Source organism: Zeus faber, assembly GCF_960531495.2.
Source record: "Zeus faber genome assembly, chromosome: 21".
Lineage (NCBI taxonomy): Eukaryota > Metazoa > Chordata > Actinopteri > Zeiformes > Zeidae > Zeus > Zeus faber.
Genome location: NC_137208.1, coordinates 2277039 through 2343716, shown reverse-complemented (window position 1 = coordinate 2343716; position 66678 = coordinate 2277039). Strand labels below are relative to the sequence as shown.

Here is a 66678-nt window from a genome sequence, read left to right as displayed (position 1 = left end):
AACCTTCGGAAACTCCATCTCCATCGCCATGTTGTGGTTACCATGGTAACGGGAGTCAGTCACTTATCTCCCGCCGTCCGGCTGAGTTCACCACAAAGGGTGAAGGATGTTAGAATCAACTTCTTTTCTTTTTTCCACTTAGACCACATGGCGTTTTACTCCAGCTTGAGAGAAAATTTAATTGACTTATTTTTTGGGTGAAACATTTGTCCTTTAAATGTTTTATATTTTGTACATTTGTATGTAACATATCATGTAAATACAGAGAGACAGTGATTTAACTCATCTGGAGGATTTTGTAGTCTTTGTAAAGCCCTAATAAATGGTACTTGGTGTCACACGAGCAAAAAAAAGCTCCTTTTCTTTTTTGTCAGAGGTGAAATTAGTGAGGATTGGTCGATAAAATTGATTATTTAGCACTTTTGAAAACAGAAAAGAGAAACCCAGTAGAAAAAGGAAAATAAAAATCAGACATATTAACAAAAAAGAGGGAATAATAGAAGTCAAACATTATAAAAGTCTTACTTAAAGAATAGAACAAGGCGACGGCCTTTAACGATGCCACCGCGCCACCTATTGGTGGAGCTAAACACAGCGGTAGCTCCAACTCCATCTGCTTTGTATGACTTATCTTTGACCGGTATCATATTATATCATGTCATAACTTATCATATTATATTACATCATATTATATTATATTATATCACATCATATCATATATCATGTTATTTTATATTCTATTATATCATATCTGTCTATCAAAGCACCATCTGATGCACTCACTTGGACACATCATCAGTGTTGTTTCCTGGGGTCATTGGGTGCTTCGGGTCTCACAACAGACCGAGGCTGATCAGACCTCCGCCTGTGTCCAAGTGGCCACTACTCACCCCCCTGCTCCCCCCTTTTCAGCCGGAGCCATCTGGAAGCTTTCTCTGCTGCCTCCATCTTGTGGCTGATGGCTCTTCTTCTGCTGAAGCCAGTTGTGCCTAGGGTTCCATAGGCCTTGTTCAGGGAATGGCCGGCAAATCCCCGACTGCCCACCTCCACCAGCATACTCCTAGTCTTCCGTCCATTCCTCCGACAACCCTCCACCAGCTGTTGGTATTTCTCCCTCTTCCTTTCATGAGCCTCCTCCATTCTCTCCTCCCAGGGCACCGTTAGCTCCAGCAGGATCAACTGCCTCGTAGCCTCTGAGACTAGGATGATGTCAGGTCTCAGTGTGGTCTGGGTGATGTGTGGTGGTGTCTTTAACTGTTTCTCCAAGTCAACAGTCATCACCTTGTCTTGGGCCGTGGAGAGCAAACCGGCAGTGCAGTCCTTTGATGTTTTAGTTGGCTTCTGCGCCTCCTTGACAAAACAGATGGTCTTGGCTGTCGCACGGAGTTGTCGGCTCTCCTTAATCCCCTTTCTGATTGCCTCAGCAATGGACTGGAGGACCTGGTCTGCCTCCAGAGATAACGGCCGTCACTCAGTGCCTGAGAGCAGCTGCTTAGGATGTGTTCCAGTGTCCCTGCCTTGGAACACAGGGGGCATGCTGGTGTTTCCACTTTTCCCTATATGAACAGGTTAGATGGGCTGGGAAGAACAACGTAGACCCCCTGTATCAAAAACTTGATCCTCTGCGGGTCCCAGTTCCAGATGTCCTTCCAGGTGACGCTCTGCTCCGTTGCCTGTTCCCATTTCATCCAGGCACCCTGCTGCTTCATGGCCGCTGCCCTGCTGGATCGCTCCTCCTCCACAGAGGCTCGCACCTCATCCTGCACCATCTTCCGCCTGTCCTTCCCGTGGGCAGAGTCATATCGGTTTGTTCTCATACTCCTGAGGCCGGCTCTGCCTTGCGCCACGCTCCCAAGGATGGTCTTGTGCTTCAGGCGGGTCTCTGCCTGCTGGACTGCATCGGCTGCCCTCCACTTCCTCCCCTTCCTCACAGCGATCCTTGCCCCGGACACTTTAGCATCTCTGGACTCTGAGTACTGCAGGTGTTCCTGTGCCCGTTCGACAATGAATTCCTCCCTGAGCGAGCTGAAAGGCCGCTTGAGCTTGTTGTTGTTTCCATACAGCACGATGCTACTCAGACTGCGTGGCAGGCCCAGCCACCTGTGCAGGTAGCTGCTCACCTTGCATTCAAGGCCTTCCACGATGGTCATGGGTACCTCATATATCAACAGAGGCCAGAGGATTCTTGGGAGAATTCCATGTTGCTAGACCCAGGCCTAGAATCTTCCAGGGAGCCCAGAGTTATCCACTGCCCTGAACCAGCTCTCCAATTCAGTGTTGGTAGCCTTGATAGAGGCCCTGTCCTTCAGGCTACTGTTGAAGACCTTCCCAAGGCTCTTCACCGGTTGCTCTGTGATTGTGGGGATCTGGTCTGCTCCAACCCTGAAGCGGAACTTGTCTGTGATCTTCCCTTTCAATAGAAACCACGGACCTGGACTTTGAGGGTTTGAAACTCATGCGTGCCCATGACATGATGTTCTCCAAGCCCCTAAGAATCCCCCTGGCTCCTGGGACAGTTGTAGTTGTCACTGTGAGGTTGTCCATGATTTTTCTCTCCACGCTGAGCAAGGAGATGATCGGAAATTGGTTGATGTTCTGGGAGTCCTCCTCTTTCGAGATATACACCCCCTCCGCATATCTCCATTGCTGGGCGATCCTGCCTCTCCTCCAGATCACCTTCAGGGCCCTCCAAAGCCCATGGAGTAGCTTTGGGCAGTTCTTATACATTATACGTATATCTAAACATATCATATATTATATTATAATATATTATATTATATTATTCTATATTATATTTTATAATATTGTACTGTATTATCCCACACTAAACCACCTGCAGTCTGGGACTCGCATAGGGCTTTGAATTTGAAGGAGACGCGGATGTTACCGTCACGTGTTTTCCAGAATGCGGAAGTAGTCGTCACGAGACTCATTCATTCATAATGTTTTTCATAAATAAAATTTATTTTGAAATATTTCACTCAAAGAAAATACAACTGATGCCAAATGAAGCAAATATCAATATGTATTTATATTCTTTATGGTATCTATATATATATATAGAGAGAGAGAGATTTTTTGAAAGTGTTAATTTTTACACTTTTTGGATCATTTTGAGAAATGTTATGATTAAGAAACAGGTTTATTAAAGTTGGACACATTGTAAATATTGTTTATTATGCTCCTGTTGTTGTTTGTTCAGATACTCAGTGGGATCAATAAAGTACCGTCTTAATATGATTATTGATCCGAAATATCAGTGAATAGAACAAGAAACAAAGAGAAATCTACTTTTTTACTTAGTCAACTAGCTAAAGACTCTACACACGTTTTAAATTGTGTTTTCTTGTCATTACTATTGCGGAATATAATAATAATAATAATAATAATAATTATTATTATTATTATTATTATTATAAACCAATATTTGGATAATTTGAAGATTTCAATCGAGGGGTGGGCTTTTACTTTGACGAACGGTTCGGTATCCGGCCACCTGCTTCTTCCGCCCACTATGCGGAAGTGAAGCGCGGTGCAGTCCAGTGCCGTCGCCATGACTCCCACGGAGCCGGAGCGGGAGCGGGAGCCTCGCCCCCCGAACGGCGTGAGCAGCGGGGCGGCCGCGCCGCGTCTGCCCCGACACTCGTACTGGTTCGATCTGTGGCTGTTCGTGTTGTTCGACGCCCTGTTCTTCCTCGTGATGTACTTCGTGGTTCCGTAGGAAGGTGAGTGGAACGGAAGTAGAATCCAGATGCGGATGTTGATGGAGAGATGTTTGATTTTATGTCTTTTATATATATGTATAAAAAATGTGTGTATGTGTGTACATATATATACATAGCAGTGTCACAGAGTATATATGTATATATATATATATATATATATACTCACAAAAAGTTTGGGATATTTGGCTTTCGGGTGAAATTTATGGAAAATGTAAAAAGTTCACGCTACAGTGATATGATATGATGAAAGTAGAGCATTTAAGTAGAAGATACAATGGTGATTTCTTCATCTCAAACTATGTATTGAAATAAAAGCCAACAACAGTGGTGGTTTTACCACAACAACAAATGTCAACGTCTCAATAACTTGTCATGTGCCCTTGAGCATCAGTTACAGCTTGACAAGGACGTCTCATGCTGTTCACAAGTCGACTTATTGTCTGCTGAGGCCTGGCCCCCACTCTTCTTGAAGGGGGCCCTCAGGTCATTGAGGTTGTGGGGCACAGAGTTACTCAGCTGATCCCATAGGTTTTCTATGGGATTCAGGTCTGGAGAAAGTGCAGGCCACTCCATTTGAGGTGCCCCAGTCTCCAGCAGCCGTTCCCTAATGATGCCACCTCCATGAGCTGGAGCGTTGTCGTCCATGAAGATGAAATGAGGCCTGTGTTGTTCATGCAGGGGCACAATGACTGGATGAATGATGTCATTCAGGTAGTATGGGCTTGTCACTGTACCATTCACAAAGTGTAGGACAGTTCTGTATTGACCAGACACACCTGCCCACACTGTAACACCACCACCACCAAAGGCTCGTCTGGTGACACCAGTGGCTGATGCGTAGCGCTCTCCTTGACGTCTCCATCATTTCTGCTCAACGTGAATCGACTTTCATCAGAGAACAGCACTGAGGCCCCTGGTCTCTCGTCCAGCGTCAACGCTCCCTGGCCCCTGCAGGACGATGATGCCTGTGCCTGGTGGTGTGGTCAGGTGCCCTTGCAGGTGGTCTAGCACGCAGACCACGCTGATGTCAACAGTTTTGAATGGTCTGACGTGACACTTGGTGCCTCTCACTTCCTTAAATGTGCCTGGAGTTGAGTGGCATCATCATGCGGTTCCTCAGGCCACTGTTCACAATGAAGAGGACTGTTTAAATACCAACTCTAATTGAACCAGGACATTTATTGGTGGATTCACGGATCAAACACCTGTTGTTCCCGTTCAGCTCCTTGTTGGAGCTGAACGGGAAACATTACTGTACTGAAACATTGAACAGTTGGACGTGTGCATTCACAAGTTTAGAGAAGGTCAAATGAAGTTCACCTGTAAAGGTTATAGTGCATTTTATGTTCATCCTGAAATTTCACCCAAAAGCCCAATATCCCGAACTTTTTGTGAGTAGTATATGTATCTTTCTTTCTATCTCAATGTTCTTCTCCTAGGAAGCTGAGGACTTCCATGAGGACGGGTCCCTGGTCCTGGTCCTGGGAAGCCTCGGTGCTTGATCTCTTCTCCTTCCTTTTCCTGGTGAAGCTGCAGGACGAAGTGGTTTCCATCGCAGAGGACATTGTACGTTCTCAGCACCTTCATGTTGGACGTGAAGTGACTGAAAACAAATCCTTCAAATGAGTCTGGAACCTGGAATCAGCAGGAAAGGAGTGAAAGTTCACCAACAAACTGAGAATAATCACTGAGCTCAATGACGTCCAAAAACTATCAGCCTGACACTCCAGCTGCAATGCTTTCCACCAAAATAAATATTTGTGACAGAATGAAATTGTGTGTGTGTGTGTGTGTGCGTGTGTGTGTGTGTGCGTGTGTGTGTGCGTGTGTGTGTGTGCGTGTGTGTGTGTGTGTGCGTGTGTGTGTGTGTGTGTGTGTGCGTGTGTGTGTGCGTGTGTGTGTGTGTGTGCGTGTGTGTGTGTGTGTGTGTGTGTGTGTGTGTGCACGCCTACACTATTTGCACATGAATGAAACTAAAAATAAATAGTGTTTGGACCCAGAAACAGTGTTTTTGATGTGGTATTTGCCGCAGCGCTCAGCACACAAACGTTCAAACGATGTCACACGGCCTCTGTGGGGAATCCTCGTCTCTGATTGGTTGGTCCGTGTTTGATAGCAGGACTGTGTGTGACATCATATACATAATAAACGTGTTGAAAGGTTCTTTTAAAACGTGCTCATATACACAATCAAAAATACACGTTTGAGCCTCAGACGCGTTGGAGTTATTGAATTAACATCGGTAGAACTGGAAAACAACGTCCAGGGATGAAATATCCCATAATGACTGAAGAGCGCGCTCAGCGGCGGTGTGGGCGTCGACCTGGATCAGTGATGAGAACAGAGCTTCTGTTGACAACGACAAACACTGGATCCTGACACGATGTCATTCAGTTAAAGTTAAAACCCATGAAAAGTAAATGACAAGTAAAAATGGAATGAATGGCAATTAGATGTGATTCGATGTAATATTGAGAGTGACGTCAGAAGATGAAGCTCATCGACATGAGCTTCATCTTCAAACGACCCTGCTTTCGCGCCTAAACGACGCGTGACGTAACGGCCTTCCGGTCATAAACACCACCACTTCCGGCTCCGCCCCTCGCCCAGCCTCTACGTCACTTCCTCCCCGCTCAGCGCTCCAGGTCACACGTCCCGCTCCGACACGCCGAGCCCAGCGACATGCACATCAAGCCCGGTGAGTACGAGCCGCGTCCCGCCGCCCGCAGCGGAGCGCCCGGCGGCCGTGGCGACGCCGCGGCGGCCCCCCTCCACGCGGGAAGGTCGCGCTTTACTTGCGGCGTCGACGCGCTCCGACGCCGTTAGCATGGAGCTAGCTGCTCGCTAGCTCCCCGACCGACCGCCGCCGTTACGAAACTTTCCCTCTGGTTCCGGTCGTAAAGGAACTAACGAACCGTCTGGAACGAGTCGTTGTTCGAATCCGAACACGAATCGCAGCCGAACCGCCCGCACGGCCGCTTCCTGCCGAGTGGCCGTCCCCCGGACCGGACGAGCTGCCAAATATGGCGACGTAAGCACAATCGGAAACGTTTAAAAATAAAACGGTTTCCAGGTCCAGAGATCAGGCTCCTCCAGCGTCCCCGCGTCCCCTGTCCCCGCGTCCCCTGTCCCCGCGCCCCGCGTCCCCTGTCCCCGCGCCCCGCGTCCCCTGTCCCCGCGCCCCGCGTCCCCTGTCCCCGCGTCCCCTGTCCCCGCGTCCCCTGTCCCCGCGTCCCCTGTCCCCGCGTCCCCTGTCCCCTGTCCCCGCGTCCCCTGTCCCCGCGTCCCCGCGTCCCCTGTCCCCTGTCCCCGCGCCCCGCGTCCCGCGTCCCCTGTCCCCGCGCCCCGCGTCCCCTGTCCCCGCGTCCCCTGTCCCCGCGTCCCCGCGCCCCGCGTCCCCTGTCCCCGCGCCCCGGGGCGCTTCAAGCGGGTGCTTCAACAACTGAATCCAAATTGGAAACGTTCACTTTTTAAACCATCAAGTAAAAAGAAAAAATGTAAATCATGAAGTTGCAGCTTCGTAAGCGACACAACGTATTTAAACCGCGTCGAACAAGCCGTCCTGGAACAGTACACGACGCATTCATCTTTATTTAATTCGATTCAAACATTCCTTGTGGTGGTGTTGATGTGGTCCACCCTGCAGCTCACCCTGCAGGGGGGTCCCTCCTCCGTCACCTCCAGCTTTCCTCCGCAGGTTCTCTGGGAGGTTTTCTCGCCCGTGTTGGGACCTGGAGGTCGGGCCTCGAGTTCTCTTGTGTAACGCGGGTCCGCGAAGCCCCGTGAGACCGCACCGCCATTTAAGGGCCTCGGAAATAAACCGGACTTGACTGAAGCGAAGGAGGCGGATGCCTGCCGGGCCCCGAGGTTCATAACACCCAGTTCCAGGCAGAACCCCCCCCCCCACCCGTATTAAGATGTCTAGACACGGAATGAGGGAGTGGGCCCCCCCGGGTCCGTGTGCCGACCCGGGGGGGCGTCTGCTGTGACGGAGCGTTACGGTTGGATGGGGACGCCCGGCTCAGACGCTTCTTACTTTCCTTCCCGGGGCCAGGACTCCCTGGGTTGGGGGTGATCTGCTGCAGAGGGGGTCCAATCCAAAATCGGTACCTCGTCGAATGTCTGACTGGCCTCGCCGATCCACATTCCGTTCCACAGCCTGTGCTGGACCGTGAACCCGCCGTTTTATTTTGCAAGTTTAATCGTCTGCCTCCTCGAGAATTTAACTCTGCAAATAATTAACCTGCAAAGCTCAATGCGCCAATAGGAACCTGCAGCTGGAGTCAAACTGTCACTGCACAGCAGCCGTTCAGCCCCGTTGTACCAAAAAATAAATATTAAAACAATAAAGCTATTCCAGAAATAGATTATGATTGATTTGGCTGACGTTGGCTCATCAACTCACACCTTAACACAGCAGTTAAGTTGAGTAAGTTAATCCAGTTTGTTGCACAGTGACGTGTGCGTTCGACCTCAACGTCCAGTATTTACACGGATGCGGCGACGAAAGTGGGAAATAAACCCGACGACCACCGAGCGAATGTCCTTGTGTGCAGAGGTTCCCAAACACCGGCTCGCGGACTGTGCCGGGCTGCGGGGCATTAGCCAGCGGGCCGCGAGCTCGCGGGCGGGATTTATTTCGGGGGCCGTCTCATTCCATCCAATTAAACATTTGAATATTAGATCCGCTTCGGTTTGGACGATTCACACGAGTCGCCCAAATTGACCCGGCACATGTGCAGCCTTCTGGTTCCGACTGTTACAGCAATATTTCACTAATGCAAAACATTTATTTATTTTGGGGTGCATGCTTTTTGATTTGCTGTCCCTATTTTTTATGTTAAGTAGTTGCCAAAGGGGGCAACCAGAGGCCACAAAGTGGTTGCCAGTTAACTCAGTCTGGTTGCTGAGGGCAACCAGGCCACCATTATGTCGAGCCTTGAGGGTTTAGGGCTTTGTTGTCTTGGTGGAGTTTCAGGGTGTAGGTGTCAGGGTTTAGGGCTTGGTTTTCTTGGTGTAGTTTTAGGGTGTAGGTGTCAGGGTTTAGGGCTTGGTTTTCTTGGTGGAGTTTTAGGGTGTAGGTGTCAGGGTTTAGGGCTTTATTGCAGCGTACATGCTCTGCTTTGTAAGAGCTGACGCAGACTGACCTAGCGTCGGCCATTTGCTTTCTAAAGTCAATCAAAACGACTTTAAACGTGCGTCTCATTGACGAGGACGTTGTAAAAGCCTTAGATGAGCGTGACATAGATTCTGTAAAGTCAAGAACAAAAGCATAGAAGTCAAAGGCTAAAAAGACAAGACACGTTAAAGGACAGAACCGGTTTTAAGTGCAAAAAGCAGGCGGGACTCGAACCCTGAGTGGGACTGTTGCTAGACACTTAGGAATTGAAATCTGCTAAAAGTAGAGTTTCAAAACGTCGGCGTTTTAAGGCTGGATGAGGAAGCAGGAAGCCTTGATAGTCAGTAGTTTTCATATATTATAGGTGTCTGAGGCAGATGATCCGCGGTGGCGACAACTAACGGAGCAGCCCAAAGAAGACGTTTTGATATATTCTGCCGCCAGCTGAATCGTGTCCCGGACCCGGATCAGCAAATGTTTTTTCGAGCTTGGCGCAGCGATGGCACAAGCCCAGATACGAGGGTCCTGAATGCACGGCTCCAGCTGAGCCACAGGGGGGCGCTAGGGAGGAGTCGCCTTTGATCTGGACGTGAACCCTAAATCCAAAACCACTAAATTGTGCTGTGGGCGCGTCTGAACGCAGTTAGCCCTCAGCTAACGGGTTGGCTAAAGAGATATTAGCCACAGCGTGAGACTGGACCAAACCAGACGCCGTATGGGGGTCCATTTGTGCTAAGCTAACGGTGGAATGTTCACCTGAGTCTGAGTCAACGTGGCCGCCCTGTGTGTTCTCCAGGTACATGGGAGTCCAGTAGCAGCGTGTGCGCCTCGGACCGGCTCTGCGACCCGGCCGCCCTCGTATCCAACACCGACTCGGAGCCGCACATCAGGAACCGTCGCCTCTCGCCCGGCGCCGGCAGCGGAGGAGGCGGAGGGTGCGGCGGCTGCGTAGCCAGGGGCGACCGCCCCACCAAACCGTTGTCGCCCGGTAGCGACCCGAACGACGGACCGGCTGCGGTCGCCCTCCGCAGGGAGAAGGAGTGCCGGGGCCCCCACAAGGGTCGCGGCATCAAGGGCCCCGCGCACGAGCGGGCTCTGAAGCTGCGGCGGGCGGAGCGGTGGGCGGAGCCCGGCCTGGCGCTGCTGCGGCCGCCGCCCGCCTTCCCTGTGCAGGACAGTCCCGCCAAGCTGCAGCCCGCCGTCAGCTACGCCTCCAAGGTGAAGGCGGGGCCCGTCGCCGGGGTCCCCGAGGAGGAGCGGCCCGCCATCGGGGTGCTGCTGCAGAACCAGTGGGGGCTGAGCTTCATCAGCGAGGGCCCTGCGCCCCAGGCTCCGGCCACCCTCACACCCCAGCCCGCAGCGGGAAGGGGCTCTGAGGGGCCGGATGACGGCCCCCAGGGGTCTGGGGAGTCAGAAGCCCCCCGGGAGACATCGGACCCTGAGGGGCCACAGCCCGCCACGCCCACACCGTTGATACGCCCAGAGGACGAGGAGAGCAACGGGAAGCTGCTGCTCAGCTGTCGCCACCTGGTGGAAGCCTTGAAGTACCACACCCAAGGTACGTCCTGCGAGGACATTAGGACTCATTTTAAAATATGGGCGAAGAATATTCTGATGTACTTGAGTCATTGGAAAATATATTTTGTTAAATATCAACATGTTCAGAGTCATGATGATTCAACATTTTAATGCTGTATTCATCTGTCTTGTTTTTATCTACTTCAACATTTCGATATTGAACATGTTTTCCTGTAAACATCTTTCTTTTAGAATGGAACACTGTCTGCAAGCAACAGAAAGGTCAGTTCTCCATGTGCACAACACATATATACAGTAATGTACACATATATACAGTAATGTACACATATATACAGTAATGTACACATATATACAGTAATGTACACATATATACAGTAATGTACACATATATACAGTAATGTACACATATATACAGTAATGTACACACATACACAGTAATGTACACACATACACAGTATTGTACACATATATACAGTAATGTACACACATACACAGTATTGTACACATATATACAGTAATGTACACACATACACAGTAATGTACACACATACACAGTAATGTACACATATACACATGAACACATTTACACAGTAATCTACATGAGGAATATCTAGTAACGAATATCCACAGTAATATAGTAATATACCATGTCTCTCTGCCTGTCTGCCTGTCTGCCTGTCTGCCTCTCCTGTGGTTGAGTGTTTTAACATCCGTCTGACTATGAAATATTTCATATTTATAAACAATTATTGATTCATTATCAATTCATAATGATGCGTTTTGACCTGATTTGTTCTTCCGCTTCCTGTTCCCAGATCCCAAACAGGTCGTGTGGTACCAGGACGCTGCGGAGCGCCCGGCCTAGCGCACAGACAGACAGACACAGACAGACAGACACAGACAGACAGACACAGACAGACAGACACAGACAGACAGACACAGACAGACAGACACAGACAGACAGACACAGACACAGACACAGACAGACACAGACACAGACAGACAGACAGACAGACAGACAGACAGACAGACACAGACAGACACAGACAGACACAGACAGACACAGACAGACACAGACAGACACAGACAGACACAGACAGACACAGACAGACAGACACAGACAGACAGACAGACAGACACAGACAGACACAGACAGACAGACAGACAGACACAGACACAGACAGACAGACACAGACAGACAGACACAGACAGACAGACAGACAGACAGACAGACACAGACAGACAGACACAGACAGACAGACACAGACAGACAGACACAGACAGACACAGACAGACACAGACACAGACACAGACAGACACAGACAGACACAGACAGACACAGACAGACACAGACACAGACAGACACAGACAGACACAGACAGACACAGACAGACACAGACAGACACAGACACAGACAGACACAGACAGACACAGACAGACACAGACAGACAGACACAGACAGACACAGACAGACAGACAGAGACAGACACAGACAGACAGACAGACAGACAGACAGACACAGACACAGACAGACACAGACAGACAGACAGACAGACACAGACACAGACAGACAGACACAGACACAGACAGACAGACACAGACAGACAGACAGACACAGACAGACAGACACAGACAGACAGACACAGACAGACAGACACAGACAGACAGACACAGACAGACAGACACAGACAGACACAGACAGACAGACACAGACAGACACAGACAGACAGACACAGACAGACAGACACAGACAGACACAGACAGACAGACACAGACAGACAGACACAGACAGACACAGACAGACAGACAGACAGACAGAGACAGACACAGACAGACACACACACACTGAGACACTTTGAAAGACTCCTTTGAGACTTTTTAGGTTTTTTTTGTTTTTTTTAAACGCCTTCAGGAGCTTTTTGCCTTAAACCGCCTGGACCTGATCTGCCCGTCACCACGGCAACGACCGGTTGTTCTGATCTGTGACTGGTTGTTTATGAAAACCCGATCTGAGTCAGAATCGAGTTTTATTTTAACAAAGGGCTGCAGTCACCCCCCCCCCCACCCCCCCGAAAAGCGAGTGGTCAATCAAGCACTTTGTTAGACCCCCCACACACACACACACACACACACACACACAGACACATAGATCTCTGGGTGGAGCTGTAGGATCTACACCACCTATAGATCTCCACACTGGAGCTGTACGTCTCAGAGATGGGGACGATGTTTCTGTGTCTTCATCTCGTTTAGAATCAGGTCTAAAGGTTTACATCGGTCGACCGTCACCGTCTCTGTCTTTTAAACTATTTTGTTCCCAAAATAATGAATCCAGGACGGATTCCTCGTCTTCTGTCGACTGCTTATTTTTGGGTTTTTTCTTCATTATTCCTTATTTTTTGTTTCTCTTTTTGGAAATTGAATGATATGAAAATGGAATTTACACTGGAGGAGGAATGTACGTGAAACAGTATTGCTTAATAAAAATGAATTAAACTTGACGTTGGCTTTGTCTTGTTCTGTTTGTTTTGGTGTCTGAACAGGGCAGTAGATTATACTCTTATTATTAATTCCAGCTGCTAGTGCCACATCTATTTCAACAATTTAAAAAGTGCCACAGTTGGATGTGTTTGGCCTGTGGCTCATTGAGTAAGCAGACTACAACCAACGCTTTTATTTTGAAGCTTGTAGTTCAGTAGATTTTCGACGGTGTAAAATGTTTATCGGCACAGTGTAAAACATCGCACCTCGGTGAGCGTTGTATTGTCTACTTCGTCCTCCAGCACCTGGACTCCTCAGGAGCCGACGCCAGGATCCTGTTTGTGGTTTCAGCTCCGCCTTCAACACAATCATCCCGGCTCTTCTGCAGCACAAGCTCTCCCAGCTGAGCGTGCCTGACTCCATCTGCAGGTGGATCACACACTTCCTGTCTGACAGGAAGCAGCGGGTGAAGCTGGGAAAACACGCCTGACTCCTGGACCATCAGCACCGGTTCCCCTCAAGGCTGCCTTCTTCTCTGTTCTCCCTGTACACCAACAGCTGCACCTCCAGCCACCAGTCTGTCAAGCTCCTCAAATTTGCAGACGACACCACCCTCATTAGGCTCATCTCTGGTGGGGATGAGTCCGCCTCCAGGTGGGAGCTTGACCATCTGGTGACCTGGTGCAGCCAGAACAACCTGGAGCTCGACGCTGTGAAGACAGTGGAGAGTGGCTGTGGACCTCAGGAAGAACGCAGCCCCACTCACCCCCATCACCCCCATCACCCTGTGTGACTCCCCAGTCGACTCTGTGGAGTCCTGCAGCTTCCTGGGAACCATCATCTCCCAGGGCCTCCAGTGGAAGCTGAACATCTGCTCCATCGTCAAGAAAGCCCAGCGGAGGAAGTACTTCCTACGTCAGGTGAGGAACTTCAACCTGCCAGAGACGATGATGGTGCACTTCTACACCTCCATCATTGAGTCCATTCTCACCTCCTCCATCACCATCTGGTTCGCTGCTGCATCCAAGGGCAGACTGCAGCGTGTCATTCGCTCTGCTGAGAAGGTGATTGGCTGCAATCTGCCATCTCTCCAGGACCTGTACGGCTCAGGGACCCTGAGGTGTGCAGGTAAGATGGTGTCTGACCCCTCGCACCCCGGACACAAACTGTTTGAAACTCTTCCCTCTGGCAGGAGGCTGCTCCACCAACACCAAAACCTCTCGCCACAACAAGTTTCTTTACGTCTGCAAGTGACTCATCAACAAGGCCCCCCATTGACACTACAGGGTACTACAGTGCACCTTGAATTGAATGGATATGTCAATGTGTCACATTAATGCACATTCTTCTGGACAATAATCCATGCCCATTCACATTCTGTTATACCTCATACTCTGAACATTTGAACATTACTGCAGAAACTGTACAGCGCTTTATTAAAAAATAAATGAATAAAAAGCCTGATTTTAAATGTTCTCATATATTTACAGATTGTTTTAAATTTTACGTTTGTTTCCTGTAAACGCTGAACACCAAGACATTCCTTGTATGTGTAAACTTACTTGGCAATAAAAATGAATGAGTCTGGTCCTGAAATGTTGTTTTTCGACAGTGTAGTATATAGTGTTTGACATAGTGTAAAATGTTTTTTCTTGGCACAGTGTAGTACGTCATTTTTCGACAAAATAAAATGTTTCCGACTTAGTATATAGTATGTTGTTTTTTGAAATAGCGTAGGATGTCACTTTTGACTTAGTGTCAAATGTTTTAAGGCACAGTGTAGTATGTTGTTTTTCGACATAGCGTAAAATGTTTTTTGCCACAGTGTAGTAGTATGCTGTTTTTTGGCAGAATGAAGTGTGTCATTATTCCACATAGTGTAAAATGATTTTTTCCAGTGTAGTATTTCGTTTTTTGGCACAGTGTAGTATGTTATTTTTTGCCTTAGTGTAAAATGTTGGTTTTCAACACAGTCTAGTATGTGGTCCTTTGGAAATAGCTGGAAATGTGTTTTTTCGACACCCTGTATTATGTAATCTTTTCGACATAGTGTAAAATGTTGTTTTTCGGTGCAGTGCAGTATGTCGTTTTTGGACATAGTATAAATGTCGTTTTTCGACGTAGTGTAAAATGGTGTTTTTTGGACAGTAAACAATGTTGTTTTTGACATAGCGTAGAATGTTGTTTTTGGACAGTGTAAAATGTTTTTTGCCACAGTGTAGTATGTAGTGTTTTGACTTAGTGTAAAATGTCGTTAATGACAGTGCCAAATGTTGTTTTTAGGCACAGTGTAGTATGTAGTATTTTGGACATGGTACAAAATGTTTTTGGCACAGTGTAGTATGTCGTTTTTTGACAGTGTAGTATGTTGTTTTGGACAGTGCAAAATGTCGTTTTTCGACAGTGTAGTATGCTGTTTGTTGGCAGAATGAGGTATGTCCTTTTTCGACATAGTGTAAAATGATTTTTGCCACAGTGTAGTATGTCGTGTTTTGCCACAGTGTAGTATGTCATTTTTTGCCTTAGTGTAAAATGTTGGTTTTCAACACAGTGTATTATGTAATCTTTTGGACATAGTGTAAAATGTTGTTTTTCGGCATAGTGTAGTATGTCATTTTTCGACATAGTGTAAAATGGTGTTTTTTGGACAGTGCAAAATGTTGTTTTTCGGCAGAGTAGTTTTTTTGGACAGTGTAAAATGTTTTTCTGCAGATTGTAGTATGTGGTTTTCGACGCAGTGTCGTTTGTTGTTTTTCGACAGTGTAAAATGTTGTTTTTCGTGAAAGTGTATTATGTCGTTTTTCGACAGTGTAGTATGTCGTTTTTCGACATAGTGTAGTTTGTTGTCTTTTGGAGGAATTAAGTATGTTGTTTTTGGACAGTGTAGTATGTTGTTTTTGGACAGTGCAAAATGTTTTTCAGCAGTGTAGTATGTCATTTTTTGGACAGTGTAAAATGTTTTTTGGCAGAGCGTAGTATGTCGTTTTTTGGCGGAATGATGTATGTGGTTTTTTGACATAGTGTAAAATGTTTTTTGGCAGAATGTAGTATGTCGTTTTTCGACAGTGTAGTGTGTCGTTTTGCAGCAGTGTGGTATGTTTTTTTTGGACGGTATGTTTTTTGGACATAGTGCAAAACGGGGTTTTTTTCGGCACAGTGTAGTATATGTTTTTTTGGCAGAATGAAGTATGCGGTTTTTCGACATAGTGTAAAATGTGGTTTTTTGGCAGAATGTAGTATGTCGTTTTTCGGCAGAATGTAGAATCATTTTTTGACTTAGTGTAAAATGTTTTTCGACAGTGTAGTATGTCGTTTTTCAGCAGTGTAGTATGTTGTTTTTTGGACAGTGCAAAATAGGGTTTTTTTCGGCACAGTGTAGAATGTTTTTTGACGGTGTAGTAGGGTTTTTGGCAGAGTGAAGTATGACATTTTTCGACAGTGTAAAATGTTGTTTTTCGGCACAGTATAGTACTTCGTTTTTCAACGTAGTGTAGTATGTAGATTTTTTGACATAGTGCAAAATGTTTTTCTTTGGGCACAGTGTAGTATGTTTTTTTGACAGTCTAAAATGTTTTCGGCAGAGTAGTATGTTGTTTTTCGACAGTGTAGTATGTCGTTTTTCGACAGTGTAGTATGTCGTTTTTCGACAGTGTGGTATGTTTTTTGGACATAGTTCAAAATGTTTTTCGGCACAGTATAGAATGTTGTTTTTTGGCACAGTGTAGTATGTTGTTTTTCGACATAGTGTTAAATGTTGTTTTTTGGCCCAGTGTAGTATGTTGTTTTTCGACGTAGTGTACGATGTAATTTTTTCGGCAAAATGTAGTATGTCCTTTTTCGACATAGTGAAGTATGTTGTTTTTCGGCAGAATGTAGTATCTTGTTTTTTAGACAGTGCAAAATGTTTTTCGGTGCAGTGTAGTATGTTGTTTTTCCACAGTGTACTATGTCATTTTTTCAGCAGAATGTAGTATGACGTTTTTCAACATAGTGAAGTATGTTGTTTTTTAGACAGCGCAAAAAGTTTTTCGGCACAGTGTAGTATCATTTTTTGACTTAGTGTAAAATGTTTTTTTGACAGTGTAGTATGTCGTTTTTCAGCAGTGTAGAAGAAGAAGAAGAAGAATAATCTTTACTTGTCACACAACACACCACACTAGAACACATGCACACACACACCACAACACATGCTTGATGGTGCTGGTGAAATGGTTCCTCTGCATTGAACCATCCTGGCTTGTCCTTCCTCCGGGGGCTCAGCCAGGAGCAGTGGGCAGCGTTGGTCGACGCCCGGGGACCTGGTGACGAGTGTCCATCGCTGGTCAGACCATGGTGTGTGCATGTTTTTTTTTTTGTTTTTGTTGTGTGTAGTATGTTGCTTTTGGACAGTGTTGTATGTTGTTTTTTGGACATAGTGCAAAATGGGTTTTTTTTCGGGAACAGTGTAGTATGTTGTTATTTGACATAGCGTAGTATGTGGTTTTTGGGCAGAATGAAGTATGTAGTTTTTTGACAGTGTAAAATGTTTTTCGACAGTGTATTATGTTTTTTGGACATCGTTCAAAATGTTTTTTGGCACAGTATAGTATGTTGTTTTTCGACAGTTCAAAATGTTTTTCAGCAGAGTGTAGTATGTCATTTTAGACATAGTGTAGTGATTTTTTGGCAGAATGAAGTATGTCGTTTTTCGACATAGTGTAGGATGTCATTTTTCGGCAGAATGTAGTATGTTGTTTTTGGCCATAGTGTAGTATGTGTATTTTAGACATCGTGCAAAATGGTGTTCTTCAGCACAGTGTATGTAGTATGTTGTTTTTTGGACATAGTTTAAAATGTTTTTCCGCACAGTATAGTATGCCGTTTTTCGACATAGTGCAAAATGTTGTTTTTCGACGTAGTGTAGAATGTAATTTTTTGACTTCTTGTAAAATATTTTTCAACAGTGTAGTATATCGTTTTTCGAAATAGTGTTAAATGTTGTTTCTCGGCACAGTGTAGTATGTTGTTTTTTGATATAGTCTAGTTTGCTGTTTTTTGGACACAGTGAAAAAGGCTTTTCTTTCGGCAGTGTAGTATGTTGCTTTTTGACAGTGTAAAATGTTTTTCAGTGTAGTATGTCGTTTTTCGACAGCGTAGTGTTTTTTTGGCAGAATGAAGTATGTAGTTTTTTCGACATAGTGAAGTATGTTGTTTTTCGACAGCGTAGTGTTTTTTTGGCAGAATGAAGTATGTAGTTTTTTCGACATAGTGAAGTATGTTGTTTTTTGACAGTGTAAAATGTTTTTCAGTGTAGTATGTCGTTTTTCGACAGCGTAGTGTTTTTTTGGCAGAATGAAGTATGTCGTTTTTTCGACATAGTGAAGTATGTTGTTTTTCGACAGTGTAAAATGTATTTCGGCAGAATGTAGTATGTCGTTTTTCGGTACAGTGTAGTATGTTTATTTTGGACAAAGTGTAATTTGTTGCTTTTTGGACAGTGTAGTATGTTGTTTTTTGGACAGAGTGCAAAATGGTATTTTTTCGGCACAGTGTAGTATGTTGGCTTTTTTTGTGTTTTTTTGCAGAATGACGTATGTCTATTCGACATAGTGGAGTATGTTGTTTTTCGACAGTTTAAAATGTTTTTCGGCAGAATGTAGTATGTCGTTTTTCAACATAGTGTAGTATGTGTATTTAAGACATAGTGCAAAATGTTGTTTTTCGGCACAGTGTAGTATGTCGTTTTTCGACAGTGTAGTATGTTGTTTTTTGGACCTAGTGAAAATGTTGTTTTTTGACATAAGTGTAAAATGCTGTTTTTTGGCACATACACTACTCACAAAAAGTTAGGGATATTGGGCTTTCAGGTGAAATTTCAGGATGAACATAAAATGCACTATAACCTTTACAGGTGAACTTAATTTGACCTTCTCTAAACTTTTGAATGCACATGTCCAATGTTTCAGTACTTTTTGCACAATTTGCTGTTCTCTAACAAGGAGCTGAACGGAAAAATTCACAACAGGTGTCCATTCATGTTGAGCAGAAATGATGGAGACGTCAAGGAGAGCGCTACGCATCAGCCACTGTCACCAGACTAGCCTTTAGTGGTGGTGGTGGTGGTGTTACAGTGTGGGCAGGTGTGTCTGGTCAATACAGAACTGTCCTACACTTTGTGAATGGTGCAGTGACAAGTCCATACTACCTGAATGACATCATTCATCCAGTCATTGTGCCCCTGCATGAACAACACAGGCCTCATTTCATCTTCATGGAGGACAACGCTCCAGCTCATGGAGGTGGCATCATTAGGGAACGGCTGCTGGAGACTGGGGCACCTCAAATGGAGTGGCCTGCACTTTCTCCAGACCTGAATCCCATAGAAAACCTATGGGATCAGCTGAGTGGCCGTGTAGAGGCTCCTAACTCTGTGCCCCACAACCTCAATGACCTGAGGGCCCCCTTCAAGAAGAGTGGGGGGCCAGGCCTCAGCAGACAATAAGTCGACTTGTGAACAGCATGAGACGTCCTTGTCAAGCTGTAACTGATGCTCAAGGCCACATGACAAGTTATTGAGACGTTGACACTTGTTGTTGTGGTAAACCCACCACTGTTGTTGGCTTTTATTTCAATTAATTGTTTGAGATGATGAAATCACCATTGCATGCTTCTACTTAAATGCTCTACTTTCATCATATCATATCACTGGAGGGTGAACTTTTTACATTTTCCATAAATTTCACCCGAAAGACAAATATCCCAAACTTTTTGTGAGTAGTGTTGTTTTTGGCCGTAGGTATGTTGTTTTTCGGCATAGTGCAAAATATTGTTTTATGGCACAGTGTAGTATGTCCTTTTCGACACAATGTTAAAGGTCGAAGCCTGGTACAATCGCCTCATTGTGCTGGTGAGTGTTGTATTGTCTACTTCATCCTCCAGCACCTGGACTCCTCAGGAACCTACACCAGGATTCTACTTGTGGTTTCAGCTCCGCCTTCAACACAATCATCCCGGCTCTTCTGCAACACAAGCTCTCCCAGCTGAGCGTGCCCGATTCCATCTGCAGGTGGATCACAGACTTCCTGTCTGACAGGAAGCAGCACGTGAAGCTTGGAAAAACACGCCTCTGACTCCCGGACCATCGGCACCGGTTCCCCTCAAGGCTGCCTTCTTTCTTCCCTGCTGTTCTCCCTGTACACCAACAGCTGCACCTCCAGCCACCAGTATGTCAAGCTCCTCAAATTTGCAGACGACACCACCCTCATTGGGCTCATCTCTGGTGGGGATGAGTCCGCCTCCAGGTGGGAGCATGACCATCTTCTCCACCTCCATCACTGTGTCCATCCTCACATCCTGCATCACCATCTGGTACGCTGCTGAAACCATGTGCAGATTGCACATACTGTTATACACAGTGTTATACCTCATACTCTGAACATTTGCACATTCCTGCACAAACTGTACAGCTCTTAAAAAACAAAAATATGAATAAAAAGCCTTATTTTACATATTCTTATACAGTATACCTACAGATTGTTTTCCTATTGTTCTATGTTATATTTGTTTCCTGTATGCACCGAACACCAAGACCAATTCCTTGTATGTGTAAACTTACTTGGCAATAAAGATGAACCTGATTCTGGTCCTGAAATGTAGTTTTTCAAGTGTGCTATGTCGTTTTCGACAGTGTGCTTATGTTATTTTCCGACATTGTAGCATGAAGCAGTAGTACTTACTTACTTACTGCCCGTTATGCCTTCTGACATGTAGGGCAGCAACGAAGGTTATCCACTCCTGTCTGTTTTGGGCTGTTTTCTGGACAATTCCTCAGGTCAAGTTCATAGCTCTCATTTCATCCTTGATCATCCGATGCCTGGTAGTTTTGGGTCGTCCTCTTTCTTTCTCCATCTGGTGTCCAGTGTAGGGCTACTTTTGGGATGCTGTTTGGCTCTGTCCTCATCCCATGCTCAATCCAGTTCCAGCACCGTCTCGCAATGATATTATCCATGCTGTCTTGCTGACATCTATGAAATAGGTCTTGGTTAGATATTATGTTGGGCCAAAAAATCCTACAGATTCTTCTCAGATTTTTTGTGTGGAAGACTGACAGCTGTTTGATGTCACTCCCTGTCATTCTCCAGCATTCGAACCATACAGGAGGGTGGAAAGGACACAGCTCTGATATAGTTTGAGTTTGGTCTTGGTGCTGTATTGCTGACTCTGCCATACATTGTTGAGCATTCTGAATGCATTCCTAGCCTTGTTTATTCGGTTCTTGATATCACTGTGTGCTCCCCCATCATGTCTTACGGTGCTTCCAAGATAGGTGAACTCCTCTGTTGAAGGAAGATTTTTATTACCATCATCTATTTGGATTGGTAAGGGGATTGGGATGTTTAGCGTAACTTCAGTTTTCTTCTGGTTTATCTTCAGGCCAACTTGTTGTGCAAAGTCACTGAGACTCGATGTTTTCTCATGCATGCGTGTGTGTGTGTGTGTGTGTGTGTGTGAGACCAGAGCCAAGCCATCAGCAAAATCAAGGTCTTCTAATGCTGAGAAGAGGGTCCATCGTATGCCTCCCGCTTGGTCTTCTGTTGTCCGACGCATCACCCAGTCGATAGCGATGTTGCATAGTAGCGCTGACATCACACACCCTTGTCTTACTCCCGTCTTTACCTGGAATGCGAGGCCACCGTTTCCCACTCTACAAGTGAAGTTAGCATAGAAGGTCTTAATGAGGTCCACTATGTGCTGTGAGATCCCCTATATTCTTAAGATGTCCCAGAGGCTGTCTCGGTGGAGGCTGTCGAATGCCTTCTCGAAATCTACAAAGTTGATGTAGATCTGTCTCTGCCATTACAGGCACTGTTCAATTATGCTACGAAGGGCAAATATCTGGTCGATGCATCCCCTCCCTCTACAAAATCATGAAGCAGTAGGTACACTTAGAAAGACGTGAGAACAAAACACGTAGGAAACACCGGAGAACGTACATACGCAGTATGTTGGCACAGTGTTGTATGATGTTTAATAAATCAATAGAGTGGAGTGATTCATCCATTACCTCAATGGTTTGGTCCGTCAAGCTGCGTTCTTGTCCTTCCTGGAGCCTAAGTCCCGACACCCGGAAGAGCCTGGATCACCGCAGAACCTGGGACCACAAGCAGAATCTGGACCTCCACAGGACCTGGGACAGGAGGTCCAGGTCAACTTACCTGGGCTAGGCTGGCACGCAATGTGGCTCACCAGGAGCTGGACCTGAAGAATCCCAGTTTATATATAAATACTGATATAAATCCAGCTTTAAAACAAGCCTAGGGGAGGAGGCTGCTGGACCTAGAGAAGGAGGAAAGATGAGGCACCAAAATATAGAAAATGGTCCCAAGCTAGGGGAGCTAGGGGACAGTCTAGGAGAGCGAGAGCTCTACTGAGAAAAGACCAAAACCTTGTGGTTTTATGTTTGTTTAGATGTTTTAATTGTAAAATTGAAATGAGCAAAAGTAAACATCTGACAGTTTTGTCACTGGAACAAAGATTCTCGTCCTGTTCACAATTCAAGGATCCTCAGTTTGATACATTTGATCAGATTCAGTTCCTGGATCCAATCAGATTAATATTCTTATTGATTAGATCTGATTCAGTGTCTGCTATAGTCAGGGAGGTAACAGTGGAACTTGGATACAAACAGACGTTACTGAACGCTCTCTCACTAGTGATCATTTTGCTGCTGCTACTCCAGCAGAGCATCTGACCTTCCTGTTGAAGTTCCTCCGCCAGTTCACCCAGAGCCGTGCAGGTGCGTGCGCTGGTGCACCTTGAGGTGGTGCGACTGGCCGAAGCGCTTCCCGCACACCGTGCACACGTACGGCCTCTCGCCTGTGTGCGTGCGCCGGTGCCTCTTGAGGCGGTCGGCGCTCAGGAAGCTCTTGCCGCAGTCGTCGCAGGCATAAGGCCGCACCCCGCTGTGGCGGCGCAGGTGCAGCGTCAGGTAGCAGCTCTGTGTGAAGCTGCGGCCGCAGGTGTCGCAGCTGAACGGCCGCAGCCCGGAGTGAAAGCGCTGGTGCTTCAGCAGCTCGGCATGCGACAGGAAGCGCTTGCCGCAGTCACTGCACAGGAACGGCCGCTCGCCTGAGTGCATCAGCTCATGGCGCGTCAGCGTTGCCTTGTACACGAAGCTGCGGTCGCAGCGGGCACAACAGAACACACCCTCACGTGTGTGGCCGCGCTCGTGCGTGCGCATGTTGCGCTGGCGCTTAAAGCGTTTGCCGCAGAAGCGGCAGGAGAATGGCATGTCTGGGGAGTGCACACGCATGTGGCTGCGCAGGCCCTGCCGCCGCAGGAAGGCTTTATCACACTGCGTGCAGCGGTGCGGGCGCTCTGTGGCGTGTGTGCGGCGGTGAGCCGCCAGTGCCGCCTTGTGGCCGAAGCTCTTTCCGCAGCCGCACGCATATGGACGCTCTGGGGCCAAGTCGGTGCTAGCGGCGACGCCCGTTTGTTCGTGCGTCTTCAGGTGTCGCACCAACGTCGACTTTCGACGGAACGTGCGCTCGCAGCTTGTGCACGGGAACTCCCCGTGTCGGTCGGCGTGCACAGTCTGGTGGCGGCGGCAGGCGGGGAGCGAGCTGAAGCGGCGGGCGCAGACGGGACAGGGATGCTGCCGGCCGTCCCCGTGCGTCCGCTGGTGGCGCTGCAGCGACTGCTTGAAGGAAAAGCGGCGGCCACAGAGTGTGCACGCGTATGGCTGCTCACCACTGTGCACGCGGCCATGTGCGAGCAGCAGCGAGCGGAAGCGGAAGCTCTTGTCGCAGTCGGAGCAGGAAAAGCGTCCGTCGGAGGGGAGGAGCTGTAGCGGAGGGGCGTTGGTCTGGGGGACGGAGCCAGAGGAGGCTGCTGGAACAGGAGGAGGAAAGATGAGGCACCAAAATACAGAAAATAGTCCCAAGTGAAAATATACATTTGCTACCTTTCTACGAAAATATTCCCACATCTTTGTGACTACGTTACATTACGTGCTTTACAAAGAAAAATGTCTTGAGATCAATGTAGTATTGTCTCATGAAGCAGGTTTTTCTAACAGTTCTTACCTGCTGCCTCGTGCTTAGTAACCATGGGAACGACGGATCCATAGGAATGCTCTGAACTGAAAAATACAGAGTTAAACAATTTATATATATATATATATATATATATATTAACATAAATCACAACAATACTCAGACAAAATGTCATTTTTACAACAGTTCTCTTACAGCTGTGATATCCCAAGAGTGAGTAAAACAGTAAATACATTAAAAATGGCGTCAATGCGTAACCTAAAGCCGGCTTGAAACCAATTCTGAAAAACAGATCCAACTTTCAAAACCCCCCTCGCCCCCTAGTGGTCTATTTAGTCTTAAGTCAAGTTGTGATAAAACAGTGACTTCCCAATCGATCCGAATTTGACACACGAGTAAAGTAGAATTAGCGCGTCGCGGTTGTACGCCTCAGCCAACCAGTCAAGTTGCAGTTTTCATAAGATTAGTGTCACCAATTCAGTATCCGACCAAATATGAAATATGGTCACAATCTCCACTTGTTCTTGAGTTATGGTGTTGAATAATGGCCAGAAAAGTTTTGCAGAACATTATCATGTCACAGGAAAGTTGACCTTTGAGCTTTTGGATATAAAACATCATTGCTTCATTTTATCCTATTAGATTAGACATTTGTGTGAAATTTTGCCATAAAATTAGTACTTCCCCACTGAAAGTGGGGTCGAATCATCAGTCGGCAACCCGTCAGTCAACTGAGATTCTTCAACTCGAGCAGTTGTTTTTGTTTTGTTTTGTCAGTCAGTGTTTATTACAATAACAGGATAAAACAGACAGAAGCTTACAAAATGCACAGGGATAACATTTCAATGAGGAATCATAAAGATATTTTTACATGTTTGAATGGGACATGGCTCTCCGTGCGTCCCGATCGCCGTTCCTCCAAATAAAACAATTAAAAACAGTGTGGAGGCGGGACTCCGTAGGGATGGGTATCGTTACGATTTTAACAACTCTGCAACACTGCTTTATTTTCTGCGCATTACGTGTGGAGAGGGAGCGGTCGAGGTGCAAAATAAACCTCTTGAATCTTGAATCTGTGCCCTCGTCTCCTTGTGTGTGTGTGAGAGGCAGCCGGAGGGAGCCGGCCATGCCCTCCTCGCACAGATCTCCATCTCTGGCGATGGAGCGAGAGAAAGAGAGAGAGGGAGGAGAGATGTCTCTTCCGATAATAGTGAAAATGCTTCTTTGACGAATATCTCCATCTTATCCCAAGTTAGAAATGGGTTGTATAGCCAAAAATACAAAAGATTGATTTTCTAAATTTCTCCAAAATATTGTGACAACAGGTAACGTCAGAGTTGATTGATACCACGCGCTTTAATAATTTAGTCCCGGGGCCCGTTTAACACCGGGTCGGTCGGTACCCAACAGCCAAATCCGATTAGACTGACAAAATTCTGAGCTGGGTACAGCCCTAACAATAAGTGTATGAATTCTTGAGTTATGCCCCAAAACGTGTTTTGTGAGGTCACAGTGACCACCAAATTCTAATCTGTTCATCTGTGAGTCCAAGTGGACATTTGTGCCTGAGATATCTCAAACACAGGAATGGGACGGACGGACGGACGTACAACCTCAAAACAGGCGCAGCAAGGAGGCGTACAAAAATCCCAATCTGATATGGATATCCCGTATCACAAAGGGGCGAGGCGCATCACCGAGGGGCGGGGCTTATTGACATGCTGTCTCCGACTCTCCATAGGTATATTTATATAAAGTTCCTGTTTGTTGTTGTCGTGTGTTGGTGGTTCTACCTGTTGAAAGGTCGCTCCGGCCGCTCCGCCGTCTCCGCCGGCCTCTTCCTGGGAGCCGGGGCTTTCTCCCCTGAATCCATCGCCCGGACCTTCATGGAGGGTTTGCGTTGGCGACCGCTTGTTCTAACCGTTACCATGGAAACCACCTGGTCCACCAGTTGCGGGACCAGAGCAACAACAAAGGGCTCTTCTTTCTTTTCCGCAAGGTTTACGCCGCCCTCTGGTGCCCCCTGCTGCTCAGGCGGTGGGTGGCGGGCGTGTGTGTGCTTGTGGCGGTCCAGCGACTGGCGGAAGGAGAAGCTGCGGCCGCAGTGGGCGCAGCGATGCGGCCGCTCACCTGTGTGCACCACGCGATGGGCCGTCAGCGACGACGTGAAGCGGAAGGTCTTGAGGCAGTCGGGGCAGTCGTGGAGACCGGACGGGGGGCGCAGCGGGACGGGAGCCGCTGCCCTGGGGGGAGTGTCTGCAGGGTCACCCTCCGACTGCAGGGGGCACAACATGGATAAATGGATTATTATACTTATCTTATTATTCTGCTGCGGTGACTTCATGCCCAGTTGCCCCTGGCAACCAGATTTGGGTCATTTTCAACCATATTGGTTATTAGGTCATTTTGTTGCCTTATTGTTTACCTGGACAGCTGTTTCATCAGTTCTGTTGGTTGCCAAGACTGACAAAATGCTGAAATTTAAACATTTTATAAATAAGTGCTAATGATCCTGTGTAATTATAATCCAATAATATTCATGTGGAAAACTCACTTTCCTAGCCACGAGTTTCTAAACATGGAGGTATACTGTATCACACTTATTTTTAACATGTTAAAAGTGGTTGACAACAGGGCCACCAGACACAGGATGGTTTACAATGTTCCCAATCTGGGTGCCCTGGGCAACTGTTATTGTTGGGCCTGTGTTTATAATCTATTTAAAGTGTATATTTTTGGCTTTTCTTGGGAGTGACAACATCCTTCCTGTAATACTTTTATCAACATTAATGGAGACCTATTATGCTCCTTTTTACACAAGTTAATATAGTCTCTAAGGCCCCCAAACATGGCTTTTGCTGAAAATACCAGATTATCAGATTATTATGCATTAGCGCCACTCTAACATGTGTCCAATGCACCCTGTCTGAAAATGAGCTGATCAGTGGGTAGACCGACCCTCCTGATGCCCAGATTTCTCAGAAAAAGTTTGTTCCCACTTTGGTTGCCGTGCTCCAGGCTCGTGGAAACGGACACCGCACCGCGACTCTCGTACGCAGGGATTTATTTTCACGTTAACGTCAGAAAATAAAATAAAACAAATAAATACATCTACAATAACTACACACTGTTTTTATTGGTTTTGTTTGTGGAGCAGACGACCGTATAAAGAAATCCGTGACCCGCTGACGTCAGCTCATGCAGAGAAGAGAAAAAACCTTTGGAAACAGTGCGTTCAGAGTGGTGGGAATCCTGAGCGTTTTGTTCACAGACATTACTTTGTCATCAGTTTACCTCATTATTTGACACTTTGACCACACCGGCTATGAACACGCCACACTGGAACATTATATATATGACAGAAAATAAAGAAAAGCATAACAGGTCCCCTTTAACAACTTACTACCCTAAATCTAATTTCCACATTAACCACATGGTTTGCCTCCTACCTCCTCCTCCTCTTCATCCTTTGTCTCCCTCCCCTCCACTCCTTCAAAGTACTGCGCTCCCATCAGCCCCGGCACCTCCCCGCTCGTACCCAGCTCCACCTCCGCGTAGTCGGTCACCGTGACCATTTCCACCACCGCGGCGGCGGCGTCGAGGGGGGCGTCGCCCTGGAGAAGACCGGACGGACGGGAGCGGTTGTGGGGGGGGGCGCTGGACAGCGAGGCCAAGATGTGGTCGCCCATCGAGGAAGGAGGAACTGCACGGGGACACACCAAGAAGAAACTTGCAGGTCGGCGTCCCCAAAGAATGAATGTGAAGAGGTGATCGAGCAATTCCATTTAAAGGGGACCTACAGTATTAGTCCTTAGTCTGTTTTTTGTGAGCTGTCTATCTCAGAAAACGCAACCGTTCAGATTTGCGATCCCTTCCTACTTCACTTGGGGCCTCAGTAGAATTATAACGACCCCCCCATCTGGGTTACCTCAGCCAGGCTGGAGAATAAGGCTTTGTAGATCTAATATGAGTCAAGATTCCACAACTGGATTTATTATTTCTCGCCTCAAATTTTTTTTCAGAAACAGATTTTGGTAGATTGGTGAGGTGAAATCAGCAAAAGTTATGGAGTAAATACAACAAAACCCATAAGTGAAGCTCAAACCCCACTGGGTCACAGAACTAGGGGCCTCAGGAGGGAGGCTCCTCTCACTGAAACAGAGCATCCTGGAACAAGATGGTTTAGAGGCATGTTAGAATGTCTAGAATGCATAATCTGACCTTCAACAACATGTTTTAGGACCTCAGACACCTATATTAACTTGTTCAAAAGGAGAATAATAGCTGCTATTATTCCCATTTAACAATTATTAATTCATATACAATTTTTTTGTAACTTAGAATAACAGATAAACTCATTTGTAATGGAATTAGCCACGCCCACCTAGAGAGAACCTAGAAACCCACCTAGAAAGACAGGGTGTGTTTTCATTTTATTTTAGATTTATTTGTTTTCCTTTGTTTCCTACTTGAATGAAAAAAAACAACAACTTTGTTTTGTAAAAACTGGAATCTTTCTGTATATACTCTTTACTTCTAAATAATAAATCCTACATACGCACTTCAGAATCCTAAATATTTTTGGAACCATGTGACTGATCTGCAAATGACTAGCACCCTGCTACTGTGCTGTGGCAGAGAGACCACGCCCCCTGTGACGTCCTCGCCCAGATGTACAAAACTGTTCCTTTTAACCTGAGAACTTAAATCACACATTCCTCCTGTATTTTTGCCCTTTCTACCTGGAAAAAGTTTTTTTTTTTGGTTTTTTTTTACCAACCATCTTATCCACAAGCCCAAAATTGTAAATATGATAAGGATTGAACCTTTGAACCTGATTGTTGCTCTTTTAAAAGCATGGCAACTGTGTCTCACCGTGTTGCTCCAAGCTGCCAAGGCGTTTGTGGTGCTGCAGTAAAGTCTTCAGGTCGGCGGGCTGTGACACAGAGCGCACACAGTCGTCCAGGACCGTGGGGACCCCACCCAGCCACGAGGCCGTCTGTAGTGATAGAATAAGAGAAGTAATTTTTTTCTGTCCTAAGTGCTTTGCATATAGAAGCATTTATTATAACAATACACATGTTTGTTTTTGAAAGAATATTTGAAAAAAATAAAATAAAAAATCAGGGTAAAGTTATGAGATAACTAAGTGAAACGATGAAACAAAGTGAAACATCACTATACGAGGTGATGATGTCACTGGGCGAGAAGATGACATCACTGGGTGAAGTGATGACATCACTAAGTGAGGTGATGATGTCACTGACCTGCTGGAGGTCAGGGGTCGGCAGCAGCTGAGCGAGTCGACAGAGAAACTCCCAAAACAGCGTCTGCAGGTCGCTGTCGTAGAGCGCTCCAAACTCGACAGGAAACACCTCCTTCATTAGAACAACATTACAGATATAAACAGACAGATCATTTTCATATCCAGGGTTATTATACCTACTTAAAAGCAAATGAATACTGCTTGTATTAGATAATATTAATACTTAAACCCATAACATTTTAATAAAATAAAATATGGAGATAAGCTTCAGTTAAAGTCCCTTTATTACAGAAAAACAAAGGGAATTAAAATATTTTATTTCTATATCAGACTGAAATTGTTACGTAAAATATTTCTGTTCTTCCTCCTGTTATTATTATTTTGGACTTGCAAAAAACCCTCACCTATTAAAAAGGAGGAACTCCCAAAACAAGGCATGTGAATGTTGACATGTTCACAAACTGCTGAACGACAGAAGACTCACAGAGAAAAAGTTTTGCTTTTCATCTGGGTCTTTGAGCAGAGTGTGGACCAGCTCCACGAAACTGGACCGGAGCCGCTCCACCTCCTCCTCATCCACCTCCACCTCCACCTCCTACAGTACAGGGGACAACACACATCATTTTAAGACCTTTAGACACCATTTTCAGATCCCTTTCAGTGACTGAATACGAATCAATGTAAATAACAGAATCCATTGAAAGTTTAATATGTGTAAGATACATATACACCGATCAGCCACAACATTAAAAGCACCGACAGGTGAAGTGAATAACATTAATCATCTTATTCCAGTGGCACCTGTCAAAGAGTGTGATATATTATTACTATTATATATATATATATATATATATATATATATATATATATATACACACATATATATACACACACACATACATACACACTGTAAGATTTTATTATTATGAAATAGTGTTATCCATTATATATATATATATATATATATATATATATATATATATATATATATAGTGTGTTATATGTTATTATTATATGAGGCAGCAAGTGAACAGTTGTTGGAGTTGAAGCAGCGGAGGGACAAGGAGCACATTGTGATGCTGGACGACTGGGTCAGAGCATCTCCACAAGCACAGGTCTTGTGGCTGTTCCAGTGGTTACTACCTACTAAAAGTGTCCAAGGAAGGACGACCGCTGAACCGGCCACAGGGTCATGGGCCCAAGGCTCATTGATGCACATGGAGAGTGAAGTCTAGTCCGTCTGGTTGGATCCACCAGAAGAACGACTGCAGCACAAAGTGTTGAAACAGTGAATGTTGCTGTGATAGAAAGGTGTAGAACACACAGTGCATGGCAGCTTGCTGCGTATGGGAGCTCACAGTGTCCATGCTGACCCCTGTCCACTCCTGAAAGCACCTACAATGGACACGTCTGCGTCACAACTGGACCATGGAAGAAGGTGGAGGTCTGATGAATCACCTTTTCTTCTACATCGTGTGGATGGCCAGGTGCGTGTGTGCGGTTTACCAGGGTCAGAGATGGCACCAGAATGTATTATGGGAAGAAGGAGGCTGGCAGAGGTAGTGTGATGCTCTGGGCCATGTTCTGTTGGGAAACCTTGGGTCCTGGCATTCATGTGGATGTTACTTTGACACCTACTACCACCTACCTTAACATTGTTACAGACCAAGTACACCCCTTCATGGCAATGGTATTCCCTGATGGCATTGGCCTCGTTAAGTAGGATAATGCATCCTGCCACACTGCAAACATTGTTCTGGAATGGTTTGAGGAACATGACACAGAGTTCAAGGTGTTGACTTAGCCCCTAAATTCCCCAGATCTCAATCCGATGGAGCATCTGCGGGATGTGTTCGGACAACAGGCCCGATCTATGGGGGCCACACCTTGCAACTTGTACCGTTATTTTAGTAAACCCTCTTAAAATAGAGGATTCACCCCTTTCCCATTGGCAGGAGAAATGCTGTTTTTTCTGGTGTGTCACGTTCAGCGTCAGGAAACACGCAGGAAAAGGGGCGGTGCTGGAGTGGCTCGGAGCCAGGTGGGGAGTGTGGGGGTTTTCTACTATGGTCTCAACGGTGGGATTACAACATTTCATGGCCCCCTGTGTGGGAAAAGTCCATAGATTTTGGGTTTGGATTCTAAATGGATATGAAATGATGGAATGATACACAGATAATCCTGTCTATTTATGCGCCAGCATCCAGAACTGAGTCCCTGGGTTTTTCCTTTCCCACTGGTGACAAAAGCTGGATGTTAGCTGGTGTTATTCTTTTTTTTTTTGGTTCAGTGGGAAAGGGGTATGGCAGGACTTAAAGAATCTGCTTGTTAACGTCTTGGTGTCAGATACCACAGGACACAGCTGTTTTGGCGGCACTATGGGGAGCTACAATATTAGGCAGGTAGTTTAAATCTTGTGGCTGATTGGTGTATAATACTATTTTCAATGTAGTACAGTTCAGTTGAATTAGTAAATACGACATCTGATCTCATTATTAATTATTATTATTAATAATAATGATTATTATTATTATTATGAAGAACCAAAACAACATCTCAGCATTGAAACAGTCATGTTTCTAAAGATATGGCGAGAGAGTCAGAAAGATATATGGAGACAGCTAGATAGACTGATAGAGCTAGATAGATAGATAGATAGATAGATAGATAGATAGATAGATAGATAGATAGATAGATAGATAGATAGATAGATAGATAGATGGATAGATGGATAGATAGATAGATAGAAATAGGCATCTATACCAAAATGTGATAAAATATAGAAAAGAAAAAAATTAATTATCAATTATTAACGTCATTATGAAGAACTCAAACAACATCTCAGCATTTTTTTCTATAAATGTTTATTTAAAAAAAATACATGATTGAGTGATATTTATGCAAAATTCTGTATTGAAGGAAGTGTTACAAGATGTTCAAGTCCCCCTTACCTGTCCTGGGGGCGGGGCTTTCACCTTGTCCAGGTGTGATGTCACCAGGTCGGCGTCCGGTAGCCCCTCAGTGCGACAGAGCTCCAAAACGTACTGCACAGCAAAACACAAATATTCAAAACCCAGGAACTTCCCGATCAGTTTGTCAACGCCAACACACTGAAAACAGCTCATCACTGTGCATCAACGTCGTCCTATGGGGCAAATGTTTAAGACTCATTTCTGAAAAAGGGAAAGTCACATCGTCGTCAGACACTGTTTCTAAAATAAATGGAAGCAAACTCTGCATTTCATCAGGTGTTTTCATGGTTTCATTGATTCTTTGCACAAGTGTAGACCCAGGAATTAAGAGAGTAGAAAATGGAAGAAAGAGACTACAAAAAGGAAGAAAGACTACAAACAGGAAGTAAATCACTAGAATCAGGAAGACAGAGACTGGAATAAGGAGGAAAGCGACTGGAAAAAGGGAGTGTAAGACTAGAAACAGCAACTAAGAGACTGTATATATGAAGTCAGAGTTGAAACAGGGAGCAAGCGAGTAGAGACAGCAAGTAATAGAGGGGTAACAGAATCAAGAGACTAGAAACAGGAAGTAGGAGATTAGCAAGAGGAAGAAAGTGACGTGAAGTGAGAGACGAGAAACATGAAGTCAAAGACTAGAGACGGGAAGTAAGAGACTAGAAACAGGAAGTAACAGATGAGTAAGAGGTGACTAGAAACAGGAAGCGACAAACAGGAGGTAAGAGTCTAGAAACAGGAGGTAAAGGACTAGTAAGAAGGGGCTAGAAACAGGAAGTATGAGACTAAAACAGGAAGTAAGGGACTAGAAACTGGAAGTAGAGCGATTTAGATGGAATTGAAAGAAAAACCAACGTGGCCGCCCACCTTGGCCCGGAGGCCCAGACAGAGTTGGGTCCAGTGCTTGTGGAGCAGCAGCTCGGGGACGCTCTCCATCACCATGGAAACGAAGTCGGCAACCGCCCAGTAGTGCAGGACGTCACGCTGCTGCACCACCCACCATGTGGAGGCGCTGATGAGCTGCAGAGGGGGAACCAGGAGGCGGAGGGCCGGCAGGGGCAGTAGGGAGCCTGGACGAGGAAACACAGCTCATCATGTCGTTTTACCGCTAAAGGGAGCGCTAGCCTATCATAAACCTGAACCAAACAAACCAAGTGATCCACGCCTGAATCCTCCACCTGCCCGAGAAGCGCTCCATCTCTTCATAACACATACTTTTAGTATGTGTATGTAGTGGTTTTATTCAAGTTAACATACATGTTTTTATTTATATTTTATGTCATAATATATTTATATTTAGTCTTTTGATTCACTGTTTTACCTATGTTTCTTTATTTTATCTGCACGTTTATCTCTCTTCTCTTTGATTATTATTATTATTATTATGTTTACTTTAATTCGATGTTCTTTGACGAGACAGATGAAAGAGACAGACATATAATACGTAACACAAAATAAAGTACAAAGAAATAATAATATAAATATACTATTATAGAAACAACGAAAAATAAAAATCAAAAAATGGCATTATACAAAAAACTGAAAGGAAAATGCATAAAGAATAATCCAATAAATTATCTAGAAAATAAGAAAATATTGGCGATATACATTATAGAAAAAAAGTCGTAAAAAAATTGGTCCAAAGAAAACTGACCTCAATAATCCTCTGTATCAACAATTTGAAGTCTAAATGCAGGAAAAAAAAAAATAGATACACACACACACACACACACACACACACACACAGTCTGTGCAGGTGGTGATGAGGTGGTGCAGAGTGGATATGAAAAAAATATATATAAAATGGAGCGAAAGAAAGAGTCGTAACACTGTCATTTCATAACAATGCATTTCACCATTTAATAGTAAAGTGTTGCGAAAACAACAGTTAAATCACCGACCTGCAGAGAAAAGCTGCGCATCCATGTGATCCAAGGGGTGCTGGAAAGACCTGTTCATCTGTCGGACTGCAACACACACACACACACACAGGTATATTCAGTACAGAGACACAAACACACACAGTATATTATGAATAGAGACACCAATACACACACACACACACACACACACACACACACACACAGAATTCAGTATATGGACACCAACACAACATATTCAGTATGTAGACACCAATACACACACACACACAGTATATTCAGTATAGGCACCAACACACCGATATACACAATATATTCAGTATACAGACAGACAGACAGACAGACAGACAGACAGGTGATACCATTCAGTAACAGCAGGGGGCGGTAACCCAACATTACATCTATGTTTGGTGAATATTTGCAGAATGTAAATAATTAAAGTTTCACCTATACAACCTAATCATTTAGGTTTTATTTAGGTTACTCGCCACGTTTCACCTGTATTGTTTCATAGATGTTTGAAATAAAAAAATGATCGAGCTGCCACTGAACCCTGAGAAGCGGCTAGCTAGCATGGCTAACAGCTTAGTTAGATACAGCTGCAAAACGGCAGTAAGATATGAAAGAAACATTTTAAAAGAACCTTGTCGGGAGCCGCCATTCAGGTTCTCAAACGGGGGAAAGTTTCAACTTTAGACCGATGATTAAACTCGACGTCACAACTTGGAAGTGTCCCGGGGCTGAGGGCTCCCACCCGACCACGGCGGAGAACCACGCGTCATTTCCGGGTTCAGCGGTTCCGACGTCGTCACTTCCGGCTTAAGCGCCGCTAGAAGAATGTAGCGGTGACGTCACAGGAAAAATGTATAGAAATAACCATAATTATAGTAATAAACAGCCTAGTAAAATGTCTCTATATATTTGTCAGTTATTTAGTTAGTTATATATGTATTATTGAGTTATTTATCAATTTTATTATTATCATTATTATTATTATTATTATTATTATTATTATAATCGTTATTATTATTATTACTATCATTATTATTATAGGTAGTAGTAGTAGTAGTAGTAGTAGTATCATTGTTATTATTATCATCATAAAAAATAGATAATAATAATAAAGCCATAGAATTAAATTAGGAAAAAGTCGATGGCAGTAAACAAAAAACCTAAAAATGAAACCTGTAAAACCTGTAAAACAAACCTTACGGTAAACAACAAATGATATGTGGTTTGTTGTTGTCGTTTCTCGTATTCAGTGTGACGCATGCTTCAAAAACATTTTCTCCATAGAAACACAAGACATTTACACCTGTGTATAATTTTGTTTCTATTTTGTTTTTATTATAATTCATAGTTTTTCAATTTGGTCAACGATGTCGTCCCGCAGAACGCTTCACACCAAATCCGACAAACGACAACAACAAACCGGAAGTCCAAACACGACAGAGAACTTGACAAACATTGAGACATCATAGCGAAATAAATAAGACAAAATTATTAATAATACATAATATAAATAAACATATAAATGTTAAAGATGCAGTTCATGCATTTAAGATTTTTCACACGATAATAAAGAACATTCAAGACTCCCCAAATAAGTCGATCTATCTTTTTTTTCGTCAATTTGACTTACTTCATATATAGATCAAATTCAACGAATTGATTGTGAGAACAGAGCACAGAGCTCTTTTTTGGTTCGGAGGAACGGAGGAAGATAAATACATCTGAAGTACAAACACCCTGCTGCATGGATCTCATCTCATCGAGAAGTTGTCAAAGTAAAGAGAAGGAGAAAATAAAATAAAAAATCCATAAATGACGCACTCTGTGTGAGTTGTATGTGTTTTTTACACATACATTATATTTTATATAACCAACATTATATATAACCAATATATTTTAACACGTTGATTGTAGGTCTAGCCAGTGCTCTGATTGGTTGTAGGTCTATCCAATTGCGTCCAGAGACACTTTGGTCTGCGCCTGTTGGTAACGCCCCTTGGAAATTGAGAGATTCCAGACTAAGACACATAGAAAAACTGGTCTGATGAAGTCAGGCTCGATATTCAAAGCAGGTTCATTCTCCCATCCATCATAAAAACCGGCTGTTACTGTTAACACAGCACACTGTGGCTTCACGGTTTCTAAAAACAAAATGAGGACAAGGTGAGGAAAAAGTATTCAAAGTATTCAAAAGAATGCAAATGAACATGTTGATGTTCATGACGTGTTGAGCTCTCTCTTCCTCCTCGTCATCCCTCTCCTGCAGCGACATCCTTTACGATCCTTCATTTCTGTATAGAGTGCTGCAGGAATGACTCCTAAAATGCAGTATGAGCTCACAGTTTCACACTTCCGGTTCCCTCGTCTCAAAGTCAATGGGTTTTTTGAATGTGTTTTTGGTCCCATGCCTCAGCGCTTAGCACGAGCTCAAGAGATTTTCACGTTTTCATGTTGAATTTTTTTGATTTGCTACACAGGTTTATACAATTCGAAAAAAAATACTATTAGTAATATTATAAATAATACGAAAATATTGAAAGAAAATAAAATAACAATATGGGAAAAAATAAAAAATTATCTGACACATTTTTTGTTTTATTTTGTCATAGTCAGGGAACCAATGTCAAGGGGTTAAAGCGCAACATGCTTCTCTATTGTTCTAGTTTGACATGATGACTATTATGAACTATTTATCATAGTTCTAGTTTGACATGATGATTATTTATCATAGTTCTAGTTTGACATGATGATTATTTATCATAGTTCTAGTTTGACATGATTATTTATTATAGTTCTACTTTGACATGATGATTATTTATTACAGTTCTAGTTTGACATGATGATTATTTATCATAGTTCTACTTTGACATGATGATTATTTATCATAGTTCTACTTTGACATGATGATTATTTATCATAGTTCTAGTTTGACATGATGATTATTTATCATAGTTCTACTTTGACATGATGATTATTTATTATAGTTCTACTTTGACATGATGATTATTTATCATAGTTCTACTTTGACATGATGATTATTTATCATAGTTCTACTTTGACATGATGATTATTTATCATAGTTCTACTTTGACATGATGATTATTTATCATAGTTCTACTTTGACATGATGATTATTTATTATAGTTCTAGTTTGACATGATGATTATTTATCATCGTTCTACTTTGACATGATGATTATTTATTATAGTTCTACTTTGACATGATGATTATTTATCATAGTTCTACTTTGACATGATGATTATTTATCATAGTTCTACTTTGACATGATGATTATTTATCATAGTTCTACTTTGACATGATGATTATTTATTATATTTCTAGTTTGACATGATGATTATTTATCATAGTTCTATTTGGACATGATGATTATTTATCATAGTTCTACTTTGACATGATGATTATTTATCATAGTTCTACTTTGACATGATGATTATTTATTATATTTCTAGTTTGACATGATGATTATTTATCATAGTTCTACTTTGACATGATGATTATTTATCATGGTTCTAGTTTGACATGATGATTATTTATCATAGTTCTACTTTGACATGATGATTATTTATCATAGTTCTACTTTGACATGATGATTATTTATCATAGTTCTAGTTTGACATGATGATTATTTATTATAGTTCTAGTTTGACATGATGATTATTTATCATAGTTCTAGTTTGACATGATTATTTATTATAGTTCTAGTTTGACATGATGATTATTTATCATAGTTCTACTTTGACATGATGATTATTTATCATAGTTCTACTTTGACATGATGATTATTTATTATAGTTCTAGTTTGACATGATGATTATTTATCATAGTTCTACTTTGACATGATGATTATTTATCATAGTTATACTTTGACATGATGATTATTTATTATAGTTATACTTTGACATGATGATTATTTATCATAGTTCTACTTTGACATGATGATTATTTATCATAGTTCTACTTTGACATGATGATTATTTATTATAGTTCTAGTTTGACATGATGATTATTTATCATAGTTCCACTTTGACATGATGATTATTTATCATAGTTCTACTTTGACATGATGATTATTTATCATAGTTCTACTTTGACATGATGATTATTTATCATAGTTCTACTTTGACATGATGATTATTTATCATTGTTCTACTTTGACATGATGATTATTTATCATAGTTCTACTTTGACATGATGATTATTTATCATAGTTCTACTTTGACATGATGATTATTTATCATAGTTCTACTTTGACATGATGATTATTTATCATAGTTCTACTTTGACATGATGATTATTTATCATAGTTCTACTTTGACATGATGACTACTTCGTATAGTTTATCATAGCAGAACTACATGTACACAAAGAGAACTACAAACATGGCACCACGAGCCGACCAGGAAGAGGGGGCGGAGCTTAGCAACAGAAGCGCTGGGTGCGACCTCGCATCGCACCACATTCATAACTTTGGAATATTAATAACTGGACTGTTTCTTTGATCTCCTATAACTCATCTTATTAAATGTCCGCAATGTGATGTGATTTCAAGCAGTTTGCCGCCGTCCATGTCTGCGTTGAACGGTGAGGTTCTGCTCGAAGTTTCACTGTTCCGGTTTATCTGACAGGACCGTTATGTGACGAGCTGAGCGTATTCACTTTGTATTATTATTATGATTTATGTTTTAATTTATTTGTTTATTTGTTTGTTTGTTCATTAATTAATTTATTATTTTTTTTAAATCATTATTATATGATGTACTTTCTTAGGAACACTAAACCAATAGTTTGAAGACCCAGAGTTGGAAACCTTTTGTCAGTGTGCGGGAGTTTTGCTTCCTGCTTTTCATTCTTCTTCGTTTTCTCTTCTTTTCCTTTAGTGTGATGTGTGGTCACTGGATTCTATTCGAAATAGAATTAGGACGTGGAAATGTAGCTTTTACACTTGATCCCGTTGTATTATATCATATTATATTATGTTTTATGCTTTTCATTACTTATCTTATTACTACTTATTTACTGTTTTACTAAATTGAGCTGTTTATTACCTTTTTATTTTAAATCTATCTAAGTGGGAATTTAGTGTAAAACCTGCCTTACCTTACCTTACCTGCCTACCTTATCCACCCTACCATACCTTACCTACCCTACCTTACCTGCCTTACCTTAACTTACCTTACCTTACCTGCCTTACCTTATCTACCCTACCATACCTCACCTACCCTACCTTACCTTACCTGCCTTACCATAACTTACCTTACCATACCTTACCTGCCTTACCTTATCTACCCTACCATACCTCACCTACCCTACCTTACCTGCCTTACCTTAACTTACCTTACCTTACCTGCCTTACCTTATCTACCCTACCATACCTCACCTACCCTACCTTACCTTACCTGCCTTACCATAACTTACCTTACCATACCTTACCTGCCTTACCTTATCTACCCTACCATACCTCACCTACCCTACCTTACCTTACCTGCCTTACCATAACTTACCTTACCATACCTTACCTGCCTTACCTTATCTACCCTACCATACCTCACCTACCCTACCTTACCTGACCCACCTTACCTCACCTGCCTTACCTTACCTACCTTACCTACCCTACCTTACCAACCTTACCTTACCTGCCTTACCTTACCCACCTTACCTACCTTACCTTAACTTAGCACATTTCATCTCACCTCATCTTACCTTAATCCACTGGGTCCAGCCAGCCAATGGAGCTCCAGCAGGGTGATGACGCGGTGCCTGTAGTGCCCCCGGTGGAGAGTGGCAACAGGCGCAGGAGACGGAGGGGCGTCAGCTCGGCCTCCGCCCTCCACATGGAGACCATAACTGTGGAGTTTGTGCTGCCCACCCCTGTCCCTACCCCCACCCCCACCAGGAGCCACCCCCCCCACACCATGCTGCTGGAGGTGGCCGCTAACTGGACTGTGGAACAGGTAAGTACCACTGGGGCTGGTCAGTTGGCTGGTCGGCTGGTAGGTTGGTTGATAGGTTGGTCAGTCGGTTGGTTGGTTTGTTGGTCGGTTGGTTGTTGTTTGTTTGGTTTGTTGGTATGTTGGTTGGTTGGTTGGTTGGTTGGTTGGTTGATGGGTTGGTTGGTAGCCTGGTAGGTTGGTAGGTTGGTTGATTAGTTGGTTGGTAGGTAGGCTAGTAGGTTGGTTGATTGGTTGGTTGGTAGGTAGGCTAGTAGGTTGGTTGATTGGTTGGTTGGTTGGTAGGTTGGTTAGTTGGCTGGTGGGTTGGTGGGTGGATGGGTTGGTTGGTTGGTAGGTAGGCTGGTTAGTTGGTTGGTTGGTTGGTTGGCTGATGGTTTGGTTGGTTGGTTGGTAGGTAGGCTAGTAGGTTGGTTGGGAGGTTGGTTAGTTGGCTGGTTGGTTGGTTGGTTGGTTGGTTGATGGGTTGGTTGGTAGGCTGGTAGGTTGGTTGTTTGTTTGGTTGGTAGGTAGGCTAGTAGGTTGGTTGATTGGTTGGTTGGTTGGTAGGTAGGTAGGTTGGTTGGTTGGTTGGTTGGTTGGTTGGTTGGTTTGTAGGTTGATAGGTTTGTTAGTTGGTTATTTAGTTGGTTAGTTGATTGGTTGGTTGATTGGTAGGCTAGTAGGCTGGTTGATTGGTTGGTTGGTTGTTTGGTTGGTAGGTAGGTTGGTTGGTTGGTTGGTTTGTAGGTTGATAGGTTTGTTAGTTGGTTATTTTTATTTAGTTGATTGGTCGGTTGATTGGTAGGTCGGTAGGTAAAATTATTGTATGCTTGAGTGATAGTTTGACTGTTTGCTGGTTGATTGGTTGGTTAACTGACTCATAGGGTGACTGGTCAGTTAGTTTAGTTGGGTGATTGGTGGGATGGTTGATTGGTTAATTGACTGGTTTTCAGTTGAATTGGTTTATTGAATGAATGATTGATTGGTAAATTGGCATGTCGATTGGCAGGATGACTGGTAGGATGGTTTAATTGATTGGTTGGTTTGTTGATTGGTTAATTAACTGGTTGGTTGACTTATATATTGCTTGGTTGTCTGTTTGGCTGGTGTTAATTGATTGGTTTGTTGATTGACTGTTAGATTGGTATTACATTCAATTATAGATTGGTTGACCGGTAGATTAACTGTTTAGCTGGTTTAGTTGAAGGATTGATTGGTTAACTGACTGTTAGATTGGAGTTTGATCAGTTGTTTGTTTTCATTGGTTGAATGACTGAGCTGTGGCTCCGGGCCGTGGCGTGACTGAGATAAATATGTGCTGTGGTGCTTTGTGGCACCCCCTGCAGGTGAAGTCCCAGCTGTGGCTCCGGGCCGTAGGGTCCAGCTGCTGTCCGGAGTTCTACCAGCGCTTCTCCCCGGACCAGTGCGTCCTGCTGTACCACAAGAAGGGAACCATGTGCGAGATCTATGACCAGCAGCAGGTCTTCCAGACGCTGGACTGCATTCTCTACTGGAGAGGTAGGAATATATTGTACACAGGTACTCACTTAAGTGTGTACTATAGATAGTGTATAAAGTATCTATAGTGTATATAGTGTAAATAGTATAAATAGTATATACAGTATATATAGTGTATATAGTATATTTAGTATATATAGTATATATAGTGTATATATAGTGTGTATATAGTGTAATTTCACGGTAAGGGGGCGTGGCCATTGAGAAAGCTAGTGTGGTGAATACTGACACACTGCGAGAACGAGACTGAGACTGAGAATGGTGTTGAGATGAGATGTATATAGTGTATATAGTGTATCAAGTATATATAGTGTGTGTATAAAGTGTATAAAGTATATATAGTACATATAGTGTATATAGTATATATAGGGTGATGAGATGCTTGGTATTGTACACAGTGTACAATACAGCCGGTTGTTAGTCTGAACGTTCGTTAAACAGGTAGGTCGTTTAGTGAGGAGTACCTGTACAGTACATGGCCAAAATTGTGGAGACCCCAACACCACGCCAATATGTGTTTGTTGAACATTTTATTTCAAAACCGTAGGCATTCATATGGAGTTGGTCCCCCTTTGCTGCTATAACAGCCTCCACTCTCTGGGGAAGGCTTTCCACTAGATTTTGGAACATGGCTGCGGGGATTTGTTCCCATCCAGACTCATCAGTGAGATCAGCCACTGATGTTGGGACGTTCCAGTTCATCCCAAATTACATTACATTACATTGATCAGACGCTTTTATCCAAAGCGACTTACAATTGTTCAAACACTGACGGACGCAGCCATCCGGAGCAATTAGGGGTTAAGTGTCTTGCTCAAGGACACTACAGCATGCTAGCAGGAGGAGCCAGATTACTAGACCACCAGCTCTACCGCCTGAGCTACCTCCTGAGCTACCACCCTGAGCTACTACCCCCCACACCCAAAGGTGTTGAATGGGGTTCAGGTCTGGGTAATGTGAAGGCCTGTCCTTCCACACTAGAGTCAGTAAACCTGGTCATGCTTAAACAGAAAATGCCCCTCCCAAAAATGGCCTCACTCCAGAGAACGTCTTTCCACTGCTCCAGAGTCCAATGGCGGCGTGCTTTACACCACTTGCGTGACATGGTGATCTGAGGCTTGTGAGCATGGAAATTCAGTTCATGAAGCTCACGGCGAGCAGTCCTTGTGCTAACGTTACCTGAAGAGGCATGAGCATTGCAACCGGGGACGGACCGTGTTCCAGCGCTGGGCAATCGCGTTCTGGGAGCGGGGGGTGTGTGGCTGAGCTGTTGTTTCGCCGAGACATTTCCTACTTCGCAGTAACAGATCTGAGGCTTGAAAAACTTGTGATGAATCAAGATGAATCCTACCTCATCATGTATCATTAATCACGGTTATATATGTATTGCCCTGTATTGCCTGTACAGCCCTGAAGAAGGAGGCGGGGCGTGTGACACTGAAGCCCCGCCCCCAGCCCGGCGATGAGGCGCGGCGCTACCAGCGCCTCCTGAACCGCCTGATCGGCTACGACGTCACCGACGTGGGCAACGTGCACGACGACGAGCTGGAGTTCACGCGCAGGAAGCTGCTGACACCTCGACGCCTCCAGCTCACCGAACGAGACCCCCGCCTCTACGCCATGGACCCCTGGGTGACGGAGAAGCCCCTGGCGGACCACCTGCTCAGCAAGGTGGGCGGTTCTCCAAGTGTCGCCAAAATCTGGTGAAAAATGTTTATCTTTATGGTAATGCTTATACTTAGCTTGTGACTTCATTGGTTGAAAACTGATTTATTTAGTCATTTCAAATATTGGTTCAGGATGGACAACTTGTTTAGAGTCTTGCATTGGGAAGGGGAGGAAGGTAGGAACCATCGTACTGGTGGCCGGTGTTTCCTGACAGGAAGCTGGCGCTTTCTGACTGTTGCACCATATTTTCAGGATTTGAAAGCGGGATTTGAGAGCTGCTGTGAGTTATGTTTATAGTTGTGGTTACAGTATGGTTATGGTTATACATATGGTTAACGTATGGTAATGGTTGTAGTTATGGTTAATGTATGGTTATAGTTATGGTTATAGTTATATTTAAGGTTATAGTTATGGTTACAATATGGTTATAGTTATGGTTATAGTTACTGTAATATTACAGTATAGTTATGGTTATAATTAAAGTTATGGCTACAGTATAGTTATGTTACAATATTGTTATAGTTACAATATGGTTGTCATTATATTGCTGGTTATTATTATGGTTATAGTTATGGTTATAGTCACAGTTATGGTCATCTTGGGGCTTCATTGGTTAATAATTGATGAGTTGGCTTGTTGATTTGATCGCTCTCTCTCTCTCTCAGGTGAGCAGCGGCCACATCCTGCTGGTGATTCATGTCGGTACGACCAGTCAAACCATCAAGGTCCCCATCGACGACACGCCCACGCAGGTACTGGGACAAGAGATGAGATGAAATGAGGTGAGGTGAGGCAAGGTGACGGGAGGTGGGTGAGGTGACGGGAGGTGGGTGAGGTGACGGGAGGTGAGGTGAGGTGACGGGAGGTGGGTGAGGTGACGGGAAGTGACAGGAGGTAAGTGAGGTGGGCTGGGTGAGGTGAGGGGAGGTAACTCTTAATAGTTTATAGCTCTATAGTTCATTATGCATATGCTTATATGTCTAACTCTTTCTAGTTTATTCTACATAAAGTTATATCTCTAACTCTTCCAGGTATTGGCCAGTTTCCTCACCAGGACGGCTAATAAGAGAGCTCTGCTGGGGATCCCAGAGGGCGTGGGCGAGGCCGACTATGTGCTGCGTGTGTGTGGACGGTACGAACATTCAGCGTAAATGAATACTGACCCTGATGGTTGAACTCTCTGGATGGAGAGTTGGCAGCAGGTTAGGGTTAGTTAGGGTCAGGTTAGTAGTTTGCAGCAGGTTAGGGTTAGATAGGGTGAGGGTTAGATAGGGTTAGGTTAGCAGTTGGCAGCAGGTTAGGGTTAGATAGGGTTAGGTGAGTGGTTTGCAGCAGGTTAGGTTAATTAGGGTTAGGTTAGAAGTTCACAGCAGGTTAGGGTTAGTTAGATTAGTAGTTGGCAGCAGATTAGGGTTGGTAGTTGGCAGCAATTTTGGGTTAGATAGGGTCAGCTTAGTAGTTTGCAGCAGGATAGGGTTAGTTAGGGTTAGGTTTGTATTTGGCAGCAGGTTAGGGTTAGTTAGGGTCAGGTTAGTAGTTTGCAGCAGGTTAGGGTTAGATAGGGTTAGGTTTGTATTTGGCAGCAGGTTAGGGTTAGTTAGGGTCAGGTTAGTAGTTTGCAGCAGGTTAGGGTTAGATAGGGTTAGGTTAGTAGTTTGCAGCAGGTTAGTGTTAGATAGGGTCAGTTTAGTAGTTTGCAGCAGGTTAGGGTTAGATAGGGTTAGGTTAGTAGTTTGCAGCAGGTTAGGGTTAGTTAGGGTCAGGTTAGTAGTTTGCAGCAGGTTAGGGTTAGATAGGGTCAGGTTAGTAGTTTGCAGCAGTTAGGGTTAGTTAGGGTCAGGTTAGTAGTTTGCAGCAGGTTAGGGTTAGTTAGGGTCAGGTTAGTAGTTTGCAGCAAGTTAGGGTTAGATAGGGTTAGGTTATTAGTTGGCAGCATGTTAGGGTTAGTTAGGGTTAGGGTTAGATAGGGTTAGGTTAGCAGTTGGCAGCAGGTTAGGGTTAGATAGGGTTAGGTTAGTGGTTTGCAGCAGGTTAGGTTAATTGGGGTTAGGTTAGAAGTTCACTGCAGGTTAGGGTTAGTTAGGGTTAGATTAGTAGTTGGCAGCAGATTAGGGTTGGTAGTTGGCAGCAATTCTGGTTTAGATGGGGTCAGCTTAGTAGTTTGCAGCAGGATAGGGTTAGGGTTAGGTTTGTATTTGGCAGCAGGTTAGGTTAGTTAGGGTTAGGCTCATAGTTGGCAGCAGGTTATGTAGTTAGACATTTACATTTACATTTAGTCATTGATCAGAGGCTTTTATCCAAAGCCACTTACAATTGTTCAAACACCGACGGACGCAGCCATCAGGAGCAATTAGGGGTTAAGTGTCTTGCTCAAGGACACTACAGCATGCTAGCAGGAGGAGCCTGGGATCGAACCAGCAACCTTTAGATCACTAGACCATCAGCCCTACCGCCTGAGCTACCATCCCCATCCCCAACCCAGTTAGGGTTAGGTTAGGTTAGTAGTTGGCAGCAGCTAAGGGTTAATTAGGGTTCGGTTAGAAGTTGGACGGTTCAAAGGGTCAAGCTTGTAAAATTTCTTAACAGTGTCCACAAAATTGTATTGCGTTAATATGTTGTTAGCCTAGTAACCTTGACAGCCCTACTATGTCATATACATTTTCTGTACATACTGTATACTATACATATACTGTACATTTACTGTATGTGTTCTGTATATATACTGTACATTTTCTGTACATTTTCTGTACATGTACATACATTATGTTTCTGTTTCTCTTCAGGGAGGAATATCTGTATGGCGACAGCGCCCTGCAGAACTTCCTGTGGGTCCGCCGGTGTCTGAAGACTGGCGAGGAGCTACACCTGGTCCTGGAGAGTCCTCCAGACCCTGAACTGGACCTGGTCCAGAACGAGGACTGGGCCCAGGTGGACGACTGCACCGGGGTGGCAGGTGAAAGGCTTTCTTTTGTTAGTGCTGTACGCTATCTGGGAACCTGCTTGCTGTGAGGAACCTTGCTGGTTGTGGTTGTGGTTGTGGTTGTGACTTGACTGCAACTCCCTCATTGTCCCTGCACAGGAACCCATGAGCAGCTGAGCATCGAGGGGAAAGACCATGAGCGTGTTTTCACCATCTCCATGTGGGACTGCAACAGGAAGTTCAGGGTGAAGGTCCTGGGCATTGACCTCCCACCCATCTCCTCCTCCTCGTCTTCCTCCTCATCCTCCTCCTCCTCTCTGCCCCGGACCCTGGACCCTCTGACCACCATGGTCTACCTGGAGGCCAGTATCCTGCACGGTCAGCAGCTCCTAGCCCAGGTACATGGAAATAGATATGGACCCATAACATCAGATTATTTAAGAGTGTTTGTTAATTTTCAAGCAGAACTAAAAACTAAACTAAATAAACGAAATACTAAATAGATAGATAGATAGATAGATAGATAGATAGATAGATAGATACTATTCAGGAACAGTGGTAAATACAGATCAGTGACGCTCTGGTAAAGGGTTAGGGTTATCTGAGTGTCATCTGCACAGAGGTAATGTAAATAGTGAACAGCAGGGAACCAAGTGCCATACACTGTGCCCCCCCCTTGTGGATTGTTCAACCTTTTGTGACTGTAGCTGTGAGGCTATGGGGTATACATAGTAACAAAGTGGATCAAACCAGTCAAGGTCGTTCTTTTTGTTCCTTGTCAGGAGAGGACAACGTCCAAGGCCTTCACTGAGGAGGTTCTGTGGAACACCTGGCTGGAGTTCAACATCAAGGTCCGAGATCTGCCCAAAGGAGCTCGCCTCAACCTCCAGGTAGAGTTTGGGACACTGGGAACAGGAGCTGGAATTTTAATTCAGTTGCTTTCAATTTAAATGCAATTTAATTCTAAATTAATGTAACTGGAGGTCTAACGGTTTTGGTGGAAAATCCAGGTTCAGAAAGTAAAATTCCATTCCTGGCTGATGAGGGAACCGGCTGATCAGTGCCCTACTCGAGTAAAAACATGTCAACTCAAAACATGGACTTTCATTTTCTGGACCTGCAGTTCCTACACATTTGGCAGCTTAAAGGATCTGTCATAGTCACCGCATACGAGCCATCGACACACAGTGTTCTCACAACCAGAGAGCTCAAGCATTTCTAGCTGCCCGTTGCTGTGTAGATGCCTTGGTGATATTCTCCTGAAAGACAGGGGGCGCAGTGCACAAACCACCAGGGAAAATTAGAGAACTGCTGTAAAGATTACGAAGAAGTCCTGAGGGAAGGATCTGAATAACTAGAAAAGAACAGTAAAATGAAAACAGAAAGTGTTAAATGTATGAATATTTATTTATCAGTGCAGATTTGTTTATATATAGTCTTGATTTTGTGCAAATTGTCAGTGTAAACATAAGGAAGAAGTCCTGAGGTATTAAAATAGTCCAAATTTTTGAGCAGAGACGGTTCGACCTCCTTCCATAAAATTCAATGCCGTCTGGTTATTTTTGTGGTCAGGCATTGGTGGACGGTACAGACTGTACCTGCGAGCCTCTTCACAACCTTTTATTGGAATGCGTCCAACTTGAATTACCTGAAGCACACGGCGCAGACTTACAAAAATTTGGAGGTGTGGGCCCTCACCCAAATCACTGTGCAGTGCTGTCAAGAGCGCCACAATGACTATCAAGCAAGCTTGAGATTCCTATGATAGCGTTCACCAGTCGTTCCTTTTCAATAAAGTTCTTTCTTAGTTTGCAGTACACTTTCTACTTTAAAGTCCAAGACACACTTTGCATTAATCTGTAGAGTCAGCAGTTTTGTTCTCTGGTTTTGAGTGTCGAGTGACGGCAAGAAACCAAAACTGGTATGGCGAGTTGTGATGTACTGTAGGAGTGTCAGAACAAAGACTATAGGACAGTGAAGCCAAGAGCGGACATGGCTTGCTTCCCCCACTGGACACAACTCAAAGGGTCACCAACATCCTTTGACGGCCATCTTGTCATACACGGGGAAGGCAGAGAAATTGCTTCCTCAAACTCTCACTCTTCTCTCTTCCACTGAGTTCTTTTCAGTTCCACTCTTTTTGCCCAGGTGGTTTGTGGGAAGTCACCTTCTGCCCCAAGCTCCAAAGGAGCCCCCAGCTACCTGGACAGTCCTGGAGGCGGGTTAGGGAACAGCGAGGGTAAGGTCCAGTCTGTCTTGTCTATCTATCCATCCATCCATCCATCCCTCCATCCCGCTCTCTCTCTGTCCAGCAGGTAAGAAGACCCGGGTCCTGTACTACGTGAACCTCCTCCTGGTGGACCACCGTTCGCTGCTCCGCCAGGGGGAGTTTGTGCTCCACATGTGGAAGATGCCAGAGAAGAACGAGGAGAGCAGCAGCAGCGTCAACGCTGACAAGCTCACGTCGGCCACCAACCCGGACAAGGCGTCCTCCATGGCAGCTGCCATCTTGCTAGATAAGTACCACTGCCCCGTGGTGCTGCCCAGGGGGTCGGGGGCGGGGCTCCGGGACCCCGGCGGGAGGGAGGACCAAGGGGACCCCGGGGAGGAGCGGCAGGGCCAGAGAGAGATGCCCAACCACCTGAGGAAGCAGTTCCAGGCCATCGTGGCGACCGACCCCCTGCACCCGCTGACCACCGAGGACCAGGAGCTGCTGTGGCACTTCAGACACGAGTGCTTGCGACACCCCAGGTGCTGGCTGTCAAAGTTGCTGCATCCATTTAATAATCCATCCATCAATATTGTCACTTATTTCCCCGTTTTCCACAGAAACAAATGAAAAGTTGAGAATGGGGCAACCAGACTGCACATACAGTGACAACTGTATGTGCACTATACAGTGACAACTGGGGGGGGGGTCAACTCATTGAATTTATCAAACAATTAATTTAGAAAATGGAGGAATCTATAGAAAAAACACATCATTTTTATTTGCTCTGTTTGGAAAAAATATGGCTCTGAGCTGCGGAGGGCACGGCGCTCAGTGTAATGGTACGGTCCACTTCAGGGCTGTCTGAAATCGAGTTACAAGATTTTTCCAGGAATGAATATGGGAAATATACTGTATATATATTCGTAATATTTCGAGCTCCCCCCCGACCTGTTGTTTTTACATCTTTTGGGGGGTTCCAAGTCTTAATTTGGGGGGGGGGGGGGGTCAGACCCCCCAAATCTCCCTCGTAATTCGAACCATGCCAGATAGAGGTTGCCCAGATAGTGGCCTCGACAATACTGTAACTCAAATATCCATGTCTTAATGCCCAAATAACTATACCACTCCATGTGGCACCACATTTTATAACAAACATCTTGAACACAATACAAAATACAGCAGAATTTTGTTATAACCTATTAGATAATGTAACAAACTATTACATAATTTGATGAAAATAATATTTATCACATCATGTAATATTTATGTAAAAACACGCAAAAGTTGTCTTTATATCAATTTGTTTTAACAGCTGCAATAGCGATAACGATGTGAAAAAATGTAGAAAGCTAGATTTTAGAAAATGTATCTCCGTGGATCCTTAAAATGAGTATTATTAATATTAATAAAATAAACACGGGGTACGATCGTGCCAGAATGCAGAGTGCAGCAGCAATTCTTTTTCAATTAAAAGTACAAGAACTTCATACATTTTCTGCTGTTTATTCCAACTTCTTGTTGTTTTTTTCTCCGTTAGGGTGGAAACACTCAATGTGTGAAATGATTTAATGGAATTATTAACCCAGAAATCCACTTCCTGTTGCTCCCTCTACTTCCTGTCTGTCCTCAGTGCTTACCCCAAGCTGCTGGCCTCGGTGCGGTGGGGTCGCCAGGAGGACGTCCAGGCCGTGCACAGCCTGCTGGAGCGCACGCCGGCCTGGGACAGCAGGTAGCTGGAAAGGGGCGGGGTCTGAAGGGGGCTGTCTATATATATATATATATATATATATATGCTATTTTTTGGGGATCCAGCCCGCTAATTTGATCCCTTAGTCATTGATCCCAAAGTTTCTACAACAGGCCTCAAACTATCTGGAACACATACTTCGAAATAAGCTACAAACACGGTTGAAGTGTCGTTTAAACCGCTATGACACAAGGATCTTGTGATTTAAATTTAATCTAAATGGATCCACATACGGAGCAGATATTAGTGAAAAACAAAACAACTTGGACCCGAAATATTCAGTTGGTCTTGGTTAACACGTCACACCTCTGGTTGTAAAGTGAAGGCGATGAGGGGGAAGTGATATGGCTGATGATATACATTTACATTTACATTTAGTCATTTGGCAGACGCTTTTATCCAAAGCGACTTACAAGGGAGAATAACATTCAGCTACATTGCGACAGAGATTAGTGTAACAACAACATTGGTCTAACAATAAATACTGCAAGGTGGTGCTAAGTAATTGTAGATTAGGACAGGAGGTACTCACTGAAGAGCTGGGTCTTCAGGTGCTTCTTAAAGACAGAGGGAGGTCCCTGCTCTGGTCATTTTTGGCAGCTCGTTCCACCAACGTGGAACTACAAATGAGAATAGCCTGGATTGCCGTGGCTGTATGGCCGGCAGAGCCAGGCGACGCTCATTTGACGAGCGCAGCATCCGGGGGGCAACATGTGCTCTTACAAGAGCATTTAAGTAGGCGGGAGCATTCCCAACAATCACTCTGTAGGCCAGCATAAGAGACTTGAACTTGATGCGGGCGGCTACAGGTAACCAGTGGAGCTCGATGAGCAGCGGAGTGACATGTGCCCTCTTTGGCTGGTTGAACACCAGTCACGCCGCCGCATTCTGTATCATCTGAAGTGGCTTCACCGCACAGGCCGGCAAGCCTGTTAAGAGGGCATTGCAGTAGTCGAGACGGGACATCACCAAGGTTTGTACCAGCAGTTGAGTGGCATATTGGGTCAGGTACGGCCTGACTTTTCGGATGTTGAATAGTGCGAAGCGGCAGGACCGGGAGACTGCGGCAACATGGTCCGAGAATGTCAGTTGGTCATCAATAATGACACCAAGATTCCTTGCAGCCTTGGTAGGAACAAGAGATAGAGAGTCGATTTTCATATCAATGTTGTGATAAATACCTTGTTTGGCCGGGAAGACCAGCAGTTCCGTTTTCGCCAGATTTAGTTGAAGATGATAATCCTTCATCCATGTGGATATGTCAGCGAGACAATCCGAGATCCGCGTCGAGACAGTAGGGTCGTCTGGCGGGAAGGACAGATAGAGTTGAGTATCATCCGCATAGCAGTGATATGAAAAGCCATGTGAGCGGATGATCGGGCCCAGTGAGGTGGTGTATATGGCAAAGAGGAGGGGTCCTAGCACCGAGCATTGGGGCACCCCTGTGGTGAGGTTGTGAGGCACAGACAGCTGGCCTCGCCATGTCACACTGAACGAGCGCCCAGTAAGGTAAGATTCGAACCAGGAAAGTGCACTGCCCGTTATGCCCATGCTTGAGAGTATGGACAGGAGTATGCAATGATTGACAGTGTCAAAAGCAGCTGATAAGTCTAGCAGAATGAGGACCGAGGATTTGGCAGCAGCTCTAGCAGTTTTTAAGGCCTCTGTCACAGACAACAGGGCTGTTTCAGTGGAGTGACCACTTTTAAAGCCAGATTGAAGTGTATCAAGAAGGTTGTTTCTTGACAGGTATTCTGTAACCTGTCTAGAGACCGCCCTCTCTATGGTTTTGGAAAGGAATGGGAGGAGAGAGACCGGCCGATAGTTTCCTACTTGATTGGGATCGAGTGAAGGTTTTTTGAGCAGTGGTGCGACCCGAGCCGCTTTGAAAGCGGAAGGGAAAGTGCCGGAAGTTAGGGAAGAATTAATCACATGTGTGATTGCCGGGGTGATAGTCGGTGATATGGCTTGAAGGAGGTTGGATGGGATCGGATCTAGCGGACAGGTAGTGGGACGGCTACATGTTAGTAGTTTAGATACCTCACTTTCAGCGAGGGGGGTGAAACCAGGGAACGATGAGCCTAGGGCTGGAGAAGACAGGTTGTGAGTAAGTTGTTTAGTGAATTGGCTGCTGATGGCTGCCACTTTGTTAGTAAAAAAGGAGGCAAGGCAGTCAGCAGTGAGGTTAGTAGCTGGGGGAGGTGGTGGAGGGTAAAGCAGAGACTTGAAGGTGGTGAATAACTTACGTGTGTCTGTGGCACCGTTGATCCTATCGTTGAAGAAGGCCTTCTTGGCAGCAGTGATGCTGGAGGAAAAGGAGGACAGCAGTGTCTGGTAGCTTGCAAGATCCTCAGTTGTTTTGGATTTGTGCCATTTCCTCTCGGCTGCTCTGAGGTCGGTGCGCGTTGTCCGGAGGGTGTCAGTCAGCCAAGGGTGCGACTGGGTTGAACGAGCAGGTCTGGTGGATAGTGGACACAGGCTATCCAGACATGAGCTCAAGGTGGAGCAGAGGGAGTCAGTGGCATCATTAACCTGCAGAGAGGAGAAAGTGCCGTGGGGTGGAAGAGAAGAGGAGAGCACAGAGGAGAAGTGGGTGGGAGACAAGTTGCGGAGATTGCTGCGGATGGAGACCATGGGTGGGGAGGTGGGGGGTTGTTTTGGTAGCTCGACATTGAAGTGGATGAAGAAGTGGTCAGAGAGATGAAGAGGAGTGACCCATAGGTTGTCGGTGGTACAGCTCCGAGCAAGAATGAGATCAAGCTCTTTGCCAGCCTTGTGAGTCGGTGGAGTCGGGATCTGTCTTAGGTCGAACGAGCGAACCAAAGACAGGAAGTCAGCCGAGCTCGCACTGTCCAAGTGGATGTTCATGTCTCCGAGGACGAGCATGGGACACTCGTGCTCAGGGATTGATGACAGCAGGGTGTCAAGCTCATGTAGGAAGTCACCTAGTTGTCCTGGTGGACGGTAGATGACGACCACATAGGCTTTCACCGGAGCAGTCACCAAGACGGCGTGATATTCAAAGGAGGCAAAGTTGTTTAAAGGCAGCAGTGGATTAAATTTCCATGTGTTGGAAATTAGCAGGCCAGTCCCACCACCACGGCCAGATGGTCTGGATGTGTGGGAGAATGAGTAGTTAGTGGAGAGTGCAGCCGGGGTTGCGCTATCTTCCGGTTTAATCCATGTCTCAGTGAGAGCAAGGAGCTCTAAGGAGAGTTGGTTGGCATGACCAGAAATGAAGTCTGCCTTGTTAACTGCAGATCGACAATTCCACAAGCCAACAGAGAAGGAGGTCTTTGCAGAAGATGTTTGCTGCAGGGACCTGAGGTTACCCGGATTGCATCGGCGTATGGTATAACGACGCTTTCTGGGTGACCTTGAAGTTGTAGGGATGCGGTAGTAGCACATTTTGTATGGAGTGAGAGAAAGAAGGCAGGTTTGCCTTGTTCGGTGTCCTTGCTTCGGTTGACGTGCAGAGGTAGACGTGCGTCTTCACACGAGAGCGACTACAAATGGGCCAACGCTTGAAGCTAACGCTTCAAGGGCAGGACCATAAATAGGTGATAGAATACAGCTGCTCGTGTGATTAGGGTTGCACCTGGCTAAGAGCACGCCCACATAAGAGAGGACTTACCTGAATAGGGGGTGAGTCAATCCAGTAGTCCAAGTTGCAATACTACAATACCAGCAGTGATACACTACACAGCAACCTCAGCACTAGAGCTCGACTCAGAGTTAGTTTGTAGTGCAGGGTATTTATCCCTGTCCAGCGGAAGGAGGACACGCCCAGAAAGTTAGACAAAGGGATATAGTGGCAGTGGCTCAGGAGGTAGAGCGGGTCGTCTAGTAAGCAGATAGTCACTGCTTCGATCCCCGGCTCCTCCTGTTAGCGTGCTGATGTGTCCTTGAGCAAGACACTTAACCCCCTAACTGCTCCCTGGGCGCCGCTACATGGTGCCCACTGCTCCTAGCTACGTCAGTTACTAGGTGACGCTTGATGACGTCATCATGTTATTTACTATGAATGATATTTACAGTAAGACGCTTTATGACATCATCACATTGACTATAAATGTACAGATTGTGATTGAGAATGTGCAGTTGGACCGTGTCCAGTGTTACCAAAGATGTTAAATGTTACCAAACAATGGATTTACGTGTTTATTTATATAACTTCTTACCTGGTAAATGTCAGTAGATCTGTTAGATTGATATTTTAAATCCCTGCTCCACATTACTTTGCTGGATTAATGAAAAATAATAAAAAATAATCTTTAAAATGTTGTCAGCACGTCCCTCGAAAGCACTTAAATGTGCGACTGAGTGATGCGTTCAAGATCAGGCGAGGCATCAGAAAAATAGAAGCCGTGCAATGGTAATTATTCACAGAAATAACACAACATTTGTCGTTAGTTGTTTGTTTGTATGTTGAAAATGTAATCCAAGTAAATAAGTCAACAAATAAATGAGTTGCCCGACGCGGCACCAAGCGACCAAACGTCACTGAGAGAGCAGCTCTACTTGAACAGACAACACGCTGAGTTCCAGCAGTGACAAGTTCTGCTTTAAGGGCAAACATGGAGGCTTGTTTTAAAGACAGGAGGGTTGCGCTGTGTGGACCGCAAAGTGGTTGCTCCACGAGCCGAGCAACCAAGAGACGACAGACAGGGGGGAGCCCATGCTGCCTTCAAGTAAACTCGGAAAATCGTGCTGCGTTTCAGAGAACCACGGAAACTGTAAAAGGCACCGAATAGGACTAAACTGGACCCTGTGTATTGCTGCCTGCAGCTATATTTATCATTGTTTTTATAACTATTTCGTCTTTGTTTTACGATGTTGTGGCTAGTTCTTTGTGTAAGAATTCCATAGGAGCAATATCTGCTTTCATGCTGTTTTGCTGTGCTTCCAAAAACCTTGGAGCCTGACCCTTGACCCTTGACCCCTGTGTTTGGGCAGCGGTCTGGACGTGGGCCTGGCCCTGCAGCTGCTGGACTGCCACTACTCGGACGCTCAGGTTCGCTCAATGGCCGTCAGAAAGCTGGAGACGCTGGGAGACGATGATGTGCTGCGCTACCTGCTGCAGCTTGTACAGGTCAGTTATACACTGTTATATACACTGTTATATACACTGTTATATGCTGTTATATATACTTTTATATAGATACTGTTATATTTACTGGTATATGCAGTTTTATATATAATACTGTTATATATACTGTAATATGCGGTTATATATACCATTATATATACTGTTATTTATATACTGTTGTATATACTGTTATATTACATTACATTTAGCAGACGCTTTCATCCAAAGCGACTTACAATTGTTCAAACACTGACGGACGCAGCCATTAGGAGCAATTAGGGGTTAAGTGTCTTGCTCAAGGACACTACAGCATGCTAGCAGGAGGAGCCTGGGATCCAACCAGCAACCTTTAGATCACTAGACCACCATCACTAGATACTGTTATATATACTGGTATATGCTGTTTAACATATACAGTGGGGCAAAAAAGTATTTAGTCAGCCACCAATTGTGCAAGATCTCCCACTTAAAAAGATGAGAGAGGCCTGTAATTTTCATCATAGGTTCACTTCGACTATGAGAGACAGAATGGGGGGAAAGAATCCAGGAAATCACATTGTAGGATTTTTAATTAATTAATTGGGAAATTCCTCGGTAAAATAAGTATTTGGTCACCTACAAACAAGCAAGATTTCTGGCTTTCACAGACCTGTAACTTTTTCTTTAAGAGGCTCCTCTGTCCTCCACTCGTTACCTGTTTGAACTCTTTATCAGTATAAAAGACACCTGTCCACAACCTCAAACAGTCACACTCCAAACTCCACTATGGCCAAGACCAAAGTGCTGTCAAAGGACACCAGAAACAAAATTGTAGACCTGCACCAGGCTGGGAAGACTGAATCTGCAATAGGTAAGCAGCTTGTTGTGAAGAAATCAACTGTGGGAGCAATTATTAGAAAATGGAAGACATACTACATTTACATTTACATTTAGTCATTTGGCAGACGCTTTTATCCAAAGCGACTTACAAGGGAGAATAACATTCAGCTACATTGCGACAGAGATTAGTGTAACAACAACATTGGTGTAACAATAAATACTGCAAGGTGGTGCAAAGTAATTGTAGATTAGGACAGGAGGTACTCACTGAAGAGCTGGGTCTTCAGGTGCTTCTTAAAGACAGAGAGGGAGGTCCCTCTCTGTCTAGACCACTGATAATCTCCCTCGATCTGGGGCTCCACGCAAGATCTCACCCTGTGGGGTCAAAATAATCACAAGAACGGTGAGCAAACATCCCAGAACCACACGGGGGGACCTAGTGAATGACCTGCAGAGAGCTGGGACCAAAGTACCAAAGGCTACCATCAGTAACACACTACGCCGCCAGGGACTCAAATCCTGCAGTACCAGACGTGTCCCCCTGCTTAAGCCAGTACATGTCCAGGCCCGTCTGAAGTTTGCTAGAGAGCATTTGGATGATCCAGAAGAGGATTGGGAGAATGTCATATGGTCAGATGAAACCAAAATAGAACTTTTTGGTAAAAACTCAACTTGTCGTGTGTGGAGGAGAAAGAAAGCTGAGTTGCATCCAAAGAACACCATACCTACTGTGAAGCATGGGGGTGGAAACATCATGCTTTGGGGCTGTTTTTTCTGCAAAGGGACCAGGACGACTGATCCGTGTAAAGGAAAGAATGAATGGGGCCATGTATCGTGAGATTTTGAGTGAAAACCTCCTTCCATCAGCAAGGGCATTGAAGATGAAACGTGGCTGGGTCTTTCAGCATGACAATGATCCCAAACACACCGCCCGGGCAACGAAGGAGTGGCTTCGTAAGAAGCATTTCAAGGTCCTGGAGTGGCCTAGCCAGTCTCCAGATCTCAACTCCATAGAAAATCTTTGGAGGGAGTTGAAAGTCCCTGTTGCCCAGCGACAGCCCCAAAACATCACTGCTCTAGAGGAGATCTGCATGGAGGAATGGGCCAAAATACCAGCAACAGTGTGTGAAAACCTTGTGAAGACTTACAGAAAACGTTTGACCTCTGTCATTGCAAACAAAGGGAATATAACAAAGTATTGAGATGAACTTTTGTTATTGACCAAATACTTATTTTCCACCATAATTTGCAAATAAATTATTTGAAAATCAGACAATGTGATTTTCTGGATTTTTTTTTCATTCTGTCTCTCATAGGTGAGGTGAACCTATGATGAAAATAACAGGCCTCTCTCATCTTTTTAAGTGGGAGAACTTGCACAATTGGTGGCTGACTAAATACTGCCCCACTGTATATACACTTATATATACTGTTATATGCTGAGATATATATATATATATATATATATATATATATATATATACTGTTATATAGTGTTTTATATGCTGTTATATACACTGTTATATATACTGCTATGTGTTGTTATATATATATACTGTTATACAGTATATGTTGTTACATGCTGTTGAAAGCTGTTTTATATACTACCTTTAACCTATGACACCTATTATACACTGTTAATAACACTGTGATAGAACCTATGACACTGTTATACACTGTATAACAATATTAATTTGATTTTAATCTTTGGATCAACTTTGAAAATGCTTTTAATTGTTCAACACATGTATTTTTTGAAATATACAATCTCAATTTGGGAAAACTTAAAAAGTCAGATTTTTGAGCCAATACACGCGTAAAGAAACCTAAAAAGCATCAATTTGAAAGGCGAGCATGTCTGCTTTAGAGTTGGGATCATCTTCCTCACCGCTCCACACAGTGAGTTCTGTTTCACGCTCCGCTCCTACAACGGAGCCTTCACTCCCACATGGAAATATATCTATGTAAATATTTTGTACATGTAAATTAATCTCCAACGTTTATATTTCTTTCTTCCCACGGCTGCATGTGAAATAAAGTGCAGTTCATCACATCATACCTGTATTCAAAATTAAAATGTAATTACAAAAATAGTGATGATAGTAATAACAACAATAATAAAACATTAAATGATCATCATAAAATTAAATAATACTTATAATAATAACAACAATAATACTACTACTACTACTACTAATAATAGCAGTAATAATACTGCTACTACTACTACTACTACTAATAATAATAATAAGAATAATGAAAATAATAATTACAATACTATTACTACTACTACTAATAATAACAACAATAATAATAATAGCAGTAATAATACTACTACTAATAATAACAATAATAATAATTATAATAAATATGGCTGCAGGCAGCAATACACAGGGTCCAATATTAACACCAATTACAAATTTTCTAGTTCCCATGAAACGCAGCATCAGTTTGTGCTGTTGCTCGTCTTAACATCTGCATTACCTCTAAAACAAGTGAAATTTTCACAGTTTCCATTGAACGCAGCATCGACTGATGTAATGACACGGTGAGTCCTGGTGACACAGAATTAATAATACAAACATCCCCTTGTCGTGTGTTATGACTTTATTCTAAAAATTAGAAGGTGTCTGTCTACTTCCTGTCAGGTCCCTGTCCACTTTCTGTCAGGTCCCTGTCCACTTACTGTCAGGTCCCTGTCTACTTCCTGTCACATCTCTGTCTACTTCCTGTCAGGTCCCTGTCTACTTCCTGTCAGGTCCCTGTCTACTTCCTGTCAGGTCCCTGTCTACTTCCTGTAGTCCACAGAGTCCTGCCTCACGGTGTCTCTGTGGAAGGAAATCACTCCGTGTGACCGTTCCATTCAAACGGATTCAACACTGCATGTCCCTCACAGACTTTTCATCAACTTTTTTAACTTTTGGGACTAAAATAAACAATTTGGACCCGTAGCTCTGGAGCTGCAAGCGAACCCCATGTGAGGTCACAAACACAGAATATGTTTTGTTGTGTTTTCCACTCCTACACTTTGTGTTACGACTGGATCCAATGCTGCAAAATAAGAACACGGCACCGGGTTCAATGGATCACAATGAGTTTATACGTTTATACACATTTCTAATGAATTGGATGATGATGGTAGCTCAGGCGGTAGAGCTGGTGGTCTAGTGATCTAAAGGTTGCTGGTTGGATCCCAGGCTCCTCCTGCTAGCATGCTGTAGTGTCCTTGAGCAAGACACTTAACCCCTAATTGCTCCTGATGGCTGCGTCCGTCGGTGATTGAACAATTGTAAGTCGCTTTGGATAAAAGCGTCTGATCGATGTAATGTAATGTAATGATGTCACAAAGCGTCTTACGCCACAAACTCATCTCGCTCCACCTCCTAACCTCAACTTCTACAACCTTGGTGTGTCAGTGAAGCACCAACGTTCTGTACTTCCAGTCAAATTTCACTGGCTTTTCAGTAATTCCTGCTTTGAATGTGGATTTCATTTTCAATGTCCCTTGTATATGTGTTTTAAAAAATAGTAGTATGTGGTGTGGGGTTGGTGTGGTTTTCAGCAGCCACACCTGACCTGGATCAAGGTGATTGGGATCAGTGTGGTTGCACACCTGTTGCTCGTTGGGTGGTCTAACAGCAGCAGGTAAATCCCCCATCCCCACACTCACTCAGGAGAGAAGCCCTGTCATGACATGTTCCATCTGCTCCAGCTGGCCCACTCTCTACAATAAACTGGGTCTACAACCCCTCGTCTTCTGTGTCTCTGTGCCCGGGTTCCCTGAAACGCAACTTGGGTGGCAGGTGATAGAAGAAACTGCCACATAGTAATAACTAGTAGCAAAAACTAAATGTTGGTACAAGAAGCAAATAATTCAATCAAATTACTGCTAACATGTGTTTGTGTGTGTGTGTTTGTGTGTGTGTGTGCAGGCGGTGAAGTTCGAGCCATACCACGACAGTGCATTGGTTCGATTCCTGCTGAAGAGAGCGCTGAGGGTAAACTTTCTCTCTCACTGTGTCTTTTAGTTTCTCTCTACCTCTCTCCCTCTGGGGATGGTAGCTCAGGCGGTAGAGCAGGTGGTCTAGTGATCTAAAGGTTGCTGGTTGGATCCCAGGCTCCTCCTGCTAGCATGCTGTAGTGTCCTTGAGCAAGACACTTAACCCCTCATTGCTCCTGATGGCTGCGTCCGTCGGTGATTGAACAATTGTAAGTCGCTTTGGATAAAAGCGTCTGATCAATGTAATGTAATTCTGTAAGTAATTCTCTCGCTCCCTCTCTCTCTCTCTCTCTCTCTGTTACTGTTTCCAAGTATCGGTAATTATGCAGAAAGCTAATTTAATAACATTAAATAAATAATGTCAATAATGACATAAAGTTTAAGAGCATAAAACGTGAATTTTTATATTTCCTTGATTTGGTGATTGTAATGTTTTTTTATGTAAACCTAATCCAGCCCAGTAATAAGTAATAAATAAATAAATAAATAAATTAATTAATTAATATTTACCCCCCTGCAGAGCAAGCGGATCGGCCACTTCCTGTTCTGGTTCCTGCGCAGTGAGATCGTGCAGTCGCTGCATTACCAGCAGCGCTACGCCGTCCTGCTGGAGGCGCTACTGCGCGGCTGCGGGGATGCCATGCTGCACGACTTCAGCAAGCAGGTGAGAGACTTGAAGATAACGTAATATGAGGTAATGTAAGGTAAGTTAATATGAGGTTGATAGGATATAAAAAGATAAGGTAAGATAAATTAAGGTAAAGTAAGGTAATATGTATGTGACAAATAACCTTTTCATCTTGAATCTTGAATATAAGGTAAGATAAGGGAGGTAAGGTAGGTAAGGTATGGTAAGGTAAGGTAAAGTAAGGTGTGGTAGGTATGGTAGCTAAGGTAAGGTTAGATAAGGTAGGTAAGGTCAGGTAAGATAAGAAAGGTAAGGTAAGTTAATGTAGGTCAGGTAAGATAAGGTAGGTAAGGTCAGGTAAGATAAGAAAGGTAAGGTAAGTTAATGTAGGTAAGGTAAGGTAAGATAAGGTAGGTCATGTAGGTAAGGTACGTAAGGTAAGGCAAGGTGAGGTAAGATCAGGTAGGTAAGATAAAGTGAGGAAAGGTAAGATAGGGTAGGTAAGTTAAGGTAAGGTGTAATATAAGGTAAGGTAAGTGAAGATAAGGAAAGATAGGTGAGGTTAGGTAGGTAAGGTAAGGTGAGGTTAGGTAGGTAAGGTAAGGTGAGATAAGGTAGGTAAGGTAAGGTAAGGTAGGTAGGGCATGGTGAGATAAGGTAGGTAAGGTAAGGTAGGTAAGATAAGGTAGGTAAGGTAAGGTGAGACAAGGTAGGTAGGTAAGGTGAGATAAGGTATGTAGGTTAGGTAAGTAAGGTAAGGTGAGATAAGGTGAATAAGGTAAGGTAGGTAAGATAAGGTAGGTAAGGTAGGTAAGGTAAGCTAGCTAAGGTAAGGTGAGGTAAGGTAGGTAAGGTAGATAAGATAAGGTAGGTAAGGTAGGTAAGGTAAGGTGAGATAAGGTAAGGTGAGATAAGGTAGGTAAGGTAAGGTAGGTAAGGTAAGGCAGGTAAGGTAAGGTAGGTAAGATAAGGTAAGGCAGGTAAGATACAGTAAGGTAGGTAAGGTAAGGCAGGTAAGGTAAGGTAGGTAATGTAAGGTGAGATAAGGTAGGTAAGTTAAGGTAAGGTAAGATGAGATAAAGTGGGTGCATGGGGTTGGTTGGGGAATAGTGATAAAGTTATTTACACTACAAACTCTTATTGATCTAAAAATTCAGATTATTAATATATGTGAATTATTATCTAAGTAAGTGTGTGATCCATGCTGTGTGGAGGTGGAGGTGACGGAGGCTCTGCAGAGAGTGACGAGGGAGATCAAAGCCATGTCAGCCGACAAGTACGACGTGTCGGCTCAAGGTGAGAAGATATATATATCTATCGATTCTATATCTATACTAAGATGCTATATCAACTGATTCTATATGTATACCAAGATTCTATATCTACTGATTCCATATCTATACTAAGATGCTATGTCTAACGTATGTATATAAATATATATATATATATATATATATGTGTGTGTGTGTGTGTGTGTGTGTATGTATATACATATATATGTATATATATACCAAGATTCTATATCTATCAATTCTATATCTATACTCAGATGCTATATCTATCGTTTTTATATATATATATATATATATATATATATATATATATATATATATATATATATATACAGTACACCAAGATTCTATATCTATCGATTCTATATCAATACAACAAATCTATATCTATCCACTGGTTCCATATCCTACACCAAGATTTATGTTTATACGATTGTATATCCACACCCTCCCCCTGCTACAGTCGTCCTCCAGCTCCGTCACAAGTTGGATTCTCTGCAGTCGTCTGGTCTTCCTCAGAACTTCAGGGTTCCATACGACCCAGGACTGAGAGCAGGAGCCCTGATGGTGCACACACACACACACACACACACACACACACACACACACACACACACACCTATGGAAACACACACACAGAAACACACAAAACAAAATCCATAAAACTGTCATGCAAAGAGGTGTGTGTGTGTGTGTGTGTGTGTGTGTGTGTGTGTGTGTGTGTGTGTGTGTGTGTGTGTGTGTGTGTGTGTGTGTGTGTGTGTGTGTGTGTGTGTGTGTGTGTGTGTGTGTGTGTGTGTGTGTAGACGGAGCAGTGTAAGGTCATGGCCTCCAAGAAGAAACCTCTGTGGCTCCAGTTCAGACGTGCCGACCCGACCAGCGTCTGCAGCGACGCCATCGGGATCATCTTCAAGGACGGAGACGACCTGAGGCAGGACATGCTCATCCTGCAGGTGGAGCTATAGCACAATATATAACATCAAATAACATAATATAATAATATATTATAATATTATTATATATTATAGCATAATATAATTTGATGCATTATTATATAATATTATATTATACTGTCGTTTTCCTCTTTGTGTTGCTCCCGTTAGTGGTGGCCACAGCGGATCATCTGCCTTCAACACCTTCTGTTCTGTGCATCTTCCTCCCTGACACCACCCGCCTGCATGTCCTCCCTCACCACCTCCATCAAGCTTCTCTTTGGCTTCCTCTTTTCCTCTTGCCTGGCAGCTCCACCCTCAGCCTCCTTCTCCCAATGTAACCCTCATCTCTCCTCCACACATGTCCAAACCATCTCAATCTGGCCTCTCTCACTTTTCCACCAAACTGTCCAACCTGAGCTGTCCCTCTAACGTCCTCATTCTTAATCCTGTCCATCCTTGTCCCTCCCAATGAAAACCTTCACATCCTCAACTCTGCCACCTCCACCTCATCCACCTGCCTTTTAGTCAGTGCCACCGCCTCTAAACCGTACAACATGGCTGCTCTCACTACCGTCCTGTACACCTTCCCCTTCACTCTTGCTGGAACCCTTCTGTCACAGATCCCTCCAGGAACTCTTCTCTACCCACTCCACCCTGCCTGTACACTCTTCTCCACCCGCTCCACCCTGCCTGTACTCTCTTCTTCACCTCTCTCCCGCACTCTCCGCTGCTTTGGATGGTCGACCCCAAGTACTTGAACTCATCCACCTTATCCACCTCCATTGAGGCACATGTGTTCTGTCTTACTCCTGCTGACGTTCATTCCTCTTCTCTCTAATGCTGCCTCCACTTCTCCAGGCTCTCCTCCACCTGCTCCCTGCTCTCGCTACAGATCACAATGTCATCCACGAACATCATAGTCCACAGAGACTCCTGCCTGATTTCATTGGTAACCATCACCACTGCAACAAGAAAGGGCTCAGAGCTGATCCTTGATGCAATCCCACCTCCACTTTGATGCCGTCGTCACGCCTACTGCACACCTTACTACTGTCTACTGCCCTCGTACATATACTGTACCACTCTTAAGTACTTCTCTGCCACCCCTGACTTCCTCATGCAATACCACACTTCTCTCTCGGCACCCTATCATACGCTTTCTCTAAATCCACAAAGACGCAGTGCAACTCCCTCTGGCCTTCCCTGTACTTTTCAATCAGCATCTTGAAGCAAACATGTCATCTGTAGTACTCTTTCCTGGCATGAAACCATACTGCTGCTCGCTGATCCCCACCGCTCCTCTTAACCTAGCCTCCACGACCCTTTCCCATAGCTTCATGCTGTGGCTGATCAATTTTATTTTTCTGTTGTAACTACAGCTCTGTACGTCTCCCTTACTCTTGAAGATGGTACCAGTACACTTCTTCTCCACTCCTCCGGCATCCTCTCCCTTTCCAGGATGGTGTTAAACTGTCTCGTTAGGAACACCATCGCCATCTCACCTAAACATTTCCATGCTTCCCCAGGTTTGTCACCTGGACCAACTGCCTTTCCACTCTTCATCTTCTTTAATGCTGTTCTCACCTCATCCTTACTAATTTGTTGCACTTGTTGATCCACTATCCCCACATCATCCACTCTTCTCTCCCTCTCATTTTCTTCATTCATCAACTCTTCAAAGTACTCCTTCCACCTTGTCAACCCACTCTCCTCACTAGTCAGCACATTCCCATCATTATCCTTCATCACCCTAACCTGCTGTACATCCTTCCCAGCTTGGTCCCTTTGTCTTGCCAATCGGTACAAGTCCTTTTCTACTTCCTTACTGTCCAACCTCTCATACAACTCCTTGTACGCCTTTTCCCTTTCCTTTGCCACTTCTCTCTTCACCTTGCGCTGCATCAGCTTGTACTCCTGTCTACTTTCTTCATCTCTCTGACCATCCCATTTCTTCTTCCCCAACCTCTTCTGCTCTATGCTCTCCTGTACTTCCTTATTCCACCATCAAAAGTCCATCCTACCTTCTTGGCGTCTCCCTCACCTCTTCTGCAGTTGTTTCCCAGTCACCTGGTAACCATTCATTCCCACCTATCGCCTGCTTTACCTCTTCCCTAAATTGCATGCAACACTCCTCCTTTTTCAACTTCCACCATTTTATCTTTGACTCTTCTTTCACTCTCTTCCTCTTCTTGGCCTCCAGAGTCATCCTACAGACCACCATCCAATGCTGCCTAGCAACACACTCCCCTACCACCCCTTTGCAGTCACTCATCTCTTTCAGACTGCACCTCCTGCATAAGATGTAGTCCACCTGTGTTCACCTTCCTCCACTCTTGAATGTCACCCTGTGTTCCTCCCTCTTCTTGAAATACGTATTCACAACAGCCAATTCCATCCTTTTGGTGAAATCCACCAACATCTGTCCTTCCACATTCCTCTCCTTGACACCATACCTACCCATCACCTTCTTCTCACCCATGTCTCTGATCCCTTGGCCAACATGCCCATTGAGATCTGCTCCAACGACCACTCCCTCTCCCTTGGGGACGCTCTCCACCACTACATCCAGCTCACTAAAGAATTCTTCTTTCTCTTCCATCTCACCCAACCTGGGGAGCATATGCACTGACCACATTCACTAACCCTAACCCCATCAATTTCCAGCTTCATGCTCATAACTCTGTTGGACACTCTGGTCACCTCCAAAACACTCTTGACATGTTCTTCCTTCAACACCATCCCTACCCCGTTTCTCCTGCCATCCACTCCATGGTAGAACCGTTTGTACCTGGCTCCGATACTCCTGGCCTTACTCCTCTTCCACCTGGTCTCTTGTACACATAGTACATCTACCTTCCTTCTCTCCATCATGTCAGCCAGCTCTCTCTCTTAACCCTTCATAGTGCCAACGTTCAAAGTTCCTACTCTCAACTCAACTTTCCTACCCTTCTTCCTCTCCTGTTGTCTCCGGACACGCCTTCCCCCTCTTCTTCTTCTTCGGCCGACAGTAGCACAATTTCCACTGGTATTCTGTTGGCTAACGGCACCATAAATTATACTGTAATATAATATAATAATATATGATATATTATCGTATAATATTATATAATAATGTATAGTAGTATTTAATATTTGATATAATACAAAATAATATAATATAATAGTATGATATATTGTAGTATAACATTGTATAATAATATATCATATTTGATATAATAAGATTTAATATATAATATGATATAATACATCCTAGATCCTGCTGATCATGGAGTCCATCTGGGAAGCAGAGTCCCTGGACCTCAACCTTCTCCCCTATGGCTGCATCTCCACCGGCAGCAGGATCGGTCAGTGGTGCTAATGCTAATGCTAACATGGTAGAAGGATGACCTTTCAGATGTAGTTTACACATGCTGACGTAGAGGACAGAATATGAGGACAGATGCTGAGGACAAATGTTGAGGACGGATGTTGAGGACGAATGTTAAAGACAGACCTTGAGGACAGAATTGAACAAAGATGTTGAGACAGATGTTGAGGGCAGATGTGGGGACAGATGTTGGGGACAAATGTTGAAGACAGATGTTGAAGACATGTTCAAGACAGACGCTGAGGACAGATGTTGACAGGGGATGGTAGCTCAGGAGGTAGAGCTGGTCGTCTAGTAATCCAAAGGTCGCTGGTTGGATCCCAGGCTCCTCCTGCTAACATGCTGTAGTGTCCTTGAGCAAGACACTTAACCCCTCATTGCTCCTGATGGCTGCGTCCGTCGGTGTTTGAACAATTGTAAGTCGCTTTGGATAAAAGCGTCTACTAAATGTAATGTAAATGTTAAGGACAAATGTTAAAGACAGACGCTGAGGACAGACGTTGAGGAC

At 44.3% G+C, this 66678-nt stretch overlaps 3 protein-coding genes across 6 annotated transcripts in view; 2 read left to right on the top strand and 1 right to left on the bottom strand.

Annotated features, from left to right (window-relative positions):
* Positions 1 to 6356: 6356 nt before the first annotated feature.
* LOC307246767 (uncharacterized protein) lies at positions 6357 to 12884 on the top strand. Its single transcript, XM_080022781.1, has 4 exons — positions 6357 to 6423; positions 9641 to 10402; positions 10615 to 10644; positions 11199 to 12884. Exons 1-4 carry the CDS (start codon positions 6408 to 6410, stop codon positions 11246 to 11248), a joined length of 858 nt encoding a protein of 285 aa, XP_079878907.1. The 5' UTR covers positions 6357 to 6407; the 3' UTR covers positions 11249 to 12884.
* Positions 12885 to 22361: 9477 nt separating this feature from the next.
* On the bottom strand, positions 22362 to 34757 carry LOC307246347 (uncharacterized protein). Of its 2 annotated transcripts, none has more exons than XM_080022256.1 (11): positions 34656 to 34757; positions 34034 to 34099; positions 33000 to 33202; positions 32115 to 32207; positions 29648 to 29758; positions 29165 to 29275; positions 28773 to 28896; positions 27347 to 27600; positions 25691 to 26172; positions 23928 to 23983; positions 22362 to 23733 (listed from the first exon to the last, which is right to left on the bottom strand). In XM_080022256.1, exons 2-11 carry the CDS (start codon positions 34089 to 34091, stop codon positions 22622 to 22624), a joined length of 2604 nt encoding a protein of 867 aa, XP_079878382.1. In that variant the 5' UTR covers positions 34092 to 34099; positions 34656 to 34757; the 3' UTR covers positions 22362 to 22621. The 2 variants fall into 2 exon arrangements, with proteins under 2 accessions (XP_079878382.1, XP_079878383.1); XM_080022257.1 differs by having other exon boundaries at positions 22362 to 23730.
* Positions 34758 to 38463: 3706 nt separating this feature from the next.
* pik3cg (phosphatidylinositol-4,5-bisphosphate 3-kinase, catalytic subunit gamma) overlaps positions 38464 to 66678 on the top strand; it is a 35112-nt gene continuing 6897 nt past the window's right edge. Inside the window, exons 1-19 of one of the 3 annotated variants that reach the window (XM_080021982.1) lie at positions 38464 to 38626; positions 39765 to 39996; positions 41322 to 41493; positions 42902 to 43164; positions 43827 to 43913; positions 44193 to 44293; positions 45945 to 46114; positions 46241 to 46479; positions 46864 to 46971; positions 48230 to 48320; positions 48394 to 48832; positions 49924 to 50022; positions 54997 to 55132; positions 59881 to 59946; positions 60469 to 60612; positions 61791 to 61872; positions 62332 to 62435; positions 62675 to 62821; positions 66057 to 66147. In XM_080021982.1, coding sequence (XP_079878108.1) covers positions 39772 to 39996; positions 41322 to 41493; positions 42902 to 43164; positions 43827 to 43913; positions 44193 to 44293; positions 45945 to 46114; positions 46241 to 46479; positions 46864 to 46971; positions 48230 to 48320; positions 48394 to 48832; positions 49924 to 50022; positions 54997 to 55132; positions 59881 to 59946; positions 60469 to 60612; positions 61791 to 61872; positions 62332 to 62435; positions 62675 to 62821; positions 66057 to 66147 — 2764 coding nt within the window. In that variant the 5' untranslated portion in view covers positions 38464 to 38626; positions 39765 to 39771. Of the gene's footprint in view, positions 38627 to 39764; positions 39997 to 41321; positions 41494 to 42901; positions 43165 to 43826; positions 43914 to 44192; positions 44294 to 45944; positions 46115 to 46240; positions 46480 to 46863; positions 46972 to 48229; positions 48326 to 48393; positions 48833 to 49923; positions 50023 to 54996; positions 55133 to 59880; positions 59947 to 60468; positions 60613 to 61790; positions 61873 to 62331; positions 62436 to 62674; positions 62822 to 66056; positions 66148 to 66678 lie in introns of all 3 variants that reach the window. The other 2 variants (XM_080021983.1, XM_080021984.1) reach the window with 2 other exon arrangements.

Bases quoted from the DNA above. Each gene is read 5' to 3' on its own strand.
- LOC307246767 (XM_080022781.1), top strand. The intron at 10,403-10,614 runs GTACGTCCTGCG...TCTTTCTTTTAG, and splicing joins CTTGAAGTACCACACCCAAG to AATGGAACACTGTCTGCAAG. The intron at 10,645-11,198 runs GTCAGTTCTCCA...TCCTGTTCCCAG, and splicing joins TGTCTGCAAGCAACAGAAAG to ATCCCAAACAGGTCGTGTGG.
- LOC307246347 (XM_080022256.1), bottom strand. From the start codon at position 34,091: ATGAACAGGTCTTTCCAGCACCCCTTGGATCACATGGATGCGCAGCTT. The intron at 32,208-32,999 runs GTGGGCGGCCAC...TTTGCTGTGCAG, and splicing joins GTCTGGGCCTCCGGGCCAAG to TACGTTTTGGAGCTCTGTCG. The intron at 23,984-25,690 runs GTAGAACCACCA...TGTATTTTTCAG, and splicing joins CCGGAGCGACCTTTCAACAG to TTCAGAGCATTCCTATGGAT.